At 38.8% G+C, this 72,089-nt stretch overlaps 4 protein-coding genes, 1 long non-coding RNA gene and 1 other non-coding gene across 6 annotated transcripts; 4 read left to right on the forward strand and 2 right to left on the reverse strand.

Moving 5' to 3' along the window:
* Positions 1 to 2,814: 2,814 nt before the first annotated feature.
* Positions 2,815 to 3,643, reverse strand: LOC134802272 (uncharacterized). Its single transcript, XR_010145827.1, has 2 exons — positions 3,441 to 3,643; positions 2,815 to 3,196 (listed from the first exon to the last, which is right to left on the reverse strand). It is a non-coding gene; the product is annotated as an uncharacterized LOC134802272 (long non-coding RNA).
* A 7,801-nt stretch (positions 3,644 to 11,444) lies between these two features.
* Positions 11,445 to 23,829, forward strand: LOC134802365 (uncharacterized). Its single transcript, XM_063774994.1, has 4 exons — positions 11,445 to 11,488; positions 13,970 to 14,611; positions 21,844 to 21,959; positions 22,823 to 23,829. The coding sequence occupies exons 1-4, from the start codon at positions 11,458 to 11,460 to the stop codon at positions 23,771 to 23,773; spliced, it is 1,740 nt and encodes a 579-aa protein (XP_063631064.1). The 5' UTR covers positions 11,445 to 11,457; the 3' UTR covers positions 23,774 to 23,829.
* Trnas-cga (transfer RNA serine (anticodon CGA)) lies at positions 20,207 to 20,278 on the forward strand. Its single transcript has one exon. It is a non-coding gene; the product is annotated as a tRNA-Ser (tRNA).
* A 10,147-nt stretch (positions 23,830 to 33,976) lies between the features above and the next one.
* On the forward strand, positions 33,977 to 44,377 carry LOC134802432 (uncharacterized). Its single transcript, XM_063775093.1, has 5 exons — positions 33,977 to 34,021; positions 39,949 to 40,140; positions 41,041 to 41,191; positions 42,089 to 42,218; positions 43,414 to 44,377. The coding sequence occupies exons 1-5, from the start codon at positions 33,988 to 33,990 to the stop codon at positions 43,765 to 43,767; spliced, it is 861 nt and encodes a 286-aa protein (XP_063631163.1). The 5' UTR covers positions 33,977 to 33,987; the 3' UTR covers positions 43,768 to 44,377.
* A 1,312-nt stretch (positions 44,378 to 45,689) lies between these two features.
* LOC134802091 (uncharacterized) lies at positions 45,690 to 48,353 on the reverse strand. Its single transcript, XM_063774684.1, has 4 exons — positions 48,316 to 48,353; positions 46,871 to 47,773; positions 46,523 to 46,678; positions 45,690 to 45,712 (listed from the first exon to the last, which is right to left on the reverse strand). Exons 1-4 carry the CDS (start codon positions 48,344 to 48,346, stop codon positions 45,690 to 45,692), a joined length of 1,113 nt encoding a protein of 370 aa, XP_063630754.1. The 5' UTR covers positions 48,347 to 48,353.
* A 2,064-nt stretch (positions 48,354 to 50,417) lies between these two features.
* Positions 50,418 to 53,290, forward strand: LOC134802261 (uncharacterized). The gene is made up of 3 exons (XM_063774846.1): positions 50,418 to 50,466; positions 51,957 to 52,073; positions 52,640 to 53,290. Exons 1-3 carry the CDS (start codon positions 50,436 to 50,438, stop codon positions 52,864 to 52,866), a joined length of 375 nt encoding a protein of 124 aa, XP_063630916.1. The 5' UTR covers positions 50,418 to 50,435; the 3' UTR covers positions 52,867 to 53,290.
* The last annotated feature ends 18,799 nt before the right edge of the window (positions 53,291 to 72,089 follow it).

Below are 72,089 nucleotides of genomic sequence, written 5' to 3' on the forward strand. Positions count from 1 at the left end.
GTATGGAATGTGTTATTGGAAATATTATATAATATTAATTTCTCTCCTCTTTTATAATATTAATTTTTATTTCTTAAATATTAATACTTTTTGAGATATTGGGGAAATAAAAAATAACTACCTTTTCCCCCCTTTTTTGTTTATAACTTTTGATATTTTTTGTGTGCTAATACACGCTTTGAATACATTTTTCTAGGCATCATGACGAATCTAATGAGGTATCACACGTATTTTTAGAAGTAGTATCTCTAGTTTTCACCGTTTTCAGGATCTCGAACAGACTATTAATTAAATTATGATTATTAATTAAATGAAAGAACTAAAACTCTACTCGTGAGTGAGTACTCTATTTCGATAACTAGTAGAACTAGTCACGGTTAAGGGTATCTCTATTTTTCACCGTTTTCAGGATCTCGAACAGACTAGTAGAAAAAGGCGCAATTCTAATTTTCTATGAGACTACAACCCTTCGCGCCTACATTTTTTAAATTTGCCGCCTTTTTCTACTGACAAGATTTGCTTGAACAACTATATAAGACAACTTTGTATGAAAATCCTAAATAAATAGCGCAACCCTCAACGAAGATCAGGTTTGCTGAGAACGCGGCGTGGTACGAGTATGGAGGTTGTCAGTATTTTCTACACTAGCCACTGGCACTAGCAATTAATTCCTTTGGTTAAGAACAAATCCAATTATTCCTCTGTCGACTTTATTTCTAAACTCGCTCTCAACTGATGGAAAAGCTACCTAGTCATGTACGAAATAGAATCCACTTTTGAATGAACCAGGAAGATGTGGTGAAAAGTCTGTGTGCTGTGAATTCTTTTTCTTTATTTTTATACTCGTCGGTGAGGTTAGAGTGGGTAAACAATCTTTTTGTCGCGCCTCAAAGGAAAACCATTACACTAAATAGGTATGTGTATAATGTGGGTTTGTGTAATGACACAAACCGAGTTTTGTCTTTTAGTAAAGTTAATATTATTCACCTAACAATACCTACTCGTACACTCGCTACTCGCGTGGGCGGGGCACATTGCCCGTAGAACCGATGGCCGTTGGGGCGGAAAGGTTCTCGAGTGGCGACCACGTACCGGAAGGCGCTACGTGGGTAGACCCCCCACAAGGTGGACTGACGACCTGGTAAAGGTCGCGGGAGTCCGCTGGATGCGGGTGGCGCAAGACCGGTCATTGTGGCACTCTTTGGGGGAGGCCTATGTCGAGCAGTGGACGTCCTCTGGCTGATATGATGATGATGATGATGATGATGAATACCTACTCGTGCAGTCACTGTCATTTAGGGTTCTTGCTAAATTGGAAATTCTATATAGCGTAAGTATTGAACAACCAATTTAGCTAGCAGCCTAAATGGCGCAACAATCGCGGAGCGTGATGGTACATATTGTAATGGCTCCTCTACACGATGGGCTATCATATTGGCCCACGAAGCTTGCCCAGCGTGTGGAGAGGGTAGTGTCGGATGGCTTATGGCGCGGCGGGATGGCGATGGGATGGCTGCGGTGTCAGTTTTGTCCGCACATCAAAGGTAGTGGGCCTGCGATGGCGCGTACGCATCTACACGTGGTCTCAACCATCGCATGGTCATTTAGCTGGTCCAGCGCTGGGCCATCATGTAGAGGAGGCATAAGAAGTTAATATGTATAGTCACGCTCCGTGATTGTTGAACCATTTATGGTTCTAGCTAAATTGGACTTTCTATAGCGCAAGTATTGAACAGTTAGATTTAAGATCCTATTTGTTCTTCATTTTAATTTGCTATAGCAAAAAGAATAGATAGTATAGAGGGGTCCTGTCATTGTGAATTTTGTAGTCACTGTAAATTTACTGCCATCTATCGACACACGACTAAAACTCAAAATGAAAACTTATAGAGTTATCAAAACATGTATATATATGGATAAATGATTTTATTATTTTTATATCATTTTGATGAATATGAAAATCAAGAAAAAAGTTATGGATATATGTATTTTACCTTCACTGACTTATGCAAGTCAAACCTGGCTGTTCACTGCAAAAAGTAAATCAAAAATAACTACATGCCAACGAGCAATGGAGAGAAGCTTGCTAAACATAAAAAGAGTTCAAAAAATACCACATATAAATATAAGAGCTGTAACAAAACTAATAGACGCTCTCGAACACGCCAAAACACAAAAATGGAGATGGGCTGGACATGTTGCCAGGCTGTCAGACTCGCGCTGGACCTTGAAAGCTACCACCTGGAAAGGACCTGCAGGCAAACGACGCTCCGGGAAACCAAACAGCCGTTGGACTGATGACATAAATAAAACAGCTGGTATAAACTGGAAATATATAGCTACAAACAGGGATAGATGGAAGTCCTTGGAGGAGGCCTTCACCCGATGAGGGGTTCTTGTCCACCACATATAATACTTTGTATATTTGTAATATGTAAAAAATGACTTAACAATAACTAATTCAAAATGACATTATACTTACCTAAAATAAATGCTGACTATGTAATTGAATGAAATGTAACGAAATTGGACTTGAATAAAAGGCTTTTTTTTTTTTTTTTTTTTAATCATTTTACCCATGTTCATTCACTGATATCTATGTGTTAAAATTGTTAAATATGAAACGGTGTCGTCACGCCATCTAGCCGAGGATAGGCTAAAGGTGTGTGCGCCATCTATTCGAGAATGACTTTTGCTTCAATTCCGAGGCACTTTTTTTCCTTAGACTTTATTCGTCTTATACGAAGTTACATATGTCTTTGGCTATAGTAATGTTATGTATAATTGCGACCCAAGGGTTAATCAAAAACATGATTAGAAAATGTCGTTTATATTATTTAACTTCGCAAACTTACAAGAAAATTAGTGAATATTTGCGAAGAATTTCGACTACTAAAGCCGTATTTAATGATCGTCGTTTAGTTATAATATTGACAATGCGATGGAAACGGTTGCGGGCACGGCGACGGGTACGGTTGTGGGCACGGTTGCGGGCACGGTTGCGGACAAGGACTGGGAGGCGGGGTAAGCACGACCGCCGGCCCAGAGCACGGGGGTAAAGGCGGTAAGATCTGGATGGCCGGTGGGCTGTAGCGGGGCGCACCAGCCGGGCCGATGCAGACGGTGGGCGAGCCGAGGCCGCCGGTGCAGCGCCAGCCCGACTCCGCGGGGGCAGACGCGGCGATGGCGGTTAGGGCTAGAAGAAAATCTGGGATAATTACGTCTATTGGGTAAGTGATGTATGTTGTTTAGATAAAACATATTTTTAGAGTTCCATACCCTGAGGGTAAAAACGGGACCCTATTAGTAAGACTCCGCTGTCCGTCTGTCTATCACGTCCAGGCTCTGTAACTCGAGAACCGCGTGAACAGTTGAAATTTTCACAGATGATGTATTTCTGTTGCCGATGCCCGGTCTAACGTGAGTCATCCTTAACTTACCTAGGAATAATAAGCACCGGCCAAGCATCATAGCTGTGTGTCGAAAATGATTGAAAATCGGCCCATTTATATACTTTACATAGTTGAAACTAAAATATACATTACCTTACGGCCAACGAAGCGTAACAAAACGTGGATAGACGAATTTAATGTTTAAAATTCAAGCTTGATTGAAGTAATATTGATACAATTTTAATGTTGACTTTTAAGCGATCTAAAAAGTGTAAACGCACTAAATTGAATAAAATGTTCTCCTGGCTTAAAAAACCGGCCAAGTGCGAGTCGGACTCGCACACGAAGGGTTCCGTACCATTATCTATAAAAACGGTCACCCATCCAAGTACTGACCCCGCCCGACGTTGCTTAACTTCGGTCAAAAATCACGTTTGTTGTATGGGAGCCCCACTTAAATCTTTATTTTATTCTATTTTTAGTATTTGTTGTTATAGCGGCAACAGAAATACATCATCTGTTAAAATTTCAACTGTCTAGCTATAACGGTTCGGGAGATACAGCCTGTTGACAGACGGACGGACAGCGGAGTCTTAGTAATTTTCCCGTTTTACCCTTTGGGTACGGAACCCTAAAAACGACCTTCAGAGTTCAAAAGATTTTTTTCACCACACGAACTGGTAAAGGCACTCTCGATTGTTCCAATAGCAAAGTTGCATTTTATTCACATGTGAGGCAAAGTAATCAAATGCAAATTTTGAGTTGTTATCTTATGTTTGCTCATTGAATTGACTTTTAGGTAAATGATGATTTTGGAAGATAAATATTTAATAACATTCTTGATTTGGTTTCTTTTTGTTTGATATCTTACAGTTAATATTTTCTTCGGGTTGGTGTGGTGAAAATTATTATTTCACTCGGAGGCAAATTTTGTTTAACCCTCGTGCTTTGAAACCCTCGCAAAGCTCAAAATTCCATTTTTCGAATTTTAGAATCTTTCGCTTGCTCAGGTATCAATATTTTGATATTAGCATGAGCGGTTAAACAACAACTTTGCCCCCTTGTAAAACTAATAACTATTTTAAATATCTACGAAGTTGGAAAGCAAAATTCGAAGCGAGTTTAATTAAACAGTTAGAAGTTCGAATAATTCTTTTGTATGATATTGGCCACTACACATCATTGGCCTTTCCTAACAAATCATAAAGAATCAAGCGAAAACAAGTCTTATTAGGAGTGGCCAATTACTATGTAGTGGCCAATAAATATAGCAGTCACCCTATAGAAGGCAATCCAGCAGACGAATCGCCTAATGGTATACAATTGCCATCGCCATGGATGCCTGCCACGCGTTACGCTAAGATAACCCCCTCAGGCACAGTATAAATAATAGTACTACCGTACAGAAAGGACACTTCCTACAAACACGAAGTTTGAGAGCGGTTCAGGGTCGAATCATACTATCCCTTTCGGGTACCTAATGATTCTCCGATAAACTTTTAGCAGATCATCGATTCGACGACAACGATTCGGCGAACATCGTTTCTCAGAGTCATTTATTTGTCAATGTAACTTCTGGTCAACTAACGTTACGTAGACTCTTGGTTCACATACCGTTCAGTTTGCTTCTGTGTAAATTCGCAGAACTATTATTGGACGATTTCCATTTGGCAGAGTAATCGTTTCGTTTAAGCAATGTTTAGTCGAATAACGTTTCACATTTTACATATAAGTAAGTCGTTATTTTCGAAACAAAAGAATGAAATAAAATATTATCATTTTTTAAGTAAATGCGTTAAGTATAATTATGTATATAAAGTTACGAAGAAGTTAGCGAATATGTAGTGTCAAACTCGTGGTAAGGCTACAGTTGCACTTCATGAAATTGGTGGATTTCAGGAGGAAATGCTTGAGTTACTTTAGAAAATACCGAAATCATAATACACATGCCTTTCAAAATTGAGGGGTTCCGTCAATTCCTCATGGATTACAACATCAGATCAGAACCAAAATTATTATGGGAATAACTCGCAGGTAACTTTTTTCAAACAAAAAAAGAATAACTCAAATCGGACCATGGGTGCTGGAATAATCGCTAAACATACTACTTAAAAAAAATCATCATCATTATCATCAATTCATCAACAATCATCATCATCGGGTGCACTTCATCAATAATTGAAATGTCACCTTATTTTATAAATTTTTTTAGCATTAGAAAGAAGGTAAGCGACGTTGACATGTCTTTTAATTGAAAAAACGCTTTTTAAAAATCAGTAACTAAGTATTACTTATGAAAGCAGAAGAATATAAATGATCGTATTAGATTCGTGAATGTTAAATATTTGCCATGACTTATTTTTAAAAAGAGTTTTTCATTTAAAAGACACGTCAAGATTGTTTACCTTTTTTCTAATGCAAAAAAAACGAACATTCAATATTAATGCCAAATGAACATTCGACCTATTGTGTTTCGACCAATGGTTTCTCGGGTAATTATGACAGTTACTAAATGCTAATTCTAGGAATAGTAAATATGCGTATCAATGTTCTGCTTATTGACTACTCTCGCAAATGACTATTATGCGTAACGAGATTCGGCGAATCGTTACTCTGCCAAACAACCCGTCTGCGAATCGTTGTCGGCGAAACAAAAATCGGCATATTTTTTTTCGGAATATCAATAGGGCACCATCCCTTTCTAATGTGTGGCACTATCCCTTTCGGCTATTTAGGGTTGTCAAAATTCAAGTAATTATGTTATTTGTGGTCGTGCACGCAAAAGGACGTCAAGTGGTGCCAACCCTAATAATGGCTCGGAGTAATGCTGAGCCGAACGGAGCCGAGTTTGCCCGAAGTTAGGAGTGTCTCCCCACTGCCTCAGGTTCGCTTCTCAGGCCGGCCCAAGGCCAAAAGCAATTAAACCATAGATATTAATTTATGAACGGTGTATTCAAAGGCTCATATACTTGACCCTCTTCATAGGCATTAACTAGGCCTAGGCTTACAACACCTACGTTTGATTTATGACCTAGCTTTTCAGAAACCGTGATGACAAGGGATTACTGTGTAATCTGACCCTGGCCGGAATCCTACATTTTCCCAGATTTGATTTAAATCTGTTTAACAAGTATGTATAGTAAAGTAAAGTATGTACGTGTAAACTGAAATAAATGTCACATAGGAAAGGAAAAGTGACCAAGGCTGGAATCGAACCAGCGTCCTCTGCATTCACGGCAGCTGCCTAAACCTAACCTGTCCTGCAGTTTGGCAGAAGAAAAAACTAAACTTAACCTGTCCTGCAGTTTGGCAGAAGAAAAAATCTGTACAAATAAATAGGGTCTATTTCGCCTGAATAAATGATTTATTTATTTCTTTTTTTTTAACTACTCGGCCAGCCGAGTAAACGCGGCATGGGTAAAATTTATTAAGTAGCGTAAAACGGGGTGAGTAGGTTTCGCGGGGAGAGGTGGGTTATGAATGGGGAGAGAAGGTTTGAGAGGGGGGTGAGAAGGGATTTTAAGGCTACTGCTACAAAAATAATGTATTACAATTTAAAATGGAGCTATAGTAATACGCATAATAAAAAAAAAACGATCCAACAATCTTCCAAAATCACCTTTGTATGAAAACCCCTCTCACCCTAAATACGAGACACTACGGGATGAGGTGGGTTTTCCTCTTTATCGTCAAAGTTATGAAATGGAACTACCCAAAATAAAATAAAAACTAAAATACAAACGTCCGGAACACTTATTCAGTTTTCATATGTAAAAATAAAATGTTATCGAGGTTTGAATTTCAGTTTTCACCGTACTCACCCCATTTTACGGTATGGCTCGTTGTTTTAGTTTCTTTATCAACACCTACGTTTGATTTTTGAGCTAGATTTTCAGAAACCGACGACAAGATATTACTGTGTAATCTAGAACTGCCCCGAATCCTGATTCATACTTACCAGTGAATGTCTCGGATTTTATCAGTATCAGTATATTTATTGCATCATCATGTTGTTTTTACAAGGTGTTCAGGTATTTTATATCTGGATCAAACATGAACCCTGTTAGGGCATAGCAATCTTATAACTATATCTTATATCTAATAATTTACATAATACCATTCTTGCATAAAAAAAAAATAAAAAATTCAACATATAGCATTAAAAATTGGTGCAAATCATATTTAAAAAATAATTTTCAATAATACAATAATACATATCTTTAATTTTGGATGAACTTCAAACATTCAAATTAATTAGAATTATACACTGAGATTATAGTGTTCATTAAATTAGTTATGGATGTAAAAGACGAATTATCAGTTTTCCGAAAAAAATTCTGCAGTGGAATAAATGTTCTTTTGTAATAAATATTTTTTTAACTGGGTTTTAAATTTGGGTATACTAGTTTCATTTTTTATGTTAGCTGGTAAATTATTATAAACTTTGACGCACATTGCAAACGGGCCGTTATGTACCATTTGTAACTTTGAGGTTGGTCTTTCCAATTTATTTCGTGGACGTAAGTTTTCTGGTCGCGAATGTTGCGGAAATAATTGCATATTTCCTTTAACAAACATGCTCGCCTCTAAGACATAAATTGATGGCAGAGTTAAAATTCCTAGCTCTATAAAACACAGCCATATCTTAACCTGTTTGAAAAGCTCACAACCTTATTTTATTTATTTAGGTCCATGACAATGTGAAGTAATACGAGTAAACTCTAGGCTCGTCCTGAGGTTCGCGAAGTTGGAATCTCGACAAAATGCGATTTTTAATTATATAATAAATATAAAATAATTTAGCCTATATACGCCCCACTGCTGGGGACAGGCCTCCTCTCAAGCACGAGAGGGTTTAGGCTATAGTCCCCACGCTGGCCCAATGCGGGTTGGGTTAGGTTAGGTTAGGTTAGCTTCACATACACCTTTGAATTCTTCGCGGATGTATGCAGGTTTCCTCACGATGTTTTCCTTCACCGAAAAGCTAGTGGTAAATATCAAATGATATTCCGTACATAAGTTCCGAAAAACTCAATGGTACGAGCCAGGATTGAAAGTCGGACGTCAGATCCACTCGGCCACCACCGCTGTGTTTTTTAACTATTTTGTGAAAAAAGTAAGTTGTAGTAGGACTACGTTTGGGTAGTTTTAGAGTACATAATTAACTAAAATTACAAATCAGTCGTCACATTAAACATTCAACCTCTATTTGACCTGTACAAACTCAAGCGCTAACGCTCAACGATCCATACCACAAACCATATGACAGTACGGCGCCATCTATATTATATGCAAAACAATGCAGTCACCGCGCCAAATTCAACACGCTCGAAATGACAGGCGCTGTCAAAATGCCTGACGGGTATGGAGAGCTGTTGGCAGGGCGATGATTTATTGCGGGGGGTGCTATTGCAATCGCACTTAGCATGAGCAAAGACATATGTAACTTCGTATAAGATGAATAAAGTCTAAGGAAAAAACATGCCTCGGAAATCAAGAAAAAGTCATTCTCGGATAGATGGCGCACACACCTTTGGCCTATGCTCGGCTAGATGGCGTGACGACACCGTTTCATATTTAACAATTTTAACATATAGATATCAGTGAATGAACATGGGTCAAAATGATATAAAAACAATAAAACCATTTATCCATATACATATATACATTTTTTTGATAATTTTATACGTTTTCATTTTGAGTCTTAGTCGTGTGTCGATAGATGGCAGTAAATTTACTGTGACTACAAAATTTACTATGACAGGACCCCTCTATACTATCTATTCTCTTTGGCATGAGCTAGTCGAACAATACCGGCTTCCGACAGACATGTCGAAAGGGAGGAGCCCAAGCGACATATAGAGCAATGTAAGTAAAGAGAAGTAATTCCATACACCAGTTTTCTTACCAAAACGCGAGTTATTTCATAGTCGACATCTAGTAGCCGGAGAGCTACGGAGATAGGTATGCAAATTATAGAGCAACGAAATCCCTCTAGTTAGTGTGTCATATCATTATTAATTAATCCGGGCGCCTGGCAGCTGTTCAGTGGTGGGTGTGACAGTGGTTGGGCAACAAATGGGTTGTAAAATCCATTGAAGGTGTGCAATTTATAGAGCTCTGTGTTTGATGGGATATCATAGCTAATTATGTATTTAATTCAAATATAACAATGCCAGGCGTTTTATTTGGGGGAAAAGTAGTGCCAGGTGATGAAAGTACACAATCACTTGAGCGCCTGCATGAAGACCACGAGCAAATTGCACCTGACTCACAATTGCTTTACGCATAGTCGTATGTCTTCTTTTTTACGAAGACCATGTTACGTTGGTTGGTTCATGAACTAGAAATAACGCTATATCGAACGGGAATATGGCCTGTCTGCCTTTTTATAACAAATGGTCATCTGTTGATTTAAACGCCATTGTTTTAACATCGACAAATGCATTTTGAGTAGTCACGTCGGGTTCTAAAATAACACTTATTTATTCAAAAGTTTAATAAAGGCTTTAATTATGTAACATTCAGTTGACAAAACTTAACGCTGAAACTAAGTAGAAAGAACTAGGTACTATAATTCTAGCTACCTTCTTTTACTTTCATTGTCCTACATCTTATCATTTCTATTTTATGCCTAAAGTATTTAAAGTTTATAGTGTAAGAAAGTAAAAATACGACTTTATGCCTCTCTTGTACCTACTATTCGAGTCGGAGAGATTATGCATAAATACTGTCTTTTTCAATATACTTAATTAAAAATGCTACCGTAAAATGGGGTGAGTAGGGATGACGAGGGCAATTGGGTTATGAATGGGGTTAGGAGGGATGGTAGAGGGGCAAGTAGGTATTTTTAGAGCAGAGTTATCACATTGTTACTTAAATACTTTATTCTCTTGAGAAGTCAAGCTATTATAATATTGTGTCAATTCTAGCAATTGTCCCATCTCACTCAATTCCTATCCCCCCTAACCCCGACTGAGCTGGGATATCCTACTACTACTAAATCAACGTGCCACATATAAAAATAAACTTTTATTCAGTTTGAACTTCGGATTTGTCCCAACTGACCCCATTTTACGGAACAATGGTTTCTTTTGTCCATAACTGGAGGTACAAAGGCCTAGCTCAATATAAAAAAATAGCCCACATAGTTCATGAAATACTGGCAAGCAAAATTGATGACTTTGTTCTGTTTCTACTGAAAAGTTGTTTTTTTCCACATTCAACCTTACGGAACTCGGGGCGAGATTTCCCAATTAAAAAACCGGGCAAGTGCGAGTCGGACTCGGCACGAAGGGTTCCGTACCATAATGCAAAAAACTGCAAAAAAAAAACGGTCACCCATCCAAGTACTGACCCCGCCCGACGTTGCTTAACTTCGGTCAAAAATCACGTTTGTTGTATGGGAGCCCCACTTAAATCTTTATTTTATTCTGTTTATAGTATTTGTTGTTATAGCGGCAACAGAAATACATCATCTGTGAAAATTTCAACTGTCTAGCTATCACGGTTCGTGAGATACAGCCTGGTGACAGACGGACGGACTGACGGGCGGACGGACGGACGGACGGACGGACGGACAGCAGAGTCTTAGTAATAGGGTCCCGTTTTACCCTTTGGGTACGGAACCCTAAAAACCATCAGTCTGTTATTACTTTACACAATCATATTCTGGATACTACCGCAGCTTTTTTGGATACTACCGCAGGTTCATTTTTGAGAAAATTAGTTTTCCGAAACCGCCGCCAGTTTTTATCAAAGCAAATCTCGCGCAGATATTTCAAAGTATTAAAAATAAAGGATTTTTTATGAAATTATATGAAAATAATTGATTGGATCGCAACAAAATATACAGCGCTAATTTGATTACACAACCATGCGTCGAAAAACTTGTGTAATAAAAACATTGACAAAATTAATTCACGTGCATGAAATTTATAGTGACGCTCCACCGACGTTGAAAGATACAATTTAAAATCCAATAGCGATGAAAATTACGATTTTATACAAATATGGTGAGTATATAATGGGGTAAGGTGTATTTGATGACAGTTACGGGCGAAATATGGGGCGATTTAAGGCTTTGGGCATATTAGGTATGTATAAAGGTTTTTTGACAGTAAGGTAAACGTACTGGTGCTCGACGCTGTCCCAGTACATGTCATCTTGAAACTTAAGTCATTATCAATAGAGGTGACAGCAAGGTATCATGTATTGGGCATTAGCATGTCGAGCACTAGTACGTTTACTTTAGATACGTTTTTCAATAACTAGTCAGTACCTATGGCGTATCTAAGACACAATAGTTTAATGATATTGACGGGTGTACCGCGATTAAATATCATTAAATATCTGTACGAAACGTGAATGTTTAAAGTGTTACAACATAGTTTCTATAACAAATCGTCAGGTGACAAGTAAAACTCACTAATTACCACCACAAGTTCATAGCCATAGTGAACCATATTAGTACTAAAAGAAGGTTGATTTTTGTTTAAATATTTATTAGTAATTAGTGAGTTTTGCTTGTCACCTGACGAAATATTAACTACAATCCACAATCTTGTCGCGCTCTGAATACGAACGGGTAGGTTGGAGGTGAATGAAAATTAGTATGCAAATGAACTTAGGAAATAAATTACTTTATGTCAAAATTAAAATATTAATGATCTTTCGTAAAGCGGCTATGCGTAATATATTAACTGTCGTATTATACAATATTTTGTATTATGTACAATGTAGATACACATACATAACCTAATTAAGTTGGTACATATATTCGATTTAATCTGTTATTTTTAATAGAAATAAGGGCAGGGGATTTACAGCAGCTATTTTGAGTTCTTAGTAATTTTTATACAAATATATAAAAATAATTGGAATGAAGTAAACGATAGAGACATAATTAACTTTCAAATCTTGATTATAATTAGGTCACTTTACCAGGTTTATGGCCTAAAGGCGATATCCGATTCAAATCTGATTATGCGACATGAAGTAAGGTACATAACGATACAAGTGCGCAATCTAGCAAATTCGCAACGGGTGGCGATAAATTAAAACACGACCGAAGGGAGTGTTTTAAATCGACACGAGTTGCGAATTATCTATTCGCACATGTATCGTACAACGTTTTACAGTACATATGTCCCTTAAAATTTTCAACATAGTTGCGTAATGTGCTTATTATCGCACTAGTGCGGTAAAGTACGATAAATTATACGGAATTGGAGTGCGAGGAGTTACTCATAAGTGGTTCAAATCATATTTAAGCAACCGAAAGCAATACGTTGATATCGAACACACAAATAACCAATCAAGAGAAATTAGTACCATCAGGTCGGATGTCCAGCCCGTGTCTGACTCCATTCCGCAGGGAAGCGTGACTGGCTGCCTGCTGTTCATTATTTACATAAACGACCTTCCAAAATCTCTAAATGAAAAATGCGTAATGTATGCGGATGATTTCTCATTGTTACTATCATGCACTTGCAATACAAATCTCAATGACAAACTATCGGAAGTTGTAACAAGCATCGTAAACTGGACAAATGACCACAATCTAGAAATTAATTTTTCAAAAACAAAAATTATGCAATTCAGGCCCCACCAAAAACAAGAGTTAGACATCCATTTTGAATTCCAACATAACAAAATAGAATGCGTGCCCTCCTTCCCACTTCTCGGTATAACGATAGACTCTCACTTGAATTGGAAAGACCACATAGAAAAAATTAAATCCAAACTTAGCCAATTTATTTACGCCTTGCGACAATTAAAAATGACCACAGACTTGCAAACGGCCCTAACAGCTTACTATGCTTTTGCCCAGGCATGGTTTCGCTATGCCATCATTTTATGGGGAAACAGTACAAACGCAGACGACGTACTAATATTGCAAAAGAAATGCATTCGCATTTTAGCAAATATTACACTACCTGATAGTAGTAAGCCACATTTTAGAAATCTTGGCATTCTGACGGTACCTTGCATATATATTTTCGAATTGTGTAAATTTGTAAAAGAGCACCCTGATTTCTATTCTAAATTCGGAGATATACCCCGACGATTCGAATCCCGTTTCAAAAATAATTTGATCCAAACGACGTCTAAATTAGCCATTCATAAAAACGGTCCCTACCCAATGTCAATTAAAATTTATAATAAACTACCTAATTACATAAAAAAACGAGTTAAATGATAATAAATTCCTGAAAAGTTTAAAGGCATTCCTCGTAGACAAAGCATTCTACTCTGTAAGTGAGTATCTAGACTCCGGAGGTAATGTTTAATATTTATTCGTGTCGACCTCTCTGCCGCCCTTATCTACGGCCGGTCATTGCCTACTGTATATTTAATAGTGTTAGTAGTGTTAGTAGGTTAAGTAGTTGATTAGTTTGTAATTTTATTGCAGTGCCCTTACAGGGTTGTGTTGAAACATATACAATAATCATAAGATCTTTTTGTACACACAAAGCAATGATTAAATGAAATGAAATGAAATGAAAGTGGCCTCTTTTGTATTTGTACTGTAAAATAGATTATCTATGACTATCATCTATATTATTATTTTGCAGCTCTAATAGCGTCAACATACGCACTACCAACTCCGCAACCCCAGTGCCCGTGCGAGGCCTCACGGCAACCACCATGCCCGTGCAATTCTTGCCCGTCTTGCCCGCCCCAGCCTTGCCCGTACGATCCTAGCCCGTCGCCTTGCCCGTACGATCCTTCTCCGTCACCTTGCCCGTGTAACCCGGGCAACCCGTCGCCATGCCCGCATAACCCGGGCAACCCGTTCAACCCGGAAAACATATTCAACCCGGGCAACCCGTCGCCATGCCCGTATAACCCGGGCAACCCATTCAACCCGGGAAACCCGTCGCCATGCCCGTATAACCCGGGCAACCCATTCAACCCGGGAAACCCGTCGCCATGCCCGTATAACCCGGGCAACCCATTCAACCCGGGAAACCCGACGCCATGCCCATATAACCCGGGCAACCCATTCAACCCGGGCAACCCGTCCCCTTTCCCGTATAACCCGGACAACCCGTTCAACCCGGACAACATATTCAACCCGGGCAACCCGTCGCCAACCCCTTATAACCCGGGCAACCCATTCAACCCGGGCAACCCGTCGCCTTTCCCGTATAACCCGAGCAACCCGGGCAATCCATATGGGCCAACCTACCCGTTGTGGAGCGGACCTACACCTAGTAAGTAGCGAACATATTTTTTTTAAACATTTAAGGATGACTGTTAGACCAGGGCGTGTCCGGGCCGGAGCTTCCAGAGCTTACTTTTCCATGACATAACAGGCGATCACGTGATGCTTCCCATAGAAAACTATGCGCTGTAAGCTCCGGCCCGGACACGGCCCGGTCTAACGTGAGTCATCCTTTAAGCTCTATTGCATCGTATACCTATATATAATTGCATTTATCTAACTTGAAATAACTATAAATTTAAAATATGTGCCCAAAGACATTTGACATTGAATACGAATGTAAAGAAATAAAAAATATTAAGAATATTCGATAGATCCCTTTAGGCTCTACTTTGCATAAGCTCGAAGCAATCCCATTTGCCCCGAAGTCAAAAATTAAGTAGCGATATTTTATAAATAATTATTTTAGAGGACTTTCTCTTTGAATATAAGCATTTTTATTTATATCAAGAAAATTGAAATCATTCTAAAAAATTACTTTGTTTTATAAAACCTACCTACTTTCATACTTTTAACAAGCTTTTATTAGGTCGACCTGTATGTAACTATGTAATGGAATCCAAGGTAACTAATTTAACCATCTTCCAAGGTGTCATGAAAATTGGCAGCTGTATGTAGTTCTGATGACAATACAATAATATGGTACTGTCGAACTGATGATGGAGACAGGAGGTGGCCATAGGAACTCTGTGATGAAACAACGCAACCTAATTGTGTTAGGGGTTTTTAGAATAGTCTCGATGGGTATTAGTTGTCTGTCGTAAGAAAAGTACAGTCAGCGATAAAAGCTTGTAACAAAAATGAAATTTTTGCCAAAACCTTTTTTTTATTAAGTTACTTTCTAAAATGTATGTAAAGAAATAAATAAAAAATAAATAAATATGCACCCCCAAATATATATGTGCCATTAAAATTCTCGTCGTTAACTTGTATTGTATTGTCTACAGAAGAGACCTTTTTGGAAATCATATAGGACCCTTGCCTATACCTACAGGGCCGTCTTAAACTATGCTGGGGCCCCTGCGCACATAAGAATTTGGGGCCCTTTTAGAAAGTAAAGAAAGCGAATTAAACTTAAATTTCTCTACTATGATCTTCTATACCACGAAACCAACCAAGACCAAGAATCTTCTAGACCAAGAAACGACCGGTCTGGTCTAGTGGATAGTGACCCTGTCTGCTAAGCCGATGGTCCTGGGTTCGAATCCCAGTAAGGGCATTTATTTGTGTGATGAACACTAATATTTGTTCCTGAGTCATGGTTGTTTTCTATGTATATAAGTATGTATTTATCTATACAAGTATGTATATCGTCGCCTAGTACCCATAGTACAAGCTTTGCTTAGTTTGGGGCTAGGTTTGATCTGTGTAAGATGTCCCCAATATTTATTTATTATTTATTATTTTATTATGATCTTCTATTTATTATGAGTAATCAAATATACTGTTACTGTCTGTCTTTCGGGGCCCCCTGAGGATGGGGGCCATGGGCACGGGCCCCGTGTGCCCTTATGGTAAAGACGGTACTGTATACCTAGTATACCTATCTATTCCGTGATGGTTACATAGGGGCTGTCAATAAATTACGTCATCTATTTATGAGAATTTTTGAACCCCCCCCCCTAAAATCATCCAAAAATCATGCTTCGAATTACCCCATTTCCTCCTACGTCATGCTACCATCATCCGATCCAGTCCAGACCCCCCCCCCCCCTAATTTCAAATGACGTAATTTATGAATAGCCCTATACATGAATGCAGCTAGGCTTGAAATAGGTTACTGTAAAACCTATGTAACTCATTTGTTTTTTAATTGCGACTTTAATTACGAAATGTCTGTCCGTTGACCTAACCCGACGGCCTTCATAAATGTCAGTGGAAATTTAATAATTTCACATGACTCTGACAAGGGTTAAATTAGACTGCAAATGACACTTGCTTGTCAAAATTCCGTTTAATCCTGTTAAATATAATGTAAATGTAAATCGTATTATTTTAAATGTCTTTTATTTAGGATTTATTATTTTGGGATTTTTAATGGACGAAAGATGAGCCATATTTCATCTTCCTCGCGTTGTCCTGGCATTTTGCCACGGCTCATGGGAGCCTGGGGTCCGCTTGGCAACTAATCCCAGTGGCGTAGGCACTAGTTTTTAAGAAAGCGACTGCCATATGACATTCCAACCCAGAGGGTAAACTAGGCCTTATTGGGATTAGTACGGTTTCCTGACGATGTTTTCCTTCACCGAAAAGCGACTGGTAAATATCAAATGATATTTCGTACATAAGTTCCGAAAATCTCATTGGTACGAGCCGGGGTTTGAACCCACGAACTCCGGATTGCAAGTCACACGCTGTTACCGCTAGGCCACCAGCGCTTGATGCAGCGCTTAGATGAGCAATGTTTATCGAGTGATTTTTTAGGGTTCTGTGCCCAAAGGGTAAAAACGGGACCCTATTACAAAGACTCTGCTGTCCGTCTGTCTGTCACCAGGCTGTAACTCATGAACCGTGATAGCTAGACAGTTGAAATTTTCACAGATTATGCATTTCTGTTGCCGCTATAACAACAAATACTAAAAACAAACTAAAATAAATATTTAAGTGGGGCTCCCATACAACAAACGTGATTTTTTTGCCGTTTTTTGCGTAATGGTACGGAACCCTTCATGCGCGAGTCCGAGTCGCACTTGGCCGGTTTTTATTAATATTATAACACTTTAAACTCTCGCGTTTTGTACACATACTTATTTAATTGCACAAACGGGTCTACCGCGAAAACAATGCAAAACAATGAAGGTAAAAACAATGAAATTATATCGCGGTAGACCCGTTTGTGCAATTAAATATTTATTAATATTTTTCATATAATGTAATCTATTGGGTATTATATAATCCTTTGTTCTATACTTGTTTTACGTATTTGTTAGCCTGGAGCATATAGAAGAGAGAAACATTTTATCTAAACATTGTGTATTTATATTATCTTTCTCGTTTTGTAATGCATACGAAGTAAACTTGCAGAATTTCAGAGCCCATTAGCCGATGCAAACTCATAAAATAACGTACGTAACTAACAAGCTAACAGAATAAAAGAAATCGTGCTTCATAGCGAGATATATTATTTGTTATTTATAACTAGCGATCCGAAAATAAGCGCTGGTGCCTACCGGTTGCTACCGGTAAGAACGTGCGACTTTCAATCCGTTTCGGGGGGGTCAAACTCCGGCTCGTACCAATGAGTTTTTCGGAACTTATTATACAAAATATCATTTGATATTTACCATACGCTTTTCGGTGAAGGAAAACATCGTGAGGAAACCGGACTAATCCCAATGAGGCCTAGTTTCCCCTCTGAGTTGGAAGGTCAGAGAGGTCGCTTTCGTAAAAACTAGTGCCCAGGCCAATTCCTGGGATTAGTTGTCAAGGGGACCACAGCCATGAGCCGTGGCAAAATGCCGGGATAGCGCGAGGAAGAAGTTGTAACTAGCGACCCGCCCGGCTTCGCACGGGTTAACAAATTATACACCTAAACCTTCCTCAAGAATCACTCAATTGATAGGTGAAAACCAGGGATGTTGCGAATATTCGCATCCGCATCCACATCCGCGGAACATCCGCATTATTTTCAACATCCGCATCCGCATAAAATCGACGCGGAGCTCATGCGGATGCGGATGCCAACAAAGTCTGTAACAGGAACGTCTTAGCGGCGGCGTAAGTGCTAGGTAATTTCGTCATTACCTATATTTAACGAAATCGTCTAGATACAGAAAAGTCGGCCAAGTTGCTGTTTATTAAATATAACCTATATTCTTGCACAAATATTAAACGTTCGTTTTTTTTTAATAAAAATTACTAAAAAATGTAATAATTGACGTTTTTTAAGTACCTAATCTTGACATCTTGACATCGCGTCCGCGGATGTAAAAAATCTGCATCCGCAACATCCCCTATAACAAGCTAAAAGAACAAAAGAAATCGTGCTTCATAACGAGATACATATATTATTTGTTATTTATATCGACCCGCCCCGGCTTCGCACGGGTTAACAAATTATACACCTAAACCTTCCCCGAGAAACACTTTATTGATAGGTGAAAACTGTATAAAAATCTGGTCAGAAGTTTTTGAGTTTATCGCGAACAAACAAACACACAAACAAACAGACGCGGCGGGGGACTTTGTTTTATAAGCTGTAGTGATATACAGGATGCCTGTAAGAGAGATTAATGCAAAATTTACCTAAAAACTTTTTCTGTACCGTAAAACGGGGTGAGTAGGTTTCGCGGGGAGAGGTGGGTTATGAATGGGGAGAGAAGGTTTGAGAGGGGGGTGAGAAGGGATTTTAAGGCTACTGCTACAAAATAATGTATTCCAATTTAAAATCATCAAAAAATCGATCCAACAATCTTCCAAAATCACCTTTGTATGAAAACCCCTGTCACCCCAAATACGAGGCACTACGGGGTGAGGTGGGTTTTCCTCTTTATCATCAAAGTTATGAAATGGAACTACCCAAAATAAAATAAAAAAATAAAATACAAACGTCCGGAACACTTATTATGGTGTATACCATTCAGTTTTCATGTGTAAAAATAAAATGTTATCGAGGTTTGAATTTCCGTTTTGACCCTACTCAACCCATTTTACGGTATCTTGAAAGATTCTTTTTAAACTAAGAAAAACTACGTTTCTGGGAAAATAATTTCTGTTTATAACGTATATCGGAATTGGAAAAAGGTTTCCATTAATTATGCCGTAATTTTTGTTAATTTTATTGAATTATCGTAGAGATTGTTAAATTTATTGATACCCGATATTTGGCTAGTGCAGCGGTCGGCAACCTTTTAGCAGCCAAGGGCCACATAGCAGTTAACGAAGTGGACGCGGGCCGTACTTTGTTAATATTTATGACTTTATCAGACATTGTCATTTGTCAATATTACATACAAAATAGCCAGGGAGGCTCGCGGGCCACAAGTGAGAGGTTCGCGGGCCACATGCGGCCCGCGGGCCGTTGGTTGCCGACCGCTGGTCTAGTGATTTACTTACATTACACGATGTCTCAAGTAGACGCTTAAGTCCCGATGAATAATTTTCTAACAAGACTGTACCTGAAAAATACATAATAAAAGGTTAGTCACGTTAAATTGAAAATATGCCATAAAATATAGTTTAAGTCAATGTGGCTAATTCCGTCATAGGGACTAATCCGTCCACGAGAGTAGGTATATTTCTTTGATTTTCAATCGTAGGAAAAAACCATTTGCTTAGATTGCCGAAACTAAAAGCAATCGCTGCTTTGTCGACGAAATTATCAATGTTAATGTGTCAGTTTATAATTTATATAGTAGTGTTTCTACTTGATAAAAACAAATTAAAATATTTTTCTGAAATAATTTAATTTGTTCAAATACTTTAGTATTAATGGCAGCGCCATCTCTCTCGCTAACTCAGTATCACATGAGTGATCTAGTTAGAAGGTCCGAACCATACTGTTCTACCTTAGAGATGGCCAGGGGGCGCCATAAGCCTTCAGTAAGAAGTGCATATACTTCGAAAATTTGACCTATGCCACTGTGGCCCGGTGGCCGAGTGGTTTAGGCACCTGCCGCGATAGCAGAGGACGCTGGTTCGATTCCAGCCTGGGGCACTAGAGGCCTTGGTCACTTTTTCTTAGTATATGACATTTATTTCAGTTTATTATCAATGTTGTTCGTTGTTCGAGATAAACGCTAATGGACAGAATAGCCCTTATGACGAAATTAGCCACATTGACCTTAAACGTGTTAAAGGGGATCTAACGCAAAATTGTGGTTTTTATATAGAATTCAAGTAACGGTCTTTTCTTGAAGTTTTTAAGGTCGTATCGATCCAGTTTTTATAATTGCTCTATGATTTGTAGGTGCTACCTATCGGATTTCTAGTAAAATTATCGTAGACCCCAGACTAGATGGACCGACGATCTGGTTAAAGTCGCGGGAAAGCGTTGGTTGAGGGCAGCGAATGACCGTTCACTGTGGAGATCCTTGGGGGAGGTATCGTCCAGCAGTGGACGTCTTTCGACTGATATGAATGATGATGAATGGGTCTTCATAACATATCTATGGAATACATTACATATTATTCAAATTAAGCCCTGAATAGATGAAATAATTCATTTTCGGCTGAATGTCTCATAGTAATTTTTTTTAGAGCAAGGCAAAGGTTAAAAAGGTTTAGGCTGAGTATGTCACCTTCTTAAGAGGTCACTTTCGAGTTAGGTCACGTTCTGAGGACGTCACATTCTGAGTTCGTCACTTTCTGAGGTCGTCACATTCTGAGTACGTCACTTTCTGAGAACGCCATTTTCTGAGGACGTCAGAATGTGACGTCCTCAGAACATGACCTAACTCGAAAGTGACCTCCTAAGAAAGTGACATACTCAGCCTAAACCGTTAAAAAGCTCCCTGTAGATAAACAGGGCCTTGAGGTGCTTGGCAAATATAATTTCGCGAAGCGACTGCATCTAAGATCGGTATCGTAGGTGCAGACGTACTTTGAGGACTAAACTAAAATGCAATCTTTGTTTGTATAGCAATCCCAGCTTGGAATCTTGGTACTTTAAGAGGCATAGTTAATTTATTCTGATTCCTTAGTAGTATACTTACCTGCTTCTATTAGAAATATCTGGGAGATCGAGCATTGCTCAGAAAACATATAAAAACTAAAAAATGCGCGCTTTCCCAGAGGTAAGACATTAGATCGATTTTTCGCCCCGAAAACCTCATTTCATATAGCAAATTACATCGAAATCGTTAGAGCCGGTTTCGAGGTCCTCGAAATATATATATTTATATACAAGAATTGCTAGTTTAAAGCTATAAGATATATATCGTCGACTAGTAATAATTTAGCTTATAAATCTAATAGTATGTATAATAGTGTGTAGTATGTATGTGTGTAGTGTGTGTATGTGTATGTGTGTATTTATTGTAAACTACGAGTATGTCAGGTGAGTAATAAAGAGTGTGGTATTGTAACAAAACTTCCGTGAGACACAGACATAAGCTCCTGATGACACTCCTCGGTACGGAGTGAAACATGTCGAGCGTTTTTCGACTTAAAATACGTGAGTGACCCGTTCTTAATATATTTAATGTGTAGTATTGTATTGGATGTATTATATTCTTGGCTCGTTATTCTATCCGCTAACTACATAATATTACGTTGTTTTAGCCAGATGTGGTGATGGTCCCATAAGGGCGACGAGCCCCCGCAGCGCGGTGCCTAGTTCGCTGCAGACTGCGGGCTTCAGGGCCATGAGGGTTCCAGGGGGCACGTTCTTTATGAAGGTTAGGTTGGCCGGGTAGCCTAGAGGTCCAAGGCGTTTGCCGCGTTAGCTGAAGACGCCGGTTCTAATCCGGCCTCCGGCACTTAACGGAACCCTTATAGGATCACTCATGCGTCCTGTCTGTCTGTCTGTCCGTCTGTCCTATCTATTTTAACAGAAACTACTCGACCAATTAAGTTGAAAGGTACACATATGTGAATTAGTGACCCAAAGATAGACATGTAACGTAAACAAATGAATTTTTAAAATGGGTAGCACTTATGGCCCCCTATAATATAGTTATAGATTTTTTTTAACTATATCGTGTAATATTCAAATGAAGGAGCTTGTCTTAAGAATTTCAAATATATTTTTTTTATAATTTTAAAATACATAGGTTAGAAGTTATTTAAGAAAATAGCCAAAAAAATACCATTTATCTCCGAAACTACTGGATCTAAAATTTTGAAAAAAATACACAAAATAGTTCTTTACCTATAGATGACAGGAAAACCTATTAGAAATGTGCAGTCAAACGTGAGCAGCACTTAATGTACGATAAAGATAAAAAAAAATACGGAGCCCATGAAACGCCAGTCCGACTCGCACTTGGCCGGTTTTTATGTTAGGGCACCTACCGAACAAGCCGAGACTTAAAACTGGCATAGTTTAAGTCTTTGGTTTAGAGCTTCAATATAGACCAACCGCTTAAATGAGTCCTCGCCTACGCCGTACGCCTGCCGCCCGCACCTTTCCTGCCACCCTTAGTCGTCCTACCCCGTCACCCCCGTACCCCGCAGGCGAGGACTCATTTAAGCGGTCGGTCTATAGGCCACAATTAACCTAAGTTTCTTTGCTATCTTAACTATTAACGTGTATTTACAGCCATCAGCTAATGTGGTGATCCAACTGCCGCCCATCCTCGTGCAACCGTCACCGTTGAGCCCGATCCAGCCGCCACCGATCGTAGTCAGGCCACCACGCCAGCCCCCCATCACCCCACCACCAGTGCTCGTTCGACCACCACGGCTACCGCCAATCACCCCACCGCCAATCACTGTGAGACCACCACAGCCACCGCCAATATCCCCCCCACCTATTGTAGTTCGACCACCTAGGCCTGCACCAATACTGCCAGAATCCATCAGGGTGAATCCACCACAGCTTCCTGATATTAATCCGCCACCATTCGTTATTAGAGTACCGCGACTACCGACGCTTCAGCCTCCACTAATCAGTGTACCGATCAGCGGTTGTGGAAGTAATCCGTGTAACCGTTTTATCCCGTTTAGCCCATGCGATACTTGCAACCCTTTAAACCCTTTCCCGTGCAACCCTTGTAACCCGTGCAATCCGGTCAACCCGTGCAACCCATGCAACCCGGTCAACCCATGCAATCCTTGTAACCCATGCAATCCGGTCAACCCATGCAACCCTTGTAACCCGTGCAATCCGGTCAACCCGTGCAACCCATGCAATCCGGTCAAACCGTGCAACCCATGCAATCCGGTCAACCCATGCAATCCTTGTAACCCATGCAATCCGGTCAACCCATGCAACCCTTGTAACCCGTGCAATCCGGTCAACCCATGCAACCCTTGTAACCCGTTCAGCCCGTGCAACCCAAGCTCGAGTCCGTGCGACCCGTACAATCCATATCCAAGTCCGTGCGACCCGTGCAATCCATACCCAAGTCCGTGCGACCCGTGTAATCCATACCCAAGTCCGTACAACCCGTGCAATCCATGCCCTAGCCCGTGCGACCCGGGAAATCCATGCCCCAGCCCATGCCACCCTCCGTGCGGCCCGTGCAACCCATGCCCCCCATTATATTAAAACGCTGGATTTTACGCATATTTAAATCACATTGAAATATTTAGCTAATCAATCTGTTTGATTTGTTGCATATATAAATCATAGAAATTTATATATGTATTAAAAACATAATTTTAATCTGGTAAACGGTGGTCTGGCGGGGTAAACGAGTTCTCGACCGCGCATCGGCAAACGTAGTGTACGTATAGGACGCTTAGACTAGATGGAGCGATGACCTTCGCAAGGCGGCTGGCAAGAGCTGGATCAGAGTTGCCGCAAATCGTGCTCAATGGCGTGCAATAGGAGAGGCCTATGTCCAGCAGTGGACGAGAGTAGGCTGATGATGATGAAATTTCAATGATTTAAATATGACGCTAATTAATCAAAGGATCTCATAAATTAGGGCCTGATTTATAAATCAGAGAAAAAATAGTAGGTTCTTTATACAATTAACTTTAAGGCCACAGTACACCGGCTGAGTGCACGTGCACGTGCACTAAAATGTTGGAGCCGTGCACGAACACGTCACACATGTGATGTGCACAGTCTAACATAACAAAAAGTGTATCATAACGCGCAAGTGCACGTGCACGTCTACACACACCCGTCCAGTGTGCACGGGCCTTAATACATTTGTATAGCGCTCCTGCCTAAGGTTTTTTGGCCCTAGGGCCAATGGTATATTTCAATGGTTTTGCTACATAATATATGTTTCTGGTTCCGATATGCCTATTATTAAGTAGTACCCGTACGTATTCTATTGTGACAGTGTGTTTACAAAAGTAGTCCTTTTTGTATAGTATGTTATTTATGTTATATTATGTGTATGTATTCAATTAATAAATATGTATTATGTATTCATAACATTTTGTTTTATTGATGTCCCCTACTTTATAATTATAAGTATAGTTAAAAAACCGGGCAAGTGTGAGTCGGATCGCGCACGGAGGGTTCCGTACCATAATGCAAAAAACGGCAAAAAAACGGTCACCCATCCAAGTACTGACCCCGCCCGACGTTGCTTAACTTCGGAAAGGTCAAAAATCACGTTTGTTGTATGGGAGCCCCACTTAAATCTTTATTTTATTCTGTTTTTAGTATTTGTTGTTATAGCGCCAACAGAAATACATCATCTGTGAAAATTTCAACTGTCTAGCTATCACGGTTCGTGAGATACAGCCTGGTGACAGACGGACGGACGGACGGACGGACGGACGACTTAGAGATTCACAGGACGGATGGACGGACGGACGGACGGACGGACAGCGGAGTCTTAGTAATAGTAATTAAATATATAATATATAATAAAAGTAAATTTTACCCTTTGGGTACGGCACCCTAAAAAAGCTTTACTAATGTTCCTCTTGTATGTTGTGTAATGACATTAACAACTAGTGCTGTTGAAAACTATTGCAAAAAAACAACGGGGTGCACTCCGGGAGTGCAGGAGGGAGTGAAAACTCAACGACATTGTAACTCAAAATATTAATAACAGCGACATCTAGTGCAAAATATCTGCAGTACTATGTATGACTTACTTGACTTGACTTACTACAGTTATATTAATACCAGTTTGAGGGAAACTCACTAGATGGCATTTAAATCAAAAAACAATGACATTGTCCGTCACACATCACGTCACGCGTTACGCGTTACGCTGTCTCGAGTTTAACATTTTTTCCCCACCTCAAAAAGTGCACAGCGCCGCTAAAGAAGTTTTCACTTCAAAAAAACAATTTTGTGTTATGTTTATACTTTCAATGACTTATATTATATTTATACAAACAAAACTTGGAGTGATCTCTAGGAAGTATAATGAGAGAAGCGTCGATAGTTATATAATTGTTACATATTTGCTGTGACTTTTATTTTTCAAGGACGAATAAATGATTTAATTAAGGTTAATATTTGTTTTAAAAGGGGGCATTAATAGTTGTCTAACTCCTCGTGGTAATATTGATACCCGAGCAAACGAAAAACACCAAAATTGAAAAATAGAATCTTGAGTGCTAGGCTAGGTTTAGGGCCCGATTCGGATTTTGAAATAGACATCTATTAGACATCTTTTAGACATCACCAAGATACGATAACGATATGTTTAAGATCTAACCTGTCAAATTTAACATTTGCGCGATTCTGGAGATACTGTTGAACGATTTCCACAGGATAAGACTTAGAGATCCAATTCACATCTATTAATAGATATCTTACCTACTCTATCTAACGTAAAAGTGACATTGCATGGTTGCCCGAATTGCGCTGCAAAAGAGAACTAGTTGATATCTAAACTATAACGTATCTAGAATGTCGTATGGCGGGCGAGGCAGGCATCACCTGGACTCGAGTAGACGCCGACAGGAATGAGTGGAACAGGAGGGAGGAGGCCTATGTCCAAAAATGGACAACCCAGTAGATATAAGAAAATTATTATAATAAATAATACTAAAAGTTAAAATTATCACATCTTATAAGTAAATTAGTTTATAATGGTGCATACAACTAGAAATAATTAATACTATAAATATTGTACTAATTAATGATACGTTAAGTTAATGATAAATAAATAAATAATAAATATTGGGGACATCTTACACAGATCAACCTAGCCCCAAACTAAGCAAAGCTTGTACTATGGGTGCTAGGCGACGATAACATACTTATATAGATAAATACATACTTATATACATAGAAAACACCCATGACTCAGGAACAAATATTAGTGTTCATCACACAAATAAATGCCCTTACTGGGATTCGAACCCAGGACCATCGGCTTCGCAGTCAGGGTCACTACCCACTAGGCCAGACCGGTCGTCATGATGAATTTAGTTATGATATTATTTTAATGTAATTAATATATTATGTATATTATGCATGAAATGTAATCTTACTATGATGTAATCTATTGGAAATAAAAGGCTAAATTATTATACGTCTCGTCTCTTGTGAATATCTTGAAGTTGGAATACGGCAGTTAGACACGCGGTACAGATGTATTGCATAATTATTTTCCATCGTATTTTCACGGAGACTTACGAACGTGTCTTGCTATTTCGGTCAGCCTTGTTACAACAAGTACTGAGGTTGACTGAAGTAGCATGACAAATACGAACGTTGCCGAGAAAATACGATGGAAAACAATTATTCCCTACATCTGTAGGCGATACGTTACCAGGGGTGCGAAACTCCTGACTTCGGTCAAACTCGGCTCCGCTCGGCTCAGCATTGCTCCGAGCAATTATTAGGGTTGGCACCACTTGACTTCCTTTTGCGTGCACGACCACAGATAAGATAATCACTTGATTTTTGACAACCCTAAATAGCCGAAAGGGATAGTGCCATATATTAGAAAGAGACATCATGATTCGACCCTGAACCGCTGTCAAACTTCGTTTTTGTAGGAAGTTTCCTTTCTGTACGATAGTACTATTAATTATTCTGTGACGTTACCTACCTATTTAGAAACGTCCTGAAACTCTCACATGCCTCTCCAAGTTAACAAGGAATATATGATTCGATCTGAAATCCTTCGCCTTGGTTACACGAACACGAACGCAAACAAAATGTAACGAACCGCCTAACACGTGACTAGGGGGCCTTATACGTAGGTGAAGAGATTCTACTAAACTAAGAGATAGTCGGCTCGATTCGGAAAATGAATTAGATTTCGGCTAGACTTCAACAAGTTACGATACGGATAATTTAAAGATATTTGTAAGATAGATATGTCAAATTTAACGTTTAAGCGATTCTGCAGGTCCTCTTGAACGATTTCGACAAGTTATGACTTAGATATCCAAGTCACATCTAGTCGATATCTAAATGTAGATCTAGTTGATCTCTAAATCGTCTCAAGATCTTGTGATTATCTCGAAATCCGAATAGGCCTAAGTTACAGAAAATGGTCAACGATTAAATTCCAAGAGCAACGAAACCCGTCTAGTCTATAATTAAAAGCTTTTTAATAACTTGCAATATAGGTATCTATGTATACGCAACTACCGATGTTTGTATGGGTCAAATCTTGCAAGTAAAATTTGACCCACTTCCCGACTTCCAATGAAGCTGAAAAGGACCCCGCAGCAAACATAAGGAAAAAGTGGTTTCAGTCATCAAATTTTAGCATGATGTAGATTCATGGCTCTCGATTTTTTTTTTGTATGGGCACGGAAAGACATCTCAGAAAAAAACAACGGGTTGCACTCCGGGAGCGCCGGCAGAAGTGAAAACTCAATGACATTGTAACAGTTTTTCGATCAGGTCACGTGTCCGTCGTACGAATCTTACGGTCACGTGACCTGTTGCGAGTTTAACATTTTTTTCCTATCACAAAAGTGCACAGCGCTGCTAAAGAAGTTTTCACTTCAAAAGAACAATAAAAACCTAATTATTTCTGAAAGTATACTCCTGAGAGAGTTGCGCCCTGATAAAAAAATTATCAGGAGACTTTCACCTACATCATACTAAATTTTCGTGAGATTTTGTTGTCTGAAACCATTTTTTCCCTGTTTGCTGTGGGGTCCTTTGCATACATATGTAAGTCGGGTGACAAAGTAATTATGGTACCATCGAGCTGATCTGATGATGAATTCAGGAGGTGGCCATAGGAACACTGTGATAAAACAAAGAAACCTATTTAATTACACAAACGGGTCTACCGCGATATAATTTCATTGTTTTTACCTTTAATTCCGACGTTTCAGCTGAGTTGCACCAGCTGTGGTCACGGAAAGACTGACGTCCCAACAAATGTCAACAGAGATATTAATAAAACACCACTAAAACTACCCGAAATTAGTTTATAAAAATGTTTGTTTGTTTCTTTCCGTGACCACAGCTAGTGCAACTGAGCTGAAACGTCGGAATTAAAGGTAAAAACAATGAAATTATATCGCGGTAGACCCGTTTGTGTAATTAAATATGTGTACAAAACGCGAGAGTTTAAAGTGTTACAAAGAAACCTAATTGTGTTTGGTGTTTTTAAAATTGTCTCGATGGGTATTAGTTGCCTATGTCAGGGGTAGGAAACTAGAGCGTTCGGGCATTCTCGGCTGCGTTCGGCTCAACTTGACGTCCTTTTGCATGCACAACCACCGATAAGATAATGACTTGAATTTCGACAACCCTAAATAGCTGAAAGGGATAGTGCCATAGGAAGGGACAACACGATTTGTCCCTGAATAGCTGTCAAACTTCGGTTTTGTAGGTTTCTTTTCTGTACGGTAGTACTATTACTTATTCTGTGGTTTCGCTTTAGAAAAGTATATGTAGGAATTGTTCCTTTAGTACCAATTTACCAATTAGTAATAAAGGCTGGAAGCACCCAGCTTAATGTGTTCGATCTTTGGAGTGGCCTCTTCGCCTCACTAAGATTCTTTGCCAAATTGGTTATTGCATTAATGATAAGGTAATTTCAAGAATAGCAGCAACAAAAGAAAATAAAGCGTAGCCAATGAGCCAAAATATAAGATCTTAAATGACCCACATAGCTGACGGTACTGCAGGCGACTTTAACTGCGTGGGATGATGATGATTGAGAAAGACCGGGCAAGTGCGAGTCGGACTCGCGCACGAAGGGTTCCGTACCATAATGCAAAAAACGGCAAAAAAAACCAGTCACCCATCCAAGTACTGACGCGCCCGACGTTGCTTAACTTCGGTCAAAAATCACGTTTGTTGTATGGGAGCCCCACTTAAATCTTTATTTTATTCTGTTTTTAGTATTTGTTGTTATAGCTGCAACAGAAATACATCATCTGTGAAAATTTCAACTGTCTAGCTATCACGGTTCGTGAGATACAGCCTGGTGACAGACGGACGGACGGACGGACGGACGGACAGCGGAGTCTTAGTAATAGGGTCCCGTTTTTACCCTTTGGGTACGGAACCCTAAAAAGCAAACTAAACCTTTGGTAACTATATAAAATAGGTGCCTTATTTTAAACAAAAATCATAGGTACGAGTACATTACCTGATACACTCACACACATTGTAACTGAATAGTTTAACATCTTTTGTTACTGTATTTTTGCAAATAAATTATGAATTATTGATTGAAGTTAAAACATATGAAAAAACTTGTAGGTAATACAGCCTGGATTCTCTTCCTATTATTAAAAGTTTAACAGTATACAAGTACGAACAGTAGGCACTTAAAAAGTAGAAAAATGTGAACACATTAATTAAGTTATATTTTATGGCAGCCACGATATACACGGAAGTGAAATGAAACTATTATTTACTATTAACTGCATTGTGTACCATCAGCGGCACTTTTATGACGGCAGTTAGACCGCTAAAATGGCGCCCAGCCCAGTACAGTCAGCTTCAAAAGAAGCGAATTGAACACCCCAAGAATATATTTAATTACTACACAAACGGGTCTACCGCGATATAATTTCATTGTTTTTACCTGTAATTTTATATCTCCGTTGACATTTGCTGGGACGTCAGTCTTTTCGTGATCACAGCTGGTGCAACTCAGCAGAAACGTCGGAATTTAAGGTAAAAACAATGAAATTATATCGTGGTAGACCCGTTTGTGTAATTAAATATGTGTACAAAACGTGAGAGATTAAATAAATAAATAAATATTATAGGACATTCTTACACAGATTGACCAAGTCCCACAGTAAGCTCAAGAAAGCTTGTGTTGTGGGTACTCAGACAACGATATATATAATATATAAATACTTAAATACATAGAAAACAACCATGACTCAGGAACAAATATCTGTGTCATCACACAAATAAATGCCCTTACTGGGTTTCGAACCCAGGACCATCGGCTTCACAGGCAGGGTCACTACCCACTAGGCCAGACTGGTCGTCAGTTTAAAGTGTTATATACACCATGAATATCTGCCATCCATGCCAAGGCCTCCAGTGCCCAGAAAATAACTTAGTGGGCACTGGAGGCCTTGGTCACATTTTCTTTCGTGTAATATTAATATGATTTCATTTTTATAATGATTTTTATAATAATCACACTATTGATAGGTAAAAACCGCATGAAAATCTGTTTAGTAGTTTTTGAGCTTATCGCGAACATACATACAGACAGACGCGGCGGGTGACTTGACACTATCCCTTTCGGCTATTTAGGGTTGTCAAAATTCAAGTCATTATCTTATCCGACCACAGATAAGATAATGACGCACGCAAAGGGACGTCAAGCTTTGTCAACACTAATAATTGCTCGGAGCAATGCTGAGCCTAATGGAGCCGAGTTTGCCTGAAGTCAGAAGCACTACCACCAGTTTTGACATTGACAGATACGCTCGCGTCTAAGTAACTTACTTTCTATGCATCTCGCTCGTACTCGCATATTAGTGCAAGCGAGGTGTATCGAAAGTAATTTACGTAGACGCGAGCGTATCTGTCAATGTCAAAACTGGTGGTAGCCGTAGAGTGTCTCCCCACTGACTGCGTGTATTATCAAATATTATATAGAATTGATGCTGACTGTACAGGCGATAAAAGAAACAATGTTCGTGCTATCTTGCGTGGATGCGAGCCAAAGACATACCGTTTCGGCCAATCAGACAATTTAAAGTTATCTATCGCATACATTTAGTTAAACGACGGAGGATCTCTAGTTTCAATCTGTGCTCCACTTTAATTTTATTGAGAACTGTAACGACAGCGATTCACTGTAGAATGACCCCATACTTGTGGTAAACATGAGAATCTTCTGTCTTTCGATGGTAAATTTTTGTGGTGTTGATAAAGAATCGTATAATTTAGGAGGGATAGTCCTGAACAGATTCCCAAGATATTTACTAAATGGTCATTTATTTACATACAAGATATATACAGTGGTACTACTAAACGAAATTAATAACTAGCTTAAATCTAGAATAGGCCATTGAAGTATTGTACCAAGGATGCTGGCGGCATTTCCTCGCTGTATCGCAATGCTTATACGTTGTGCGAGGTAGCCGCCAGCTCTTCGGTCACCAGGCCGCGTAGCCAAAATGCCAATCGCTTACGCTCCGTAGCGATCGAAACGCAACTGTCACTGTCGCACTAATATGGAAGAGTGATAGAGAGACACAAAGCGTTTCGTTGTCGAAGCGATAGCGATTGTAACCTTGGCTAGGCCGGCAGTTACGTCAACCAGACGCTTCGCGATTTCTGCGAACGACTTGTGCGCGCTGGGACCTCACACACTCACGCACTGGTACATTTTCAACTCCAAATGGTACAAAATGGTACTCTCTACCCCTGGCTCTTATATTTATTATGTTTACTAAATTGAATAGTTTTTTGTTAGGAAAATAAAAAGTTAGCCTCTGAAAACATAAAATTCTAATGACCAACATTTTTTCAACTAAAAAACGTCACTTTTGACACTGACAGATCGATGTCGTATCGCTGTGACTTCTTAGAAACATTATTCGAATCGGGCCGTTCGTCCCTATACGTCCCGTATGCAGTATACCTCCTATTTCGTATTTCAGTGTATGAATTTTGGGATTAAAAATATGTTTATTTAAAACTTATTAAATTGATATGCAATGTGTGCCAACTACAGCGAAATCCGTACAGACGTTTTTGAGTGGTTGACTTTTATAATATGTTAATACTTTAATCTCATTTCCCATAATTTTAACACGAGTGTAATATTATTGCGCTCAAAACGTTAGAGGTTTCCAGTTTTATTTACGCACAATATAGTCCCATTTTCGTTATTTAATAATAATGTTAAAATATGAAAATCATTCTCCACTATCATTTTAAGGTTGATTTAATATTCTCTTTGAATATAGGTACATTTGACAGGAAAGATAAGGCAACAAAGGACCAATTATCAGTCTTGATGGGTTGCCAACTAAAGACCGAACGCTTCGACCAATCAGACGCTTTATAGTTATATCTTTATCTTCTGAGTTATTCAGTAAGTATTATTATCAAATTTATCAGTTTAACGGGGCGTTTACAATACATATATTTCTTATTTATACGACCTTATTTATTATTTTGACGACCGGTCTGGCCTAGTGGGTATAGTGATCCTGCCTATGAAGCTGATGGTCTCGGGTTCGAATCTGGTTCGGTCTGGTAAGGGCATTTATTTGTATGATGATACAGATACTTGTTCCTGAGTCATGGTTGTTTTCTATGTATTTAAGTACTTATATATTATAATATATATCGTTGTCTGAGTACCCACAACACATGCCTTCTTGAGCTTACCGTGGGTCTTAGTCAATTTGTGTAAAAGAAAGAAAGAAAGAAAGAAAGAAAGAAAGAAAGACATTTATTGTAAAAACCTTCTACATACAGCGCCACTTCAGTTACAAAAAAGAGAGAAGAACTTACTCACTAAAACACTTAAAGCTAGATACAGGGTAATTGTTAAAGTAAATGTTACACAAAAATAGACAAGTCCACCAGTAAAAAATGTCCTATAATATTTATTTATTTATTGCACACCATTAACAAAGAAATAGTGGATGCATAATATAAGTAAATCATAATTTAAACACTATGTTACACACAACAGGCGATCTTACAACAGGGTTATTGCTTACCATCAAGCGATTCTCTCTGTTGGTCCTATATCATAAAAAAACCGGACAAGTGCGAGTCGGACTCGCGCACGATGGGTTCCGTACCATTCCGCAAAAAAGGCAAAAAAATCACGATTGTTGTATGTAGCCTCACTTAAATATTTATTTAATTCTGTTTTTAGTATTTGTTGTTATAGCGACAACAGAAATACATCATCTGTGAACATTTCAACTGTCTAAGATGCAGCCTGTTGACGGTTTGGTACGGAACCCTAAAAATGGTTCACGGTACTTTTACGTTAATCACGGCTTTTTCAGCGAAGAGTAAAACTCTTTATGATAAGATAACATTATTTTTTAAACTCTTTCACGCTGCATATCAACGTTAAATAATCTTGCACCATTACTAATTGAATTAACAACACGTTTCGATTAATATGATTTCATTTTCAAAGCCATTTCAAAAGATATCGTTATAAAAAAAATGTCTAAAAAGCTAATCAACGGCCAAGCATTTAAAAAATATTTAAAATATTTTTCACGGTACTGCCTAGTTTAAAAACAAAAGATTCGTGTTCACATTAGCAACTCTATTTCTTTTCGCATAAAGCTGTTTTTCGAATAGCATATTTGGTTTCAATATGGCTACGGTTTTGAAATTTGGGTTATTTTTTTTTGTATTTAAGGCTTTGTTTTTGTGGGTTTTGATCAGACGGCCGGATGATGGCGAAGGGAAAAGTGCTATGGTTATCTGGTAAATATGTTTAAATTTTCTGTATGTGAGTAGGGTCTCTATATTTTAGAATATTACAATTGTTACAGTTGTGGAAGGCCGACCCCAAGTAAATGGGATAAGGTCTGGAAAGAAGAAGAAGAAGAAGAAGACAATTGTTTATTTAAAAGTGGTAGACCTATACCACAATTTAATTGGGTCATTCTCTGAGAGTATTATGTCTGCGGTTGCGCCTAATTGCTACGACTTTTCATACATTTTGTATGGGTCACGGTAATTCGACCGCAGACATTTTTTTGAAAAGGACCCAAATTAAGCTAAGTATTTGTCGTTTTAACTCACGTATTTTTAGATACTCGCGCGACATGTTTTGGAGAGCATTATTATGCTTATTGTAGACCTATTGGTCTACATTTTCAAGCACTAAAGTGCATGCACAGAGGTGTCACGAAAGCCGCGCGCGTAAAGTTAGCTTTTAAATTTCAATAATTTATTTATTTGCAAAACTTATATAATTACTCCGAATTCAAACTGAAAATCAAACTAATGATTATAGCAGTATCCTTTGATGAATTAAAATTGTTAGAACTCCACCGCCGATATGCCAAAAAGAGATAGTCTTCACAAAATCGGCCAATCCGTGTTGGGGATATGTAGAACATTCCTTTGAGCACAAATAGCATGTCCCGTAATCACCATTAATTTGTTACCAGACACGTGTTATGCAAATTATACAATGCAGTCTGAGTGCACATCGCATTTTTTCTACTCGTCGACTGTAATTCTTCAATTAAGATTTCTTATACCAAACTGCAATAGAGTATTTTTAATGTATGGGTTCCCAACTCAACTATAATATTCATTTCGATACAGTTTACTCAACTATAATGAAATTGACCAATCACAGCTCGCCGCGATCAAGAGGACGAAACAAAACCATAGCTCAAATTAATTATTTATTTTAGGTTGTATAGTATAAACAATTGGTTCATAAGTCAGAAACGTGCATGTGACACCCTTAATATAGCAACATCCATTGACTACGAAAACCACTTAGTGTTGCTTGTTAGTCTCCATAGGCTACGGTGGCAAAAATCAAGAAAACAACTGTCAAAAAATTGAATTTAGCGCGGAGCAAGTACCGGGGCCTCATGAGTTACGAGAAGGTGTGGTTGACCAACGCGGCGGCCGGGGCGCGTACCAGTATGAATATGAAGGTATCGCGGCTGCTCGCGTATCTTAGCTGTATACTTTTTGCAACTGCGGCTAGTGTTGGTAGGAACTCGAGTCTACTGAGTCTGAATTTGAAGAACTCAGCTCGTTTTTACGAGACTCGGCGCTTAAAAGACTTCTGAGTCTTCTAAGTCCCGAGTCGAGTCCTTTGTTGGGTCTTTTTAAGAGCAACTCAAAAGGACTCGAGTCTCCGAATAAAGACGCCATGAACAATTTTATAGCCCCTAAAAACCCCCATATAGCAAATTTCATCGAAATCGTTAGAGCCGTTTCAGAGATCTCCGAAATATATAAATAAACAAGAATTGCTCGTTTAAAGGTATTAGATAAAACTACGACGTTTGAGTTTTTAAACGAAGTGTAAGGTATTAATACATTTGTATGGACTAGCGGTTGTCCAATACCGTAAAGTGTTCCGGACGTTTGTATTTTAGTTTGTATTTTATTTTGGGTAGTTCCATTTCATAACTTTGACGATAAAGAGGAAAACCCACCTCACCCCGTAGTGCCTCGTATTTGGGGTGAGAGGGTTTTTCATACAAAGGTGATTTTGGAAGATTGTTGGATCGATTTTTTTTTATTATGAATATTACTATAGCTCCATTTTAAATTGGAATACATTATTTTTGTAGCAGTAGCCTTAAAAACCCACCTCACCCCCCTCTCAATCCTTCTCTCCCCATTCATAACCCATAGCTCCCCGCGAAACCTACTCACCCCGTTTTACGCTACTAGAAAAGTGGGTGGTTTTATCTCCTTTTCTACATAGTGCACCATCTATGTAGGTACAGTCACCTGCAACAATATGTTACTCTTCGAAGCCCGCAAAAATATGTGACACGCTTTTATGGCTCTACAAATAGGATCGTGTCAGGGTGGATTTCAAAATCCTGCGAAAACTTATGGTTCGGTCTTTATAAAAAAAACTAGTAGGTTGTGCGAGTTGCAACTTTTTTATATGTTTTTAAGAACTATTATCTTCATGTTCCTTCAATTACCATCTCCAATAACTTAATAGTTTTTTTTATATAAAATGTTTAATGTGTCTAAAATCATCACCGTCTACCGGAAAAATCTGAACCTTATTGTTTGCAGTGAAAATTAATAGCATACCTATCGTACGATTGCGATTTTTTTTTTACTTATATCTTTTCCATGTTGTTGTTTAACACATGGGAAAATATGCAATAATTCCTTCACCGAGAAAGTACATTTAAAAATATTTAAAATTTTGTCACGAATATTCGTCAACACCGTCATGGTAATGTCAATGTGAGCTTATCTCCGTGTATGAACAACGAAATACCGCTAAAGGTCATTGCCCTATTTTTCACTTTAATATAGAATGCCAAAAATGATTTCACTATAAAGTCACATCATTGAATCGTGAGAAATATTACGAACAAATTTGTAAAACGTAGTTTGTCACAACAGAGCATCATCACCGTTATGCTTTGGTTTAAAAAAGTTACAAATGATATATTAGAAATAATTATTGAAATGAATGGCAAACTACATGAAGTTTATTGTGTGGCATAGACATTAACTACTATTATTCGTATTCTAGAAATAAAAACAAGAAACTCTCAAATCGTCAACACCATACCCATCATCACCGGGAAAAAATGACGACCGGTGATGATTTCATGTGTATGGTGATGACGGTTCTCAGAAACTTTTCTAGTTATTTTGCTATAATTCATTATGAAATTAAGCTGTATGTTTGAAAAACGTTCTCTATGTCTTCTAACACTATATGATGTCTACCTTATAAATGTAGAATAAATGTAGAAGAAGATATGACTATTTTTTTCACACAAGAGGATGGTTAGTTTTAAATAACATTTTGACTGAAGTAGGCAAAATTTAGGTCACTTAGAACTTAGAACATACAAATGTTTATTTTTTATTATCTAGTAATGTAAATCGTGCAACTTAGAGTCTGTAATTGCATGTTAGTCGTGTTAAAACAAAGTATTTAAACAAGCAACATAGTTTTAAGCGACCATAGGCTACGGTACTGGCTCACTATCGTAATGGCCTTATGTTTTTTGATAATATTATATTAATTGATGTATATAATTACAGCAATTAATAATTATACCATTGGGTAGTCACCGGACCCAATACCTAACATTTTGTAACTTATGATATGCATTACAAGTAGGGGTCTTGCAACTTATAAAACACTAATTATATATTAATGTTTAGCTATTAATATTATATTATATATATATATATATATATACATTATAGCTATTTTTAAAGTTAATTTATAAAACAACAAAAATACAAACTTATGCAATGAATCAAATTATCAAAAAAAAAGTAATATATCATAAAAATTAAGCTCACTGGTAAGCCAGCAATTTTATAATATGATATAAATACCAAATTATGCAGTAGATAAAAGAAGATGCGGGTTTAAACTGATAATAAGAGTACAATATTGTTAATATGATTTAACATTGAAAAAACCCAAAAAAATAAATGAATACATAAATTGCCTATTTCGGAATATAAATTATTTAAAATTATACAATAAAAATACTTGTTATATATTTGTTTATATGAATAAAATGTATTTTTTATAATTTTCTAAAAATAATTTATGTAGCTAGTCTTATGTTCAAAAACATGTTATTTGTAATGTTTATTAAAGTTCTAAAGCCTTACAATTAAAAAAGTTTTTGTTTTTTTAATACGTTTTTAATACATATATAAATTAGTTCCCAAATCGTCATTACCGTACATGCAGTGTCATTACCGTCTATAAAAGAGTCATTACCATACCATGATTGTCATCACCATCTTGCGTTTTTATTTTCCGAAAGCGATAACTTCAAATATAAGCCACAAATGATTGTATAAATACCATAAATATCCTCAATATACAGCCCCCTATTACTTTACCCAGCTAGAATCGTGTTAAATTAAACATTAAAAAAAAATATTTTTTTGTATGGTGAAATTTTTGGTGATGAAATCCACCCCAGATATTTTTGCGGCCTTCGTTGTATAACATATTATTGCAGGTGACTGTACAATAATTTTTCACCGGCCTCCATAGAAGTCGGTTTTTTTTTCTTGAAAATTATTTTCTACTATTTTATATCGAACTATACGACAACAAGAAAGTCAATCGCTCTATATAATTTTTGGCAAACCGCGAGTTCTCAGGTCGGGGCGAACTACTAGTAATAATACAAACTAATCGAATATAGCGAAGAGTCTCGACCAACACCTAGAGAGACGCCCGCTGGGTGGTCGGATCAAGGTTCAGATGCAGAAGGCGGCAATCTTGGACACGGCGCGTATAGTAGGTACGTCGGTTCCTCACTCTGCGGCCCTGACCACCGGCAGCTTGGGCCTTGCCCCGCTGGTTTTTTATAATGAGTTTATATGTATTTTTAATTGTTTGTTATGTGTTTTTGTATTTTAATTTTAATATTCATATCATAAATGACCTAGCCTAAGAAGAAAGATAAATAAATGATAAAACAAAAAAACTCAAACGAAGGGGCATAGGTAGATATTATACATCTGTATGGAGTAGCGGTTGTCCAATTTCTCTTAATAAATAGTTTCTGCTCGAATCGTTCAATGTAAATGAACTAAATATATTCAGTTTGTCCAATTCAGTTCATTGATTGAATCAATTCGAGTTAATTATAAGTGAGTCGGATCGGTTTCAGTCAGTAACTAAGTTTATAGTTGTACAAACGTTAAGTGATTTAATATTTAAACGGCCGATAACGGTCTTTGCTAACAATTATGTATACATTTTAGTAATTAATAATTTATTATGTGGTTCTAAGTTTAAGTTAATGTTTTATTAAAATTCATATTTAACTAGCTTCAAAGAGAAAGTCAGGTCTCAATTCGTCAGGATCTTTAAGTTTTTTTCTTTTTTGTATGTATTTAATATAATCTGTCGGCGGCCGATCTTAAGCCGACCACTGACTAACAGTCCGCCGGACGATATCGGCCGGTCAGTTGTTCGGAACTGTCAAATTTTTGTTCTAACTGACAGGCCGATATCGTCCGGCGGCCTGTTAGTCAGTGGTCGGCTTTAAGATTCAGCAGGCATGCTTAAATAACACTAAAAATGGTGGTATATCGGGTAATTTAAAATGTTATGCTAAAAATAGTTCTACAATAGACAATAGAGCGCGTATTGTATGTAGATTATGTAGAACTTCTACCCGCTCTATTTTCTTTAATATCTAGGATGCTGTAGCTTATAAGGACTTATGTATTGGCTTACCAGCCCCTTTAAGTTGTTTTTTTTAATACCACATCAGTGGCAAACAAGCATACGGCCCGCCTGATGGTAAGCAGTCACCGTAGCAACTCCAGAGGTGTTACATGCGCGTTGCCGGCCTTTTAAAAACCTGTACACTCCTTTTTTGAAGAACCCCATACTGTAGACCCTCGGGAAAACCTCGGGAGCTCATTCCACAGCCGGAACGTCCGCGGGAGGAAATTCCTCTGAAATCGCACAGTACGCGACCATTTAGGTTCTAGGGTGTGAGGATGAACACCCTGAACACGGCGAGCGGTGCGGTGATAGAAAGCGGCCGTTGGCATCATGTCAAACAACTCCTCAGAGCACAGCCCATTGTACAGGCGGTAGAACACACACAAGGTTTGGCAAAGCTGCTTACCAATTTAACCTGCCACGCATGACACCTACACAAAGCATAATTTTTCAGTTCTCCTCCTTGGATCGGCGCTCTCGCAGCCGCTGCCGGAACCGCAGTTGGACCAGCCCTGCCCTTGTTCGGAGCCCTGTCCCGGCCCGTGTCCGAGCTGTCCCAGCCCGTGTGACGGTGGCGTGATCAACGTCGCCCCCTGCAACCCTTGCGGCCGGCAGGTCAACTACGCTTATGGACAGTCACAGCCAGGTAATAAATGCACATATGATGAGAGAAACCCTAGATAAGTGGACAAAGGACCTTGTAGAGTGGTGCCTAAGATATAATAAAAGAAAGAGTGGTCCACAAAAGTTTAGATGGTCGAATGATCTAAAAAGAATAGGAGGAGGTAAATAGATGCAAACAACAATAGAAAGAAAGCTATGGAGGAGGCCTACGTCAAAGGACGAGTTGAAGTTATGAAATACCGAATTAATATAATTATACTATGTACCAACTAACTTCAGTAATAAAGGCTAATTACAATTACAATAAATGCACAATCCACTGCTGGGCACAGGCCTCCTTTCATGCGTGAGAAGCCTAAGGCTTATAGTCTCCACGCTGGTCCAATAGGCAACGAGTAAAACGCGTTCGAAGAATCACTAAGTAACAATCGTATCGTCATGCACTGCTATCCATAACTGCATAAACAACAGCATCTAACTTTATTATTCCATTTCTGGTTCTACTGAAAACCGTCTGAGGCATAAATCACCTGTAAAGGATGACTCACGCTGAAACGGTCCGGGCCGAGCCGTCCGACACTTCAGTTTTATAGAACGCATCACGTGATCACCAGTAAACGAAGAAAACGAAGTGTTAGACGCCTCGGCTCGGACCGATGCGTCCGACACATCATTAATGTAGAACGCATCACGTGATCAACGATCACCGGTCATAGAAAACGAAGTGTTGGAAACCTCGGCCCGGGGCAAGACCGTTCTATTGGGATTCATACTTAAAACTCTTCTGTAAAGGGCTTCTTGATTCTAAGAACAGTCAGACAGTATGTCATGCAGTCATCATATCGGAGTTTCATCCGGAGGCTCCCAAAAAAAATCTCATGCATAGAAAACACGACAGCTTAAAATACGTAAAATGTTCTAGGAATAATAACCGTCAGGCCAGGCCAGATCCGGTTTCCTCAGCAGCCGCCCATAGTCGTCCGCCCGGGCCCCATCTCGCTGCCGCGCCCACAGCCGATCTGGGTGAAGCCCCGGCCAGTCTATCCCCCTGCCCCTGCACCTATCACCGTCAGGTAAGCCAAAGGCCATGTTAGGATTGTTGGTCCTTTGTCTGGTGTCAGGATTAGTTAGAAACCTTAACTGCTAGCGCTCGGGCCCCATCGTCCCCGTCTCGCTGCCCCGTCCCCTGCCGATCGTAGTAAACCTACCCCCCACCTCCGCACCTATCACTGTCTGGTACAGATCGATTAATTATCATCATTAATTAGTAATCATCACCATCAATCAAGTAATTATTTCTTACCTACATTAAATTGATGACCCTCAGTTGCTCTTTAGCACTTGTCCCGTTTCGAGTACCTGTCCGTACAGTATTCAGCTGCGCCCTCGTCGCCGCGCGCTGTTTGCAGTCCCGGCGGCGCGGACCCGGGCATTATCCCACTCACCGCTGCACCGCGCATTGTCTCTCCTGAACGATATATTGGACAGCGACAGCGAACTTGACATATTCCAATGCACGGAACCTAGTTTTTTGTCAGTTAGTAGCCGATACCTAGAGTCAATAACGACGCCGAGCTCAATCAATGTACAGTAGTTAGCACTTAAGTAAAATGTTACTCTCAATGTTTATATAATGTCACTCCTTTTAACATGTGTAGCTTGACTGTAAATTTTAATTTAAGGATTAATAAATAACAATAAAATATTAATAAAAAAAAATTATAAAGTTTGATGCTTTCATCCGGTTAGGGCACTGTTAATTAGCAAAATAGATTTATTCCTTTTGGTCCGATGATCGAAATAAGTGAAATTTTAGAATTCCTCGTGGAAGGCGAGTAATTAAAATCCCTCCTCCTCTTCCAATATATCCAATAAGATTAACGGACAACGCAGTCACAGGAGGATTTGTAAGGTTCTTGCAGATTTTTGTCACGATATTCCGCTTTTTCATATGACAACCCTACCGCCAGGCCCCCGCCGGTGCAGCCGCCGCTACAGCCCCCATTCACCGTGAGGGTGCCGCCGGTGATGCCGCCTGTGCTGCCCCCGATTTGGGTCAGACCTCAGCCGGTGCCTGTGCCTTGCCCTAGCCCCATCAAGGTCAGTTGACTGGCTGAGTCCGTCTAAGCCAGGGGTCTCCAAACCCCGGGCCGCGGGCCAAATCCGGCCCGCGACGCGTTCCAATCCGGCCCACCGACACTCGAGGCCCGCGGGAGCCAGGCTCCAGGGGTTCAGCATTCATTGAGAGTGGAACTGTTCCTAACAGCAGCAATCAGACACCCTCCCCCGGCGCAAAAACCGACGGTGGCCCGCGCGAAATTTCTGAGGGGCAATATGGCCCTCAGGTAAAAAAGTTTGGAGACCCCTGGTCTAAGCTAACTCTGCATCGACTTTGCCAGTACAAAATGTGAACGTGTTGTTAACGTCGTATTTTTCTAGGAATTTGACGTTTAGGATGATACTTTCACACATTGCAAAGTCTGTGTTGAGTTAACTCGGTTGGACTCACATCATAAATATTTAATCTATTGTAAGGGGTCGTCCAGAAATCATGTAATCGTTTAGAGGGGGGGCGGGGGTAAGAAAAAATCACGAATGATCACGGTGGGGGAGGGGGGGTCAGAGAAGATATCACGTGATTTTTTTTTCAAAGCGGGAAAGGCAAAAACAACAATATTACTCAAAAATTTAATCAGTTCAAACAATCCGTTCAATTTAATATGCGTATTTACCCAATAAAAACATTTATCGCACTAACTTTAAAACATTAATAATAAAAGCTCCAAAAATAGGCCAAATAAGATCACATGATTTCTGGACGACCCCTAAGTCATACTGAAAATAAAATAAATATAAATTGGTTAAAATCACGTACTAAAGTCATAATTGGCTCGATAGATTTCGAATGCGTCGGAATTTCTTCCGCAGTATTATTTTTAACTTTTTTGAACTTTTTAATGTGAGTTGACTCTTGCATGAATTCATGAGCAAGCAAAGCTGCAATAAGGATCCCAATCATAAGTTATTTTTAAAGAAAACGGGGACATAGTCAAACGACATTTTAAAACTTTGGTTAAGATAATTTTTTGAGAATTTTCAGGTTATATTCGTAGGATATAGCACTAAAATATTTTAATAGTGAAGTCAGCGAAGCTTGACTTTGCTGTATCCCGGTCTCTTCTCGGCTTTTTATCTAGAAATCGTCAGGGGCTCAATTAATTTTAAACAAAGGAAAATAAATAAGTTATGTTCTGAAGTTATCTTCTCTGTCAGTCATCTTTTATTATATTTTCAGGTCATCCCAAGCCCAGTTCAACCGCCACTACCAACACCATTAGTCATCGTTCCTCCAAGAGTCTTAGTACCCAGTCCCCCCACCATCGTCTTCCAGCCTGACCCTCCCCAGATCTTCAGGACCATAGGCTGCGCTGACGTGAGGTCACTACGGAATCCAAGTCGTAGTCCGAGCCCTTGGTTCCCTTCACAAAGTCCGTCACCCTGCCCTCAACCTTGGTTCCCCTCTCCTAGCCCGTCACCCTGCCCTGATCCTTGGTTCCCTTCCCCTAGCCCCTGCCCCCTACCTAGCCCGTCCCCCTACCCCCTTCCTAGCCCGTGCCCCTGCCCATCACCTTGCCCGTGCATGAACTAAGTTAAAAGACTACAACATTTACTAAAAAGACGTTCCAACATCGAAATATTTCTAAAGCTTTTACAAGTTCTTTACAAGGCGTTTGTTAATTGCTTTATAACACAATGAATGCCAAATTCAGCGCAAACAAGTGCGGTTCAGGAATTTAAATTCAGTTATATTTCGTACCTTATCACATTGACAATATTTGGTCCATAGATACTTTAATATTGATTGTCACTGTGTCAAGGTACGAAATGGTTCAGCATTTTAAATTCTTTGGCTGTACCATCTTCTCCACTCTCTAGAGTACTTATATCCTGCGTTCTGTATGGTATCTGGATACATCAACTGCAAGATTATATAGTGGATTTAGGAGTAGATACTTCCATTGGTGCAATTGGACCTAAATTATTTTAAAGTTGTCTACAGGGATCAACTAAAAGCTACTTGCAATGCATCAGTACCTTCGCCGAAGTTTGATAAATGTTTGAAATTGTATTCTATATATATTAAGTTGTAACAGGGTATATTTAAATATTGTATTATATATATTTGTATATATTAATTTAAGGCTACTTTTGTAAGTGTGAATGCAATTGAATAAATTACGGGTATAAGCAGCATAATATACTGTTGTTTTTTTTATTTCAGTAACCATAACATGATTACAGGAACGATTATAAGGATATTTAATTACAAAACAGAAATCGTAATATATAATTTAATAGCCAATTAAATAAATACAGTCTTTTTTTGTAATTATCGTTGTAATACCTACTCTTTTTTTTACAATCCAAATACACATGCAAAATGATTGTAGATAATTTAAAATAATTATGTCACTAAAATAAGATTTATATATCACAAAAGACCGAGTGTTTAAACCAAATAATATTTACATTAAAATAATTCAACCCGAAAAATGTTTCAAAGCGATTCTTTGTTTTTTAGTAATTGCTATAGTCTGTATCTTTAGGTATTTAAATAAAAGTAAACAAATAATTTGTAAATTTTCGGGTAGTTATAACATTTATTGGTTAACCAACCAAATACAAAGCCGCCTGGATCAGCCACTGAACGACCTGACTTTAACCTACAATATTTGATCATGCAATGTTTTCATCTACCCTCAACTGGCTATAGGAGCCATTTGAGGTTAGATTTTGTTTACTTTTATTTAAATACCTAAAGATACAAAACTGTGTTTTGCATATATATCTGAAGTATTTTCAACATGCTTCGTGAACTAAAACTAAAATTTGTCGTCAGATATTGTTTTGCGCTAATTACCTAATATTACAATATAATTACACAAACCCACAATTACATGTGATAATATGAACTTCACACTGTACGGGTAATAAACATATCACATATTACTTAATACGCATTTAGAGCAATGCCAATAACGGTTTATCCTCTACGTCAAACCTCGCCAAGCAAAATGAAATTTTATTTTGTCAACACAAAGTTCAAATTAGAATGGAACAGGAGACCATTTTAAAGGTCTCTGGGCGGCTCAAGGATCCTTATTCAACTGAATTGCTGTTAATATGAATGCACAGTCACGTTCCGCCGTTATGCCATAGAGGGTTCTAGGTAAATTGGACATTCCATAGCGTAAGTATTGAACTACCAATTTAGCTAGGACTCTAAATGGCTCAATAATCGCGGAGCGAGATGATTCAGTAGAACCTCGATTATTTTGTGATAATTTACACAGAACGACCTAGTCCAACAGTAAGCTCAATAAGGCTTGTGTTGTGGGTACTAGACGACGATATATATAAGATATAGATAAATATAAATAGGTACATATATACATAGAAAATATCCATAACTCAGGAACAAATATTCGTGATAAGCACACAAATAAATGCCCTTACAGGGACTCGAACTCGGGACCTCCTGCTTCGTAGGCAGAGTCACTACCAACTAGGTTAGGTGGCCGTCACAATAACCGCTGTACAATAAGGAATTATCAGGAAATATATAAATACTAATATAATATATATTATCAAACTGCACAACGGGACTTAATCGCGTATTTAAGTTTTGTTTTATTTTACGCGATTAAGTCCCGTTGTGCAGTTTGATAATGTTTAATAATCGTGAAAGTTTAAATAATATATATTGTTAACTCATATTTATAGACGGGTCTAACGCGAAATTTATTCAATTACCTTTATTTACCGACGTTTCGACACAGGTTTCACTGCGCAATATGTGTTCAAAACGCGGAAGTTTTAAATATTATAATATGTATATATTGTTGTTATCTCTATCCAATTGTTTTTGTGAACTATGCGAGGTGTCCAATAAAGAGTATTGTATTGTAATATACGCAAACAATTCTAAACAAACAATGAGACCAAATAATCAAAGGCCAATAGACAAATGCTGGTATTCGTTAGATGACTGATTGTATTCCAGGTATGGATATCTCCCCCCCACCTTCAAAGAATTGTGGGAAGAAGAGCTATTTATAAAAAAGGAGTCATACCTAAACCACCCAGGCCGCCGTGACCGAAGGATCCACAGCCAGGGTACATACCACCCCGGGCATACGGGCACCCTAAACCTGCATTACATCCGTAGGATACACTCGGAATAGTTTCGCAGACTGTAGACCCTCCAAGACCACCCATACCCAGACCACCACAACCTAGACCACCGCAGCCCATTCCATAGCCTACGTTCGGCATGGTTTCACAAACGGTAGCACCACCAATCCCACCCATACCTATACCGCCCATACCTACACCCCCCATACCGTAGCCCATTCCGAAGCTCGGTATGGTTTCACAGACGGTGGTACCACCAATCCCACCCATACCTATACCACCCATACCTAGACCACCCATACCGTAGCCCATTCCGTAGCTAGGTATGGTTTCACAGACTGTGGTACCACCAAGCCCACCCATACCTAGACCACCCATGCCGTAGCCCGTCCCATAGCCTACATTTGGGATGGTTTCATAGACGGTAGTGCCACCAAGCCCACCCATACCTATACCACCCATACCCTGACCCCCCATACCGTAGCCCATTCCGTAGCTCGGTATCGTTTCATAGAGGGTGGTACCACCAATCCCACCCATACCTATACCACCCATACCTAGACCACCCATACCTAGACCACCCATACCGTAGCCCATTCCGTAGCTCGGTATCGTTTCATAGAGGGTGGTACCACCAATGCCACCCATACCTATACCACCCATACCTAGACCACCCATACCTAGACCACCCATACCGTAGCCCATTCCGTAGCCCATTCCGTAGCTCGGGACTGTGCTGCCACCAATCCCACCCATACCTAGACCACCCATGCCGTAGCCCATACCATAGCCTACGTTCGGGATGGTTTCATAGACAGTGGTACCACCAATCCCACCCATACCAATCCCACCCATACCGTAGCCCATTCCATAGCCTACGTTTGGGATGGTTTCACAGACGGTAGTACCACCAATCCCACCTACGCCCCCATAACCTACTCCAAATCCTAGGCTAGGTGTTGTAGTCTCACAGACCGTTGTACCACCAATCCCCACAGAGCCTATATTAGGTACAGTCTCACAGATCGTAGTACCTCCTACACCGACACCACTTACACCATACGGATTATACCCGTACCCAAAGCTCATACTCGGTGTAGTTTCATATATTGTAGTACCACCCATGCCAACACCTCCATAACCAGGCGCTACTCCTATTCCAATACTAGGTGTGGTGGTCTCACAGACCGTTGTACCGCCAACTCCTCCCAAGCCTCCATATCCTACACCTATGCCATTCGGTGTCGATTCGCAAACAGTGGTGGCTCCAAGACCACCAAAGCCGAGTCCGCGTCCGCAAGATCCCCATATTCCGCCGAGGCCGCCCAGACCTCCTAGACCTCCCAGGCCTCCTACGCTGATGCTTGGCGTAGTTTCGCAGACGGTGGTGGCTGCAGGAGTTTCGTATACCGCCGTGGATCCAGGGCACAGGGGATTAGCTCTAGCCAGGCAGAGGAGTCCTAAAAGTAAACGGTTATTTGCAAACATATTTAATCACACAATCGAGTCTACCGCGATATAATTTCAACAAATCAACTCTGCTCTGTTGCAGCTGGTACAACTCAGCTGAAACGTCGGAATTTGAGGCAAAAACAATGAAATTATATCGCGGTAGACCCGTTTGTGTAATTAAATATTGTGTACAAAACGCGTGAGTTTATAGGGTTATTTGCAATTTAAAAACACTTTGAAATAGTTATATGTTTTACAAGGGGGCAAAGTTGTTGTTTAACCGCTCGTGCTATTGATACCCGAGCAAGCGAAAGATTCCAAAATTTAATCACGAGCGTAGCGAGGATGGCCACGCAATTTAGCGGCTGTGCGTACAGTCAGAAAAGCAAAGCTTTGTACCCCTAAGCTAAGCTAATAGTTTTCCTTACTATACAGTACAGTCGAAAATATAAATTTATTGTCACTGTGACAAGGTACGAAATGGGTCATAAATTAATACATTCGATCGTAAATAAATACATACAAATGGTGAAGACAGAAAAGAACTTACCAAGGATCAAAAAGGAGGCCTTGGTGGCCATGATTGTTCGATCTGTGTTTAACTCGAATAGTCCCAGTATATATACTGAAGGAACTAATTTAGTCTGTTATTGTCCCATCTTCTCCGGTCTACTCATTGTTACAACATTTTTGTGTTAATTAGATTTTGTTTGATATTGTGATTTTTGCGTTAATTTGTAGAACATTTGGACACGTTTTTAGGATCACGCAGACAAAATGATCATCGTTGAATGCTATTTCAACGAGAATAGTACTACCGTACAGAAAGGAAACTTCCTACAAAACCGAAATTTGACACCGGTTCAGGGTCGAATCATGCTGTCCTTTTCTAATATATGGCACTATCTCTTTCGGCTATTTAGGGTTGTCAAAATTCAAGTCATTATCTTATCTGTGGTCGTGCACGCAAAGGGACGTAAAGTGGTGCCAACCCTAATAATTGGTCGGAGCAATGCTGAGCCGAACGGAGCCGAGTTTGCCCGAAGGGAGGAGTTTCGCACCCCTGTACGGCTACCACCAGTTTTGACATTGACATAACGCTCACGTTTACGTAACTTACTTTCTATGCATCTCGCTCGTACTCGCATATGCGAGCAATAGTGCAAGCGATATGTACAGAAAGTAAATTACGTAGACGTGAGCGTTATGTCAATGTAAAAACTGATGGTAGAGGCTCTGGTATGGCCGTTTGGCTATTCCAGACCCAACACCAACCTTTTCATAGACACTCGACAAAAAGGGGGATGTTATAAGTTTGACCGATATGTGTCTGTGCGTCTTTCTGTGGCACCGTGGCTTGCCGTGGCTGTGGAACGTAGTATATGAATAATTTGAGAGGTAGAAGTAGTAGAGCCATTTATTCCAATAAATATTACATTTAGTTTTCAAAACATGTAAAGGTTTTTTTATAAAGTATGTTAATTAACGAAAAACATTTACATAAACCCGTTAATGTGTAGGTCACACTGAGCAACTTTTACTATGGCACCAACCCCGAAATCGTGAAAAACTTATTTTTTGGTTATTTCATACATTTTGCTGGTCTAGCGTCGAAATTTCCTATGGGAGAGTTAATATTTTTTTCATAATTATGGGATTGGTGCCATAGTAAAAGTTGCTCAGTATGACCTACACATTAACGGTTTTGAGTAAATATTTTCGTTAATTTACATACTGTATAAGTAGATTTAGTATTAATAATATTTCATAATTTATGCAGTTTAAATTTGATGATTTTGATTATTGTTCCATGCATTTTAATAATTTAATTTTATAAATAATTTAATAATTATATATTGTATTTATTTATTACTTTAAATATTTATTGAGATGTCCGTTTGTGGACATAGGCCTCCTCCATCGTGTGCCATGTATTATATTTCTGTCCGTTTTTGAGAGGTATTGATTTGATGAATTAGATTAATCTCTCTGAAACGCTGGTCCAGTCGCTATACCTAGCTGAGCTATATAGATTCCGATAATTCTTACCATCCTTCCCTACGGCGTGTAAACATAGAAAGAAACGGCCCTTAAGCCATGTTTTTAGGGTTCCGTACCCAAAGGATAAAACGGGACCCTATTACTAAGACTTCGCTGTTGTCCGTCCGTCCGTCCGTCCGTCTGTTTGTCACCAGGCTGTATCTCACGAACCGTGATAGCTAGACAGTTGAAATTTTCACAGATGATGTATTTCTGTTGCCGCTATAACAACAAATACTAAAAGCAGAATAAAATAAAGATTTAAGTGGGGCTCCCATACAACAAACGCGTTTTTTGACCGAAGTTAAGCAACGTCCGGCGGGGTCAGTACTTGGATGGGTGACCGTTTATTTTGCCGTTTTTTGCATTATGGTACGGAACCCTTCGTGCGTATGGTACTTGCCCGGTTTTTTTTTTAAATATTACCCCACAAAATTGAAAAATATACTTATTGATAGTTACTTCTTTGTTTGATGTTATGAATGTATGTAAAATTTTATTTTGCAAACAAAACTTAATTACATTCCAATGTATTCCAAACCATTGGACCGTATCAGATGATATGTCAACTTTAATAACAATTTTCGCTATATATACCGTATTCCAGTTACTAACAGTTATAATTTCAAAATGGCTGTCAAGATCTGCTTGTTTCTCCTTGGTGAGTTCATTTATTTCATCTAACCAACGTCTTATATAAACTGCTTGTAATATTAACTACTTATACAGGGTGAAATCTTAACCACCGTTCATATTCTGCGTAAAGTGTCATTTTATGGAACTTGCTAACTAGGTATGTAAACAAACCGCCATATTGAAATTGTCAAAGAATGATGAATTTACTAGTGACTTTTGTTTACATAGTTAGCAAGTTCCATAGAATTACACTTTAGTGACTTAATAGGTCATACTGAACAACTTTTACTATGGGACCAATGCCGAAATCGCGAAAATATTTGGCTATCCCGTAAAAATCAGCGACATCACATCAGCCGGAATGTATGAAACAATCAAATTTTACTTTCGCGATTTCGGCATTGGTCCCATATATTAACTCACATTTATAGACGGGTCTAACGTTTAAATATTATATTGGTCCCATAATAAAAGTGTTATAAAGGTCCTGGTAACCTATAAAGTCACTACGTAGAGTATTAAAGTTGGTTAAAATTTCCCCCTGTACCTCTATATAACTCCCGTGTGACTCGAACATATTAAAATTAATTAAGACGGGTAACTCACGTGTAATGTGTGTAAACTAATTTATACGGGTTAGTCGAAGATCCTCAAAAAACAGTTCGACACATGTGTACCCCGTTTAAATTAATTTTAATAAGCTTGTAGTTTATAATCGCAGTTTGCTTTCCTTTCCAATAACCAAATCCATACTTAATATTATAAATGCGAAAGTGTGTCTGTCTGTTACCTCTTCACGCTCAAACCACCGAACCGAGCAAAAATATGAAAAAAGCTACCCTCGAGGACTTTTAGTATGTTTATTTAGACACCACAAGGTATACCTGTACCAATTTTCAAAACTACACGAATTATTTCTGCAGATTTTTCTAATTTGCTTAGGCCATAATACGAAATGTATTTTTAAAACTAAAACCGTAAACTAGTTTTTAAACCATTTATAATAACTACGTACAGTCACCTGCAATAATATGTTACACAACGAATGCAACAAAAATATCTGACACGATCTTATTTGTAGAGCCATAAAGGGGCCCACTGATTAACAGTCCGTCGGACGGTATCAGCCTGTCAGTTGTTCGGAACTTTCAAAATTTTGTTCTAACTGACAGGCCGATACCGTCCGGCGGACTGTTAATCAGTGGGCCCCTGAAGAGCGTGTCACATATATTTGCGGCCTTCGAAGAGTAACATATTTTGCAGGTGACTGTACCTGCTATGCTATTCTTTCTTTCCTTTGTTTCTTTTTCTTGTCTGTTACCTTCCGTGATTATTTCTCACTTGATGGTCTCATCGGAAGATCAGCGCTGGAAGTCGCCAGCAACATGCTGAGATGGGGCCATTTCGTGACACTTTATTTTTCACTATGTTATTTCTAAGTATGTCTATTTCTATTGTCTGTGTGTTTACGAATAAAAAACTATTCTATTCTATGTATATGGTGGAAATTTTCAGGACTAATCTGTCTGGCTGCCGGCAAACCATTGTGCCCGAATGCGATGTACGAACCCATGGGGGGCATGGGGGGCATGACTGTCTGTGAAACAATTCCTACGCCGCCCATGTATTATGGTGAGTATACCGTTTCAAGCTTGAGCTTCAGACCATTATGGACAAGTTTACCGCGGCGTGTTTTGCTTGGTGCCATAGCCGATGCCAAGAGAAGCGTCGGCCGGCCAATGTTACGACATAAAGATTGCGCCAAGCGAGACATGCACGCCCTTCAACATCCCGGTTGACAAATGGGAGAAACTTGCCGAGGACAGAGTCAAGTGGCGCAAACTGGTATTTGACGGGCGTAAAATTCACGACGACTCTTTGTTTAAGACACTCGTAAGTAAGCGAGCCAAGCGTCATCAGCCCGACACCTGCTCGCCACGGGCACATTACACCTGCCAGGCCTGTGGTCGTGTTTGCCGCTCCCGTATTGGCTTACACAGCCACGAAAAACGTTGTCTCCCTACCTGACACTGCTTGTATAGTCTGTAATAGACTCGAAGGCCAATGATGATACCGTTTCAACAAATACATAAATAGGTGTGTAAGACACGAGCGAGCGCACCAATAAATGCGAGCGATGGTATCATATCAACATCAAAACCATAACAGATTTCAGATTTCAGAACTCTCTTTTTCAGGTTATGGTGGAATTGGCAATATGGAAATGATGCCTTACGGATACCCTGGCTACGGAGGATACCCTCCCATCGGTGCATATGGTCGAGGCTACGGGAACGCTGGCCTCGGTATCGGTGGAGGCTTAGGTTTAGGTCTCGGCGGGGGCTTGGGCCTCGGCGCCGGTCTCAACGCCGGCCTCGGCGCTGGCCTTGGTGCCGGCCTTGGCGGTGGTTTAGGGGTGTATTGACCCCTAGAGGAAAAATTGGCAGCGAAATTTGAAGTTAGAAAATAGGGTTTGTTTAATTACAACTCAATTCTAATAAAAATTTCATTGCAGCTAATTTTAGTATTAATGTTAGGACCATATATTAATCTTTTTGACAAATTGGTATCTGGATGGATCAATTAGTTTTTATTGTTGTTCTGTATCACCAGCAAGAAGTTATTTAATATTTTAATTGACTTTTAACAACTGAATAAATCCTATTTTACTTAATTATAAAAAATACATTTAACCCGCCACATGCTTGAGGACATTTGAAATTCAACACGAGGATGAAAATTTAAAACAAAATCTATTTATTCGAGTGACAATGAAAATTGATCTACCCTCATACATAAGATACTTAAGTATATGTATTAAACCAAATTTAATAAATGTGTCCATGAGATTTTGGTTGTTTCATTCATTTACATAAATGATAGGATAATGATGATGATGATGCTCTCCTGACCGATTTCGACCCCAGCGACTGTGTGCTCTGGAAGTCTGGACTAGACAATTATTAGCTCGTGTTATTAGAGTAATAACACGAAATAATACACAACACACAATACAACACGTAATAGGATAATAGACATTCATTAAAACCGCAATCAAATTAGAATACTTACTTGTTTTTGTTTTTTGCAATAAGAAAAATATTGATTGAAGTTCATTCAATATTCCAAATTTTATATTAAAGGAAAAAATGGAAAAATTACGCTTCCGGCAGGACTTGAACTCGCAACCTTATTTCTCACTTGATGGTCTTTTTCGTTCTCACTTGAAGTCGCCAGCAACATGCTGAGATGGGACCATTTCGTGACACTTTATTTTTCACTATGTTTTTTCTATGTATGTCTATTGTCTGTGTGTTTACGAATAAAAAACTATTCTATTCTATTCAACCTCCTCAATCCGTGTGTTCTCCCAATTGAAATATCCCAATTTGGAATAGCACTCGCAGACGTATCTGCATGTTTAAAAAAAATATTCAATAATTATTTTTCTTATGTTATCTTCATCGAACGTAAAATGGTCTGCAGGCCTATTATGGATACCTTTATCCACGTGACAAAACATCCGTCACTTTTTAACAGAGCGCGATTGAAGTGACGGATACCGTTTTTTCACGCTGTAACGTAGACAAGAACGACCATCATATCCGTACTGATAGTTACCTATAACATAATATTATCGTCTTGTCTCACTCCCACAACTGACATGGCTATACATTACGATACAAGTACGAATAATAGGAAATTCGCAACGAGTGGCGATAAATAAAACACGACCGAAGGGAGTGTTTTAAATCAACACGAGTTGCGAATTACCTATTCGCACAATGTATTAATACCGGGTGTGGCCTGTATTATGAGCATAAAATTAAACTGTAGGCTGTACTCCTCATACTGACCAACATTTGTTCAGCGACTTTTAAAAATAACTTGTGGTTTGTGTTGTAATACACTTTAAAGTTTATTCTAAGACGCAATGTATTGCGAATTTTGTTATGTTTAAGGCGTGACAAGCAACGTCAACCACAATGATATGGCGTGGCGATGGCGTCCATTGAAGATAATATTTATTTTGTATGAAAAATAGCCGATACTTCATATTTTTTAAAAGTCGCTGAACAAAAGTGTCACCGTTTGAGGAGTACAATCTATGTTTTAATTATTTGCTCGTGTTACAGGCCACACCCGATATAACATATTATGTTCCGATATTTAGCCATAGGTACTCTGTGAGGTGAATATAATAGATAATACAGATTTTTTCAAATTGCCGCTTCCGTAGAAATATCGATATCGAAGTTCTATTTTCCCAGATACAAATACGACAATTCAATCACCCGATCTTCCCAATCTATCATTCCAGTACAAATCCAGACAGATTGGATAAATGATTGGGTAACAAAACTATCATTATGGTATCCTACTTACTAATTTCATAAAAACTTGTATGTTTAGATGTTTATTCCTCCTTTACGTAAAAGCTATTCTACGAAAACTAAAATATAAATATTTTAATATTATACGCGCCACCAGCATGTGCATCCGAGGGACCGCCACCGCTTGAAGTCCACTGCCAGGTGGCTTGGGTTAGACGACGGTGCCGCCCTTCCACACATCGATTGAAACCCCTTTTCTACCCTAAATTTTTTATGTATATTTGCCTATGTATTTATTATACTTATATTAAATGTGTAAGTCTAATACGGGCGAATCTCTTAACGGTGGTTAGTATAGGACAAAGTAAAGGTAATTAGATAACATTTACTTAAAGTTGCAACAATAATTTTGTCCATACAAAATAATTCAGCCCGCAATGTAATGCAAACACACTCACGTTAAACGCTCGTTGACAGTTACTTTCAAAAACTCCTATTGCGTATGTAATGTCATTAACTGTCATGAGTGGGTAAATAATAAATAAGTATGATGTTTTTTATCTGACGAAATTAATACCTAGTTTAAAATCAAATTACATCAAAAAATCTTATTAAAGCAATCATTTCTTTTAATAACGACCCATTGAAATTACAACTGAAATGTACTGAAGTTGCTGAAATACTTACCTAAAGAAAACCAACTAAAAAAGAAAACTAAAAAACACAATTTACAACAATGCAAATTCTGAGAAACCTGAGTTTAGTTTTGCCGGTTTCGCCGCAAATACCTATTCTCGATGTGCCTTCCTTGTATTTCAGAACAGGTTTCGCAACGACGTTTGATTGACTCCATAAAATAACAACTCGTATTAAATCGTCTTCCTGCATCCCTTGTACTACTTTCAGGATTAAGTGCAAAATGGCGAAGGATTCGGTCTTGCAATGGAACTGGAAGCTCATCGTGAATAGCTGCTCCCTCCACCCTTCCAGTTACGGGCAATCCTTCGCGAGCTCGCTGTATCGCGTTTACAATTACTCGAGCGTTTCTTGGTACGACCCGATGAGGGAATCGCTCTCTGTACACAGCTAGCGCTCGATGACCATTTTGTAGTGTTTCACCGTAAATTAAAATCATGTCCAGGAGCAGTAAAAGTTGTTAAACGAGGCATTTTTATAACATACGATTACTTTTGAATCGAAAGACTGACATTGTCAAATCAGAGTTGAAATAAAATAAGAAACTTGCAATTCTGAGAAAGAATTCTAAGAACTGCAACTTAAAAAAACCTTTTACTTCATGATTACACTAATGAATACTATGTCCGATTTAATTTATCGCCCGTATTAGACTTACACACTGTATACTCTTTTAATATTTAAAGATGCTGCCTTTATGCATACTGTTTAACTCATTTATTTTTTAGTCACTCGTGCGATGTTTTGGAAGCCTAAGTCAACAAATCAAAATCCGAAACATGTCGCGCGAGTGACTAAGTACAAATACGGGAGTTAAACCTTAACATAAGCTTATTACATATTTAAATGTTGTATAATTATATATTATAAAACAGTTTCATTATAAAATATACATACTGACAGACAGCCTAAACATTAACACCTTACCATTGAAGGTTAGGACTTTAACATTAGTAATACTAAATAAATCTTTATTTACATACAATATATATACAGTGGTACTACTAAACGAAATTAATAACTAGCTTAAATCTAAAATAGGCCCTTGAGGCATTGTACCAAGGATGCTGGCGGCATTTCCTCGCTGTATCGCAATGCTGATACGTTGTGCGAGGTAGCCGCCAGCTCTTCGGTCACCAGTTACGTCAACCAGACGCTTCGCGATTTCTGCGAACAACTTATGCGCGCTGGGACCCCATGGACCTAGAGTTTCAACACCAAATGGTACAAAATGGTACTCTCTACCGAGGCTCTTATATTTGTTACGTTTTAGAATTTCGGCGCTTTCCGCCGCTCCGCCCGCTTTTACAGTAGTCCGTTGGAGGTGGGACGGTGCCAGTGTGTCTACGCAGGTAGCATCCCACACCAACATCCGTCCCAAGCTCCAAGGAACTAAGGACACTCCATCGGGCCTCTTGCCATCATCTCTGATAATGCCAGTCGGCTCAAGAAGAGCAGGCACATTGATGGTGGCAAGAGACCGACGGACTATGTCATTAAGCGACGCATGTCTCGAAAAACGGCCATTACATTAGTAATTAATATACACGGTGGCTAAAAAATAACTGCATTCTCGTTGCCAGGGAAGTTTTGGGATTATACTGAGCAAGTTTTACTACGGGACCAACACCGAAACCGCAAATAAAAATTTACCCTCCCATATAAAATGGACCAGCCAAAATGTATGAAACAGCCAATTATTTTCGCGTTGGTCCCATAGTAGAGGTCAAAGTTGCTCAATATAATCCCAAAACCTCCCTGGCAACGGGAATGTAGTTTTTTTAGCCACCCTGTACAGAAAACATTTTATAAAAGTCCCTTAAGTGGGTGAAAATGGGATTAAAACTTTTCAAAAACACGTGAAACTGCAGGCGAAGGCTAGCTTGTTTTATAAATCAAGCGATCTGCACTAAACAAAAAATACCGTAACTCTGGAAACATTTCTCACTGTTCCACGTTTCAACAAAAGTGTAAAAAGTCATTTTTAATGCATCACATAAAGTACGTATTAAGCAAACAGTCGCTCGCAGCTGTAACCCCGGGCTTTAGTGATGTGTCGTGTTGCCGATGGCGATATTTTCGAGTGCAATGCTTTCGGAAATATTGCCGGCAAGTTCAATCCCGGCTCATATCAACGAGTCATTCGGAATTCATGTGCGTTACATCAATATGGTCAGATATAACGAAATCAGCCCTGCATGAAAGTACAACCAAACTGCTTATTGGGTAATTCCATAATAAACGCTACCAAGGGTTCAAAAATGAAAACTGGTTTAAGAAGTCAACACTAACCTATTTCCTAATTTTCCTATACTATGACACAGTCAACACCAATACCAATAGTCTCCGAAGAAAACGGGCTAAATGTATCTGCACCTTCTAATAACTTTTAAAATTTAGATATCCACTCACTTTCTTTTGGTAACTGTAGCTACCAGCTGTCACCCTTATTTTATTATAATAATAGAGGTCACTGAAAAATATCAAGCATGTGAGTGGATATAGGTACTCGTAGGTATCTCTTTAGTTCACTTTCAAAAGCTTATAAGTATAAGTAGTTTAAGTTAACGTTCACGTAGAGGGCCCCAATATATATTTATTTATTTAGAAATTTTAATCAGGCAAAAAGGCCCATATTACGAATACCTTACAGGCTAACATACATATATACATGCTCAGCCTAGTTTGGGGTCCGCCCGACGTCACAATATGAATATATTGGCGTGGTTGTTAAATCAACCTTTTTGTATTTTATAAAAGCTACTTTTATAAAATACAATAAACAAATATTTTAATTGTTCTACCTAGACACATTACACCTATCACTATCACCTATGTAATGGCAGTATTTCCAGCAACATTGACCATTTGGCAATATTTCCCGCAACCCCACATCTCTACCAAACTTACGGCAACTCGAAAACTTGGCGAATTATGCAAAACTCATGTTTATGTGCTCCGTGCCGGATTTGTGCACAAATTTACAAGATGTTATACATTCTGGATGCAAAACATGCTAGTTATAAGTTCGGGATCTTAACATGGATGTAGACGGGGTTAATGAATACATTACTTGTTATAATTATAATTTTGAAACAACTGTATATTATAAGCACGAATTATAAAGGCGTTCGCTAGCTGGCGCGGTGCGCACGGAGCGGGTGAGGGAAAAATTGTATGAGCAACGCCACAGAATAAATAATAGTACTAGGTACAGAAGACTCACTCTGTAACAAAACGCGTCTGTTACGATCAGGACAGATATGGCCGCTAGGTGGCGACAGCGCGGCTTATGGCTAGCCACCAAAATTGGTGTGAAACGGATGTACTTTTAGCTACCTGTAGCAAAGCGACGAAATCGCGGAGTTAGCCACGCCTGGCAACGCTAACTGAGAGCCTACCGCGAACCACGTTCGACGTGTTGCCTCTCTGTTGCACTTGTGAATTCGTATGTAAGTGTGACAGGGAGGCGACACGTTGAATTGGTTTGCGATAGGCCCCCAGGCGCGGACGCGTAACGGATTTTACGTACAATTACACCCGCGTGCGCCCTAATAGGTATTGTATAGATATAGAATATCTACTATGGTAATAGGTGGGCATTTTCACTTAACTGTGCACCTTTATCGGCCGGTTAGCAATCGTTACAAAACTGACGGTCAATGTCAAATCCCATAAATTTTGTCAGGAATGTAACGGTTAGACGTTACTGAAACACGAAAGTCGCGCTTTAAAGTGCAAGTTTAAATAAAAATGCTTAGGTAGATTAGCTAAACCCGCTCTTCTACTAGTATGTATTACCTAGTTCAACTTTCGGATAGACATTTGAAATCTGTAACTTAACGTTAGACATTTGTGACGTTTGCAGACAAAAGGTACCTTTAAATAATTTTACAGTTTAGTGTCGCGCGACATGTTTTGGAGAGCCTAGGTCTCCTTTCTCAAGCCCTAACAGTGCGAGCGAGCAATGTATTTTATCTACACACATATCATAAACTCTCTATGACGCCTTCAAAATCCGTAAATAATGGCCCACATTACGATAAACTGTTTTGTTACAGAAAATTTCTTATCTGTGAAAATGTGGTAATAGCTTCATTACTATATCAAAATCGATTTGGTAATGTATTCAAATTTCGAACATCTCTGAAAAAAAAAGCAATTTAATTTGACCCCTATTCTAATATCGGTCGAGATGACGTTTTATTCGAAATCAAATGACAATTGCATACAATATTGACAAATCCCGCATGTAAGCATGGTATCGGACGATATGGTAATCGACCCCGACTTTAGTTTGTCTCTGAATTTAAAAAAAAACTACGGATGCGTGACATGCGTGAAAAAAGTTTTCTTTTGCCGCCATTTGACGTACGAGTTATATTTTATTAATTTGTAAGTAAAAATTAATTTGTTTTGTTGTTTTTAAAGTAACTATAACAAAAGTTTCGTGTAAAATGTGCGATAAAGATATTTCGGAGACGCCACCTCATATCCGCGAGTTCCGCCAGAGAACAAAGTGCCCCAATGTCGGCTGTAATATGAGGTTAGTGAATATATCATAGAAAGTTTATAATATGTGTGTAGATAAAGCAGTGTATGTAACCAGGGGCGTATTTTGAAATTTGGCGCCCTGGGCCAATACGGTTCGACGCCCCAGAATTCAAGGAAGAAAAACAAAATGCAATCCGCCAGGGGCGGCATATGCCGCCCCTGGGGGTTGGCGCCCCGGGCCATGGCCCGGATGGCCCTAGGGTAAATACGCCCCTGTATGTAACTGTACATAATTAGGCATTAAAACATTAAGTCGTGTGATACTATTATGAAACTCATTTCATTCGTTTCATAAACCCACACTCGCATTTTAATGCCTTTCATTATGTAGCAGTCATATAAACTACTATTAAATTCAATATGCGTGATATAATCAACTTAAGATCAAACTGATCTGGATTTGTTATCAATACGATCTGTCAGTGTCAAAAGTGACATTTCCGGTTAAATAATTAATAATCCATACTTAATATTATAAAGGCGAAAGTGTGTCTGTCTGTCTGTCTGTCTGTCTGTTACCTCTTCACGCTTAAGCCGCTGAACCGATTTAGTTGAAATTTGGTATAGAGATAGTTTGAGACCCGGGGAAGGACATAGGATAGTTTTTATGTCGGAAATCATCCCTGAAGAGAGTGCAAAGGGGGGTGGAATTGAAAGAGTTAATGAATTGCCTAATAATTGAAGTAAGCAATGCGCGAATTGAATGATTGCTATTAGAATTATCCAGGCGCTATACCTAATTTAGCTGCTGTAACTAATTCCACGCAGACGAAGTCGCGGGCAAAAGCTAGTATTATTATAAACTTTAATTACAATCTGCATACGGTTCGCGATAAAATTATAACATAACCTTTCACATAAAGTACTCGTAGATGGATAAAACAGCTTTTGTTTAAGTCCCATGACACACAAAAAAGTTGATTATGTGAAATATTTTTAATAAAATTTAGAAGTTTTTCAATCAGAATTAGAACATCCCAAACTTTTCAAATGCCCGTGGAATGAAAATTTAACGAACATTTTTACGGAATAAAGTTGCGAGTTTCACATGTTATAAATCAACAAAATAAGCTTTTATAAATCGAATACTGCGATGATAAATTATTTGAAACCTATAACGGATCACTATCAGTGTTAGTTACATTACCTATTTAATGAAAAATACCTAAACCTATATTAGGTACCTACTATTGACAATGATAGTGATTTTAGGGAAGAAAAATCAATAAATAGGAATGTTGACAGACAATAAATAATTTAACAACAAACACAAAATAAATCACTAAATAATAAAAAAAAAAATTTGACACAATTTTTATTTCACAAATCGGAAAGTGCTGTAAAGTCTGGGTAACTTGACCGTGATGTCACATTTCTGTTTCATATAAACTCCGTGGCTAATCGTTTTGATAATTGGAAAATAAAAGTTGATTTGACTTGTCAATCAGACACAGTATTATAACCTTTCTATGTTTAATAAGAATCCTGACTGAATTTTTTAGTCATCTTGCATGTCTATCAAGTACTTCTCGAAACCTTTCAAATGAGCCTAAACTCAATGTGTTTATTTTTTTCCATCGAATAGTTCGTTTGGCTACCTTCCGATTACATCCTCAGATCAGCTCCATGTTAGCATATTATTGCATTGTCATCGGAAATATGAAAGCATGCGAAATTTCAGCTCAATCAGACACCCGCAAGTGGTTCAAAGTTACAAGATTTGAACCACCATATAATACAAAGAGATATAGGTATAAATATAGATATAGGTTTGGGTAAATTTCTTTGTAGTTTTACATGTATGTAAAATGTATAATCATTATTGGTGCAATAAAGAATATTTACTTACTTACTTACATATATACGCAGTGAAGCTTAATAAAAGTGTGTAAAAAACAAAACAATTCATACCTACTGAGGACAAAAAGACAAGAAACAATAAATTTCTAAAGCCATTCGGATTTGAATAAAATTTCCTGCATTATTGTGTATTTTTACAATTTCCTCTATTTAGTATTCCGGAGAGTGCTGCTGGAATAATAATTCAGATATTTGTTATTGTGGCAGCTCCTTCGTTAAAAATATAATTGCCTGTTTACTCAATTTTATTTTTACTTTGTGAAGACCTGAGGATGACTCACGCTAGACCAGGCCGCGCCCGGGCCGAGGCGTCCGACACGTGACTTTCTATGACGGCTGATCGGCGATCACGTGGTGCTTTCCATAGAAAACGAAGCGCCGGAAGCTCCGGTCCGGTCTAGCGGGAATCATCCTTTATTGGTGATAATTTGTAAACATAGAATGAGAAAAAAAATAAGGATACATTGAGGAAAACTCTTACTTATTTTTTATTAGTAGAAAAATACTCCCCATTGCTTTTCTTTCCAGCAAAATAAAGATAAAATATCCGAAAAAAAACCGGGCAAGTGCGAGTCGAACTCGCGCACAAAGGGTTCCGTACCATAATGCATAAAACGGCAAAAAAAAAACGGTCACCCATCTAAGTACTGACCCCGCCCGACGTTGCTTAACTTCGGTCAAAAATCACGTTTGTTGTATGGGAGCCCCACTTAAATCTTTATTTTATTCTGTTTTTAGTATTTGTTGTTATAGCGGCAACAGAAATACATCATCTGTGAAAATTTCAACTGTCTAGTTTCAACTATCACGGTTCCTGAGATACAGCCTGGTGACAGACGGACGGACGGACGGACGGACGGACGGACGGACAGCGGAGTTTTAGTAATAGGGTCCCGTTTTACCCTTTGGGTACGGAACCCTAATGATTTACAATACTCATTTTCATTGAGAGATCTCAAGATGTAGCGGCACCCAAAATATAATAAATTAGACTTTAATCACATAATCATACATACATATATATAATCACGCCTATTTCCCGGAGGTGTAGGCAAAGACCACGGATTTCCACTTGCTACGATCCTCAGATCACATAATCAAATCGGAGAAATCCTGAAGAAAGGCCAGGTCAAGAGCACCCTAAACCGGCGAGCGTGTACCTATGAGGAATGTTATGAAAGTGAAGGAAGCGAAAGAGGTATGTCAGGATCGTAGCAAGTGGAAATCCGTGGTCTCTCCCTACCCCTCCGGGAAATAGGCATGATTATATGTATGTACATACGTATGTAATCAGCTGAGGTGGTTTCATTGTGTATTTCCCAATACTTTAAATGGTGCAGTTGGTAGGATACGAACCTACGATCCCGCAGGGAATCCGATTTCCAATAAGAATATATATAGAACCTTGTCTATAAATATATGTACACCGTGGGCCCCAATAACCCGACAGATTTAAAGGTGTTTTCTTGACCGCATTTAGAGAATAAAATGTGTAAAAGCGATGGTGCCTAGCGGCAGGAGCGTGCGACTTTCGTGCGTGCGAGGAAACCGGGCTAATCCCAATAAGGCCTAGTTTCCCCTCTAGGTTGGAAGGTCAGATGGCAGGCGCTTCCGTAAAAAATAGTGCCTACGTCAATTCTTCTCCCATGAGCCGTGGCAAATTGCCGGGATAACGCGAGGAAGAATAAAAGATTTAGAGAATAAAATGTCATATGAAGTTTTCTGAAATCGGTTTTGTTTTAGAGATAATGACAATTCTAACACTTTAAACTCTCGCGTTTTGTACACATATTTAATTACACAAACGGGTCTACCGCGATATAATTTCATTGTTTTTATCTGTTCCGTGACCACAGCTGGTGCAACTCAGCTGAAACGTCGGAATTAAAGGTAAAAACAATGAAATTATATCGCGGTAGACCCGTTTGTGTAATTAAACAAATGACAATTCTTTTGATTTTTTTTGTTAATAACTCAGTGAAAAACACCTTTTTGCTTGCGACGCTGCAACTATGTATGTGACTTGGTTTAGACGTAATTTACCTACTGACAAACATTAAAGTTTTAAAGTAAACTTGCAAAATTTGTTCGTAAATAAAAAACTTTACTTATTCGTTGTAATGTTTTATTTTTCGTCTAGATGTAAAAATAAATAACGTGTCATGTGCAGAAGATATACAAACGCACTATTTTATTTACCGATTTGACCAAAAGTCATTTAATACAATTTTTTGCTCCTTATGACCTCAGGAAATTGTGGTTGCAATAAAAGTTTCTCGACCCCACGGTGTCTATATTACACCGCTAGATGTCGACTACAAAATAACTCGCGTTTTGGTAAGAAACCTGATGTATAGAGTTACCACTCTTTCTTCACTTATTTCTTCAAAGAATTAGCAAGCTGAAGTGGCAGTGGGCTGGCCAAATCGCACGAAGAACCGACAACCGCTGGGGTAAACGTGTTCTTGAGTGGAGACCGTGACTCGGCAAACGTAGTGTAGGACGCCCTCGGACCAGGGCTATAACCGCAAAAATCGAAGTTCGCAAATTGCGGGCATTTTTCTCTGTCAGTCTAATTACGTCTCCATTGGAGTAAAAGAGAAAGATCCCCGCAATTTGCGAATTTCGGATTTCGCGGTAGCCCCTCTGGTGGGATGACGATCCGCGAAAGACTGCAGGCAGATGCTGGATGCGGCAAGCTGAGGACAGGGCGCTATGGCGCTCTTTAGGGGAGGGCTATGTCCAGCAGCGGACTACTATAGCCTGACGATGATATTTCGTCTGGCTATAGTTCGTTTTTTGTAGCATTAGAAATAAGGTAAACAATCTTGACGTGTCCTTTAAATGAAAAACGCTTTATAAGTAAGTTTGTGGCAAAAATTCCATTTTTGGTACAAGCTTTCATCGCTGACTGTACTTTTCTTAGGACAGACAACTACTACTCATCGAGACAATTCTAAAACCCCCTAACACAATTAGGTTGCGTTATTTCATCACAGAGTTCCTATGGCCACCTCCTGTCTCCATCATCAGATCAGCTCGATGGTACCATAATATTGCATTGTCATCCGATTTATACATGCGTGCAAAATTTCAGCTCAATCGGAAACCGGGAACTGGATCAAATTTAACTTGCAAGATTTGATTACAGACAGACAGACAGACAACGGTCAGGTGAAACTAGATAAAAGCTAGTAAAATAAGTCACGGCAAATATGTAACAATTATGAACCTAATACGATCATTTATATTCTTCTGCTTTCATTATAATAGTTATTGATTTTTAAAAAAGCGTTTTTCAGTTAAAAGACATGTCAAGATCGCTTACCTTCTTTCTAATGCTAAAAAACGAACTATACTAAACAAATAAACAGTACAATATTTCCATTTGTCAAACTCGTCGCTGGGGCACACCTCACCTAATTAATAATTAATCATGACTCCTCGGGGCCATCAAATTAATTATCCGGCTAATTTATTTGCCGCGGTGAATAAAGGAGGTGGGACTGGGGCGATTATTGTAATCGTGGCACGATTTTTTACAAACTTGTATAGTCTGACAAAAAAGAGTAAAAATTAATAAGAAAAAATGGCAATACTGTAGTGTCCCTTTCAAACCAATTTATATAAGAAAACGGGAGGACACTACAGCATTGCCACTTTTTAATTTCTACTCTTTTTTGTCAGACTGTACAAAATTACTTAGATTTTTAATAAGAAATATTTATGAAGCTATTTTATGAACCACTAGTATCGTGGAATGTACGTACAAACAGCACCACTACTAGCTGTACATCGGTGGACCTTAAGAGCCAACAGGAGTGGTCATTTCTCCATACAAACGTACTCCTCGTTTTCCTCCGTGGTTTTTGAAGCTAGAACAATGATTTTTTCAACACAGATTAATATTGTCAATATCTGTGTCGGACCGTTAAATTGCTTTTTTTGATATTTTTGTTTTTTAAGGCGCTAGAGCCCTTCAAAAATGGCCAAAATGGTCAATTAGGCCATTTTGGCCATTTTTGAAGGGCTATGCCGCAATGAGAGGCGTGGCATTCAAAACTGATATCAATTAGCCAAAAAAGCAAAACGGTCCGACACAGATAATATCATAATCATTTAGATTTCCAAATTTGATTACGATTGGTTAAGTTTTGGAGGAGGAAACAGAGGAGTACGAAACCTCGATTTTTGAGATTTTTACGCAGGTTTTTTCGCCTTGTCCTTATCGCACTACTTTTAGGTGCCGCTTACGTTAGCGAGACGGGTATATTTACCTAAAATATTTAAAACTCAGCTCCTGTTTCGTCTTAATATATTACAAAATGCATAATAAGGTCCACCGATGTACAGTCGCCATCAGATATATCGGAGCGGCCAAGGTGCTCACAAATATCGGAACACGCCTCTATTGTCAGGGCGTTAGAGCGCGTGTTCAGATATTGTGAACACCTTGACCGCTCCGATATATCTGATGGCGACTGTACAGTTAACAGATTCAGATTCAGATTATTTATTGGTAAAACAAATACAATGCTTTTACACGTCATAAATTTAGACCCCATCCTAACTTACGGTGCACAAACTTGGTCATTAACTGAGGCTCTAAAATCTAAACTCAAGGTTTGCCAGCGTGCGATGGAGCGTAGTATACTAGGTGTTCGCAGAACTGATCGAATCAGAAACACGGAACTACGCTCCAAAACTAGAGTTGTAGATGTAGGCGCCAAGACCGCTAAGCTTAACTGGGACTGGGCTGGACATGTCTGCCGCATGCACCCAGAAAGGTGGGCGAAAATGGTTACTGAGTGGGACCCACGGAACACAATAGACGGTGCAGGTCGGGGTTTAGGCAGACCGAAAAGGAGATGGCGGGACGACTTGGACGCATTCTACCCCAAAACGAGGGGAGGCCTTTGCCCAGCAGTGGGACACCAAAGTAGGCTAAAAAAAAATTTTGACAGGTACTTACATAAATAATTTACATCGTGGGTGATACATAAAATAAAAAAATATGATCTCTTACTTAAAAAGGCTTTTTTCGAACCAATTAAAGAAACTCATTTGAGTGAGGATTACCTATGAGGCAGGCTGACCCTGGTGTACATAGATAGGAGCCAAAGCAACCCGAATTGTTTATTTCTTGGGCAAGGTACATATTGTCTACTGTATTTAGTTAGGAAAACTTTGTTGGTTAACAGTGTTAACACCCCTGTAAACGACTTTGTGCACCCGCAATATACGTACTTGTCAGACGTACTTTTTGAGAAACCACGGTAATGGAAACTCGAAAAGGCTTTGTAAATTCGCTACCCTAAGCTGTTACTTGAAAATTAGTCATTTCTTTTCTTTTTATTAAACAGTTGCACAAACAAAACAAATTTAGCCTCATTTGAACTGATATGTCGAAATCTTCCATTCAATTACAAACGAAATAAATTAATTTCAAAATATTTGATCAAGGGAAAGGTACCTACTATGTAAAGGGGCCCACTGACTAGGGGAGACCGAGGTGAGTTGTGACAGAGGAGAGTTGTGACATTGTCGATTTTTTGGAATCTATTAACTAAAAACTAGGTCGTAATAGCGCGCGTTTGTTAGTTCAAGATGCGAGCTAACAAACGCACACTGTTGCGAGCTCACTAACAGTTATTAGATTCCAAAAAATCGACTATGTCACAACTCTCCTCTGACACAACTCACCTCGGTCTCCCCTACGATATCGGCCTGTTAGTTAAACGCAACACTTGATAGCTCCGAACAACTGACAGGCTGATACCGTCCGGCAGACTCGTAATCTGTGGGCCCTTTAAAAAGTCGCATGCAAAGGTTATTTCGCATAAAACACTCACAAAACGTTTTATTCTGTCCTCGGGCCGAAGTGTCACTTATCCCGAGTTTAAGTCCTCAACTTTTCGGCTCTAAACATCGGGCTCTTAAAAATAGGCCAAGTGCGAACCGAGATGAGAGAGCGGGTTCTGTCAACACGATTTGTGAAGTGCAGTTGTCAAGTAAAATTTAAGTAACAATGTCAGCCGGTTGTTTTAAAGTTATAGCCGGTTAAATACTGTGTTCATTCGGAAATTATTTAGAAGATGTAATACCGGGTGTGGCCTGTAATACGAGCAAAATATTTAACTGTAGGTGTATAATAAAACAGCTTTTAAAAGATAAGAAACTTATATTGTTCGTTTCAACTAAAATTAAAATTAGAAAATTACATGATGGTCAAATTGCTATGGGATGACAGCCGTTTTCCAAGTGTTGTCACATTCAAATTAAATGAATAATGTGGCCAGCTTAAGACCTACTTTTCTATACAAACTGTGTGTTAAAAATGAACTTATGTTTAATATTATTAAACAGTAGGCTGTACTCCTCATACTGATCAACATTTGTTCAGCAACTTTTAATAATAACTTGTGGTTTGATTTTAATACACTTTAAAGTTTATTCCAAGACGCAATGTATTGCGAATTTTGTTATGTTTAAGGCGTGACAAGCAACGTCAACCACAAATGATATGGCATGGCGATGGCGTCCATTGAAGATAATATTTATTTTGTATGAAACATAGGAAGACTAAATACTTACTTCATAATTTTTAAAAGTTGTTGAACAAAAGTGTCACCGTTTGAGGAGTACAATCTATGTTTTAATGATTTGCTCGTGTTACAGGCCTCACCCGGTATAACTGTTAAGAGTCACACATAATAAGTAGGTACTAGCGACCCACCCCGGCTTCGCACGGGTTGACAAATTATACACTTAAACCTTTCTCAAGAATCACTCTATTGACAGGTAAATAAAAGCCGCATGAAAATCCGTTGAGTAGTTTTTGAATTTATCGCGAACATACAGACAGACGCGGCGGGGGACATTGTTTTATAAGGTGTATTGATTATAATATTATTCATCGACAAGAGCCATGCTCTTAAATGATGATGAAGGATAAAGTTGTATTCAGATCATTTTGCACACCTCGCCCTTACTTACTTCTCTTGCTGACCGTTCATTTGCCAAAAAAGGTATTTTCACCCCGCCTCGTATTCAACTCCTCGAAATACTGTTAAAATTAAACGGTTAAATCCCAATTTCTAAATACGAATAAATAAACCCCGCGGAACCCTACCGGTCTCTAAAACATTACAATTGCAAAGCGGCCATTTGCTTTTTACAATCCACCATTTTGTTTTCGTTTTCGCGTCTCGGCGTAGGTTTACCATGGTTCATGGTTTTTGTGGAAATTATTCTGAAGTGCTAAGCCAAAAAGGCCGGTCTCTTTGTTTTTGGTCATGGCACAATCTGTATTAAGGCGATATGATTCGACTCATCAACGAATCTGAGGGGGTGAGGTGCGCGGCAAACCGTGAAGCCCCGCCCGCGCGTCCCGCGACCCGCTCGCCGAGATCGTGAGCGCGCGCCGCGCACGGTAAACATAGCAGACGGGTCACAGTATAATGATCTTATGATGGCAGTATTTTAACTAGACCGGGAAATGGTCACGTTTTAGAGTTTTTATTGTATATGTACGTATGTATTTTTGCATTACGTATTTCTGATAATTTCATGTAGAATTATTATTTTTATATAGACATGTGTACTTATTATTGATCAGTAAAGAACGTTTTAATTTCATGGCAGCGTGTTCGAGTTAAAGTACCTAAAGGAAAGTAACAATTTTAAAGGAGACGGTCAATTAAGGGTTCTATTTATAAAGGTTATTAACCTTAATCAATAATTTTACTTTACAGATTCCTTTAACTCAATAACGCTGCCATGAAATTAAAACGTTGTTACTGATCAGTAGTACTTATTTATAAGCTCTAAAAACAAAAAAAAAACAGTTTCAAAGTAAATTTCTGATAACTTTTTGTCAGTGCAAGCCTTTCGTCTTGGCAACATTTTACATGAAAATGTTTTTGGTGGGTCTCATTATCGCAATTTCCAATACTTTTGTTGCCTAACTTAATAAATTATTGTTTACAATACCTATCGACTTTACACCTACTTTAATGATCGCACAATTTTAACGAAACAATGTTTTCAAGAAAATAATTCAATTAAGTGCGAGTCAAACTCGCGCACCGATGGTACCTACATTTTATTAAGTACATTATATAATTAAGTTGTAACTGACTCATTATCATCATCTCAGCCATAAGACGTCCACTGCTGAACATAGGCCTTCCCCTTGGACCTCCATTCCGGTCGGAAGCGACCCGCATCCAGCGTCTTCCGACGGCCTTAACAAGGTCGTCTGTCCATCTTGTGGGTGGACGTCCTACGCTGCTTTTGTTAGTCCGTGGTCTCCACTCGAGCACTTTTCGACCCCATCGGCCATCTTCTCTGCGCGCAATGTGGCCTGCCCATATATATATAATGTATGGAGAACAGAGTGGCCAACTTTCTTAAAAATAGTTTATCTAATACTGATTCTAAAATGGTATCACACATCCTATTTACATTTCTACAAATAAAGATATGGCCTAGATGGTGTTTAAAGTGAAGTATGGTGCTAACTAGTAAAAAAGACATAAAAGTGCGATTATCTCGAAAACCACGAAACTTTTACTAGACCTATAAGTGCATTTTCTGGACCAGCCTAAGCTGCCCTCTCGATGGTTAGAAGGTTGTCCATTAATTACTGGACATCCTGTATAGAGATGTAACTAACCCAAATCGATAGTCACAGCAAGCGATTACGATTGTATGGCACGTAGACTGGGTATCGAATTGTGACGTATAATGAATTTTTATTTGCGATTTAAATAAGCTAGAATTATATGGTTTTCGCGCAAGGCATTTAATACACCGACCGAGTAGGTCGCACCCAACGTCAAAATCTAAACTAACTGGGGATCTATTTTAAAGTTTATTTATGTTATTTCTGTGTCAAATTTGTTGTCTGTTAGGTGACGATAAATATATCCATATTTACAGTTGATTATCCACCTTTTCCTTATTTTTATTAAAAGAAAAATGAAAAATTCATATCGATTTACTTAGACGACTACCGATTCATAAAGGTGGTGTCCGGCTAGCCCTAAAATTAAAAAAAAGACGTAGAACGTAAACGTTCGTAGTGCAATTGTTTTCCTTTGTGATTTCGATGTGCGAGACATTTTACGTCGTATTGCTGTTGTGACAGATGTCAAATAACGCAAATAAATATGCACACAGTATATGTCGGTGACTTTAGTTCGTCTACAGATCTCCTCATTTCTGATTTGATCACGCAGAGAAACTCCGAGCATAGCCCTCTCCATAGCTCGTTGAGCGACTTTGAATTCTCAGATGAGGCCGATAGTGAAAGACCACGTAACTGACTGAATAACATAAAATATTTAAAAAAATTGTCTTATACCCGCCTTATTTTGAACTCCCTGTAATCACACCCCGTATTCCGCACCCTTCACAAATAATCTGATTTAGTAAAGTTTACTAAATGTTTTTTTTTTATGATCTTGATCGCGTAATAATGTGTAAAACCCAAAATAGCGTCTTAAAACGTATTAATTTTTTTTTATAATGTGATCTTATTAAGCATTTATATGAGAAGAGCGACAAAATTTTACGATAGTTATTTATACATTTTTTTCGTTTTCAATAAAGAAGGAAGTTTGAGAAAATTTTGTTAATTTACAATTGCCTAAATAACTTTAAGATAAATTTCTACAAGTAGTACATTTGTTGACATGTTTTAAATACACCATAATTTTTTTTTAATTTTCAATGAATATTTAATACCTTTAAAATTATATTTAATGTTACGTAATCGCTTTTTCACGCCGAAAATGAGGCGTGGAGGACTGTGTTCAGCGTTGAATAAAAAGTATAAATAATGGAGATATAGTCCTGCAAGTATATAATGTTGTATTGGAAATATCCTCCTCTTTAATAATATTAACTAGATTTTGCCCTGTGCGCGGGGCCCGAGGGCCCCGCGGTACGCGTGTTGTTTGCTGTAGGTGCTGTTGTTGACGTGTTGTTGTTGCTGTTGTTTGTGCTGTTGTAATTGCGTAGTAGCTTGTTTTCCAATGGGAAAAAGAAACAAAGTTGTACTTTTGCTAGGACAAACAGATCCGCGTGCGAGCACTTCATTCCTGTAGCTCGGTAGCAGTCCGGTTATGTGAGGGTCGCAGTTCTAACCTAACCTAACCCACTTTTCTGGTAGCAGTCCGTTTCTGTGAGGGTCGCGGTT

Source organism: Cydia splendana, chromosome 24 (genome assembly GCF_910591565.1).
Source record: "Cydia splendana chromosome 24, ilCydSple1.2, whole genome shotgun sequence".
In the NCBI taxonomy this organism is placed as follows: Eukaryota; Metazoa; Arthropoda; class Insecta; order Lepidoptera; family Tortricidae; genus Cydia; species Cydia splendana.

What these genes read in the sequence shown, in the direction of transcription:
- LOC134802261 (XM_063774846.1), top strand. Translation starts at nt 50,436, where the DNA reads ATGGCTGTCAAGATCTGCTTGTTTCTCCTTG. An exon ending in GATCTGCTTGTTTCTCCTTG is followed by an intron (nt 50,467 to 51,956) that starts GTGAGTTCATTT and finishes GGAAATTTTCAG; the next exon opens with GACTAATCTGTCTGGCTGCC. An exon ending in TACGCCGCCCATGTATTATG is followed by an intron (nt 52,074 to 52,639) that starts GTGAGTATACCG and finishes TCTCTTTTTCAG; the next exon opens with GTTATGGTGGAATTGGCAAT.
- LOC134802365 (XM_063774994.1), top strand. Translation starts at nt 11,458, where the DNA reads ATGGGGCGATTTAAGGCTTTGGGCATATTAG. An exon ending in GTGGAGCGGACCTACACCTA is followed by an intron (nt 14,612 to 21,843) that starts GTAAGTAGCGAA and finishes ACGTTGTTTTAG; the next exon opens with CCAGATGTGGTGATGGTCCC. An exon ending in GGGGCACGTTCTTTATGAAG is followed by an intron (nt 21,960 to 22,822) that starts GTTAGGTTGGCC and finishes GTGTATTTACAG; the next exon opens with CCATCAGCTAATGTGGTGAT.
- LOC134802091 (XM_063774684.1), bottom strand. Translation starts at nt 48,346, where the DNA reads ATGGCCACCAAGGCCTCCTTTTTGATCCTTG. An exon ending in TCTAGGTATGGGTGGTCTAG is followed by an intron (nt 46,679 to 46,870) that starts GTATGGGTGGTA and finishes TGGGTGGTCTAG; the next exon opens with GTATGGGTGGGCTTGGTGGT. An exon ending in GAGCTTCGGAATGGGCTACG is followed by an intron (nt 45,713 to 46,522) that starts GTATGGGGGGTG and finishes CTTATTGTACAG; the next exon opens with CGGTTATTGTGACGGCCACC.
- LOC134802432 (XM_063775093.1), top strand. Translation starts at nt 33,988, where the DNA reads ATGATGGCGAAGGGAAAAGTGCTATGGTTATCTG. An exon ending in AAAAGTGCTATGGTTATCTG is followed by an intron (nt 34,022 to 39,948) that starts GTAAATATGTTT and finishes ATAATTTTTCAG; the next exon opens with TTCTCCTCCTTGGATCGGCG. An exon ending in TTATGGACAGTCACAGCCAG is followed by an intron (nt 40,141 to 41,040) that starts GTAATAAATGCA and finishes AAAATGTTCTAG; the next exon opens with GAATAATAACCGTCAGGCCA.